The sequence below is a fragment of the Mesocricetus auratus genome, unplaced genomic scaffold, assembly GCF_017639785.1.
Source record: "Mesocricetus auratus isolate SY011 unplaced genomic scaffold, BCM_Maur_2.0 Super-Scaffold_6723, whole genome shotgun sequence".
NCBI classification, from domain to species: Eukaryota; Metazoa; Chordata; class Mammalia; order Rodentia; family Cricetidae; genus Mesocricetus; species Mesocricetus auratus.
Window position 1 is genome coordinate 13,873,266 of NW_024429183.1, and position 68,638 is coordinate 13,941,903.

The 68,638-nt window shown below is 44.5% G+C and overlaps 1 protein-coding gene and 1 long non-coding RNA gene across 5 annotated transcripts; one reads left to right on the forward strand and one right to left on the reverse strand.

Annotated features, from left to right (window-relative positions):
• Window positions 1–24,464: 24,464 nt before the first annotated feature.
• On the reverse strand, window positions 24,465–44,817 carry LOC110341442. Of its 2 annotated transcripts, XR_002383396.2 has the most exons (4): window positions 44,531–44,807; window positions 28,159–28,249; window positions 26,486–26,674; window positions 24,465–24,899 (listed from the first exon to the last, which is right to left on the reverse strand). It is a non-coding gene; the product is annotated as an uncharacterized LOC110341442 (long non-coding RNA). The 2 variants fall into 2 exon arrangements; XR_002383395.2 differs by having other exon boundaries at window positions 24,465–26,674; window positions 44,531–44,817.
• Window positions 44,818–44,834: 17 nt separating this feature from the next.
• On the forward strand, window positions 44,835–56,330 carry Chst4 (carbohydrate sulfotransferase 4). Of its 3 annotated transcripts, none has more exons than XM_021228936.2 (2): window positions 44,835–44,962; window positions 54,306–56,330. In XM_021228936.2, exon 2 carries the CDS (start codon window positions 54,323–54,325, stop codon window positions 55,475–55,477), a length of 1,155 nt encoding a protein of 384 aa, XP_021084595.1. In that variant the 5' UTR covers window positions 44,835–44,962; window positions 54,306–54,322; the 3' UTR covers window positions 55,478–56,330. The 3 variants fall into 3 exon arrangements, with proteins under 3 accessions (XP_021084595.1, XP_021084596.1, XP_005139405.2); XM_021228937.2 differs by lacking the exon at window positions 44,835–44,962 and adding an exon at window positions 45,724–46,005; XM_005139348.4 differs by lacking the exon at window positions 44,835–44,962 and adding an exon at window positions 46,025–46,178.
• The last annotated feature ends 12,308 nt before the right edge of the window (window positions 56,331–68,638 follow it).

Below are 68,638 nucleotides of genomic sequence, written 5' to 3' on the forward strand. Positions count from 1 at the left end.
AATTTGTAACTACCTGCTGGTTGACACCTTAAAGGGATTAGGAGATGGTTTGTTCTGGAACCAAATTTGAGTGATCATGGCCCAGGAGCACAGATTTAGGTTACCTCAAATTTCATGTCCAAAGTGGAAGGAGTTTCATAGGCAGAGGATGTTAGTTCTGACACAAGGATGGGGAAGGAATGGCTGTTCTGGGTGCTAAAGTTAGCCCAAGATAAGATAATTAGCCTAGAGATCCACAAATAATACGTTTGTACGGATACATGAATATAATTCATAGTAACAACACTACTTTGATCTAATGACATATATATTCTTGCCATTGTCACTGCCACTGCCTTTTGCTAGTGTTTTCAAAAAAATCACAAAAGTGCGATCTGAAGTGTTGAATGCTTTTTGACAAAAGTTGTGAGTGAAACCCAGGATGATTTTTCTCTTTGTTATGCTGTAGTTAGATTCCTAGAATTACCACATGTTAGAGCCATATGAACATGATTGTGCAAGTCCTAGGCTCAGGGAAAGGTTTTCACTTACATGAATGACCAGAAACATGCTTTCAAGTGTGAAATCTTCCCCTGTAGGCAAGGCTGTCCTGCGTGGCATGCTTTGTGGCACTTTTGACCTCCATGTACAATGCAACACCACCATCACCATCAAACATAAAAAAAATCACCCCACATAAAGTCCCACAAGGAACCTGGGGAGGGTAGACAACACTAAGAGCTACTAGGTTGGACTCTCTTTAAAACTTCTCCTTTCTATAGATGCTCAAAAACATGCCACCTCTCTTGGAGAAGGTGTTGGGAATAGAGGGCTGCTGGTGGAAGGGGAGTCAATTTTCTTCAGAGATGGGGATATGGTCCCTGAGAGGCTACCATGACTCAGTGAGTTTAAACAAGAACACATGAAGTTGGAGGGAAGGAGAGGAGGTGTTGGAGGGGAAGAGATGAGTGTGGATCCTGACTCTGATAGCAGACTTATTTCTTCCTTCCAGCTTGCCCCCAACCATACTGATGTACCTGAAGGTGATGTTGGCCCCACCCAGCTCTCCAGGCTCTCATCACACGCATTTTCTTTTCTCTTTCTGCACCTGCGCAATGCTGTTCTCTAAATTAACAACATTCCTAGAATGTTCTTCCCTTACCATCCCTACCCTTCATCTTGGCTGTTACAAGAAATGTCAGCTGAAATCCCATTTCTCTCCTGGAAAGTGAGCCTTCCCTAACCACCCAGAATAAGGCAGGAACCCCCACTTATATGCCATTATAGCACCCTGTACTCCTCAGCATTTGGCACCTTTCTACCTAGTTAGTGTTGGTAGTTTACTTACCTATTTGTCTTCTGTGGTTCCAAGAAGCAGGAATTACATGTACCTAACCCTGTACCTATACCTGTGTGTGTGTGTGTGTGTGTGTGTGTGTGTGTGTGTGTTAGCATAATCCTCAACTAGAGACAAAGCCAAGCAGAAAATGGAGAAGTAAGAAACATCTGTTAACATGACCCCAAACCTCCTGGAAACCTTTTGTTTATGTGCTACCAAGGATTGCCGTGACCTCCATTTTCACTGTTTGCCAGAGTGGGCTCTTTGTGTGGCTTCTCTCACTTACACGGGAAACTTGTTTCTGTGATGAGCCTGAATGTGTGTACTGGTCTTGGCAGTTAAGTGCTGCTTCCTCCTTCTTCCTTGGCTCAGAAAGCAGACCTGTATGGAAGATAGTGAAGGACCCCCAAGAACAAGTTCTCAGCACAGAGGAGATTTATTTTCTCTAAAGATATAAAGGGCAGAGAATAAGAGACAAAAACAGCAGCTAGAGGATGAGGAAGAAGGGGAAGGGAACAAGGGAGAGGGGAAGGGGTATTTGCCCAGGACAAAGGACTGCCTCTGGATAAAGAGGAGACAAAACATGGGGCATTGGAAAATGGAGATTAAAAAGGCAAAAGGGAAACCCTGTGTTAGGATGAGGTGTTTAATGTTTATTGAGCATATTAATTAGGTAAGCCAAAGGGGGCTTTTGATTGCTGGATTTCAAGACTTTGTTGGCTGAACCTTGGTAATTAGTCTCAGGAAGAGGAAGTGGATAAATAAGGGAATAGACTTGGTGGCTAGCTTCAAGAATGTAATCTAATGGCAGAGGGAATGGGAGAGAAGGACAAGGCCTGCTGGAGCTATGTTTGCCATGCTTGGGCAGGATAGAGTCCCTTCAGCAAGGATTGCTGGGACAAATAGTAAAGAATTCAGAGAGCAGCACCATATTAATGTTGGACTTGAATGAACAGATCCCACACCAGTTACTAGATTTTGCAACAAAGAAAATATGGCTAACAAATAATCGTGACACTCCTATTCCTAATAATGTTAGGACAGACACAAACCAAGTTATAAAAGCATGCGACCACATCGGCCATGCTGGGAAACTGCTGTTCTGACTCTGCCTGTGTGGAAAGGTTAGAACACAGAGCACTTGGTCACACAGAGACACAGAGACAAATGACAGCCCACAGAATGGTTTCTGTAGTCCTAAAAATTGACATTGTATCTTAGTTAGGGTTACTATTGCTGTGATGAAATGCCGTGACCAAAAGCAGCTTAGGGGAGAAAAGGGTTATTTGGCCTCTACTTATCACCGTGCATCACTGAAAGAGCCAGGATAGGAACTCAAGCAGGATAGGAACCTGGAAGGGTGCTGCTTACTGGCTTGCTCTCCATGGCTTGCTCAGCCTGCCTTCTTATTGAACCCAAGACAACCTGCCCAGGGGTGGCCCAGTCTACGGCGGGTCGGGCCATAGGCTGGGCCCTCCCCCATCAATCACTAATTAAGAAAATGCCCTATAGGCTTGCCCACAGCCTAATCTTATGGAGGCATTTTCTCCATTGAGGCTCCCTCCTTTCAGATAACTCTAGTTTATATCAAGCTTACATAAAAATCAGCTAGCACCCATTGAAACACAATTAAAATCAACCTATTGTGTATACAATGTTAACTTAGTTTCAGCATTCAGGTTACCCAGGACTAGTCTGATAGTAATCAATTTCTTCTTTTGGGGGTAAGTGAATGAGTCCAGGACCTTAGAAGGCAGTTTTAGTAGAGAGTCCGGCTAGCAAACAACAGTCTGCATAGGAATGGCTAAGGCATTTGGGACTCTGGCCTGTGCTCGTTTGTATTTTTCTTTGTTGCTGGGTTTAGTGTCATTCATCAGAGCAGGGCATTAGTCGTTGAATGATTGTTCCTTGACCAAACATCTGAAACTGCGCTCAACACCAAAAGAGTTCCCACCAGAAAACACAATGTATTTCCACTTCAGATCAAGCCTTTTCATTAACTGCCTTCTAGAATGGAACCTCTTTGATTCTGTAAATGCCATTCTAGTCTTTCGCTGTTGTGCTTACAAGGGTAAAATAGGCCTCAAACTGATTAGACACTGATTCACAAATGCCGTCTCAGCCCTCCCCTGTTCCCAGTTCGCTTCTCCAAACGTCCATCCACCCCACATACACGCTCACTCTGCCCCATACCTCAGCCCCAAAAGTTCATGTACCACCAGGCAAGGTTGGTCCTGATCAGCTTGCACTGAAGTTAAGGGCCGTGTTGCCTTACTTAAAGATGCCCAGCAGAGGGCACTCGCTACCTACAGGGATGGAGCTCTACATTCTGCTTCCTGATAGTCCTGAGAAAGGATGCTTCTGGAATCTGAGGACTGCTGGTGGGTAGCCTATCTTTATGCCTCCTGACATTGCATAATAAATTCTGCCATTCAAGCCTTGTGATTTTTAAATAGTGACCCTTTCCTGTCCTTAACAGTCCCAACTCTGCGTTCTCATACATTCTAGCATCTGGCTTAGTAGCTCTGCTCACTGCTCAGACTTTGGTGTTAAAGCAGGTTACTTAAAAGGCATCCTACTGTCCCCAGCACAAGCAGCTCTACACTTCCTCACTGCCCACTCATCCCAGCCAAGCCTTGGACTTGAACAGTGCAGCATAGCAGACCTGTTTTCTACAAACTGGTTCTTTTTAATTCATATGAACCAACTGGCAGAGACAAGTACGTCCCACTCTCTGTGCACAGGAGATGCTCTTAGTGGCTACAGCTGAGGATATATCCCGGAAGGCCGGGGCAGGCCAGTACAGATGCCTGAATACAGGGCCTCTCATCCAACACCGGCATGGTTGGTGAGGCCCCTCTTCTCCACCTCTGGCCATTTCCCACAGTGAGGACTCGTCTCTCGAGCATGGTTTCTCTCGCCTTTTGGCCTTGTCAAGTCCTGGGGCCAGGCAGCGGTGTGTCTCTGGGGCTCAGAGCCCTTGGCCCCTGTTCTTGTGTGACGACATACTGAAACAGCTTGTGCCCACTCAATCTGATCCTCCCTGGATCCCTGGGACGCCAGCGTATTCAGGCCTTTGGCTCTTCTTTCTCTCCCTCAGTCATTGTGCCCAGTCAATCTTCCTCTGCCTCATCCTTGGAAACTGTGTCTACACCTCCTTGCCCCCTTTGGGATGTCGTTTGGACACCCTCTGACCACTCCTTTTAATCAAACCTGGCCTCAGTATTCCTTGGACCAGACAACCCGGGAACCGAGAAAAAATTCCCAACTTTCTTTTTCATTGCTTCAAAACCTGCTTTCTACTGGACTGGGAGCCCTATGGAAGCGGGTGATTTCCTTCCTGACCCCTCCCCTTGTTCTCCTGTCTCTAACAATTACTCCCTGCTTCATCAATTCTCCAACTCCCACTGTTAAGAGTCCCACAAGAACACCAAGCTACACAACCATAACGTACATGCAGAGGACCTAGCTCAGACGCGGACAGGGTCTGTGATTTGTCGCTACAGTCTCTGTCGGTGTTAGTGTTCAGGCATCTGTACTGGCCTGGCCCTGGGGTCCTCACAGGATAAGTCCTCAGCTGTAGCCACTAAGAGCACCTGCTGTGTGCATTTCCAATGTTCCCTTATCCCTCTCCCACCCTCTCTCTCTCTCTCTCTCTCTCTCTGTCTCTCTCTCTCTGTCTCTCTCTCTCTCTCCTCTCTGTCTCTCTCTCTCTGTCTCTCTCTCTTCTCTCTCTCTGTCTCTCTCTCTCTGTCTCTCTCTCTGTCTCTCTCTCTGTCTCTCTCTCTCCTCTCTGTCTCTCTCTCTGTCTCTCTCTCTTCTCTCTCTGTCTCTCTCTGTCTCTGTCTCTCTCTGTCTCTCTCTGTCTCTCTCTCTCTCTCTCTCTCTCTCTCTCTCTCTCTCTCTCTCTCTCTTTCTCTCGGTCTCTGCCCCCTTCTCTGTTCCATTCTCTCTCCTCTTCCAATAAACCTTTTATGTGAGCCCTGTTGTATGATATGACTCCTTGAGCCGTGTTTTAATGAACAATGTGTATGGTGTAGGGGTATATGTATTTGAATGTAGGAGCCTGTTGGGGGCAGAGGCCCTGGATCCTGTTGCTGGAGTTACAGGCAATTGTGAGCCACCTGACATGGATGCTCAAAAATGAACTCAGGTCCTCTGCAACAGTATGTGTCTTAACCTTGGGGCCATCTCTCTAGCCCATAGTAGAGGATTTTAAGAACCTATGCATTATAAAGAGGAAATAATTAGTCTAGTACTGTCTCACTTCATTTTTTAATGTTCCATCATTTGATTAACTTGATAGTTAGATGTTGAAAATGTCATTTTTAAATAAGTTCTTATAAAATTGAACTTCAAAGTTAATTTGGAAGATTTTTTTCCCTCAACTCAAAAATCCTTTCTGGGGGGATCAGGCAGTAGTGACACACACCTTTAATCCCAGCACCCAGGAGGCAGAGGCAGGTCAATCTCGGAGTTCAAGGCCAACTTGGTCTACAGAGGGAGTTTCAGGACAGCCATGACTACACAGAGAAACCCTGTCCCAAAAACAACAACAACAACAACAACAAAAACTATTTTTTTATTGAAAACTCATCTGGGATGGTGGTTAAGTTCCCATGTAGCCTAGACTGGCCTTGAACTTGCTATGTGTGGGATGTGGGAGGCACAGAGGTCCTTGTGCTCACAAATAGGTGAACAAGGAATGTTAAATACACAGCGTTTTTTCTTCAAAGTAAGGGATGCATGACTGTTATACACCCAGAAGGCTGGGAGCAGATGTGGCTAACAGCGTAGCAACTTTGTGACCAAGACCCCTCTGGATCATCCCCCAGACTGTTATTGTGATTTTTTCAATCTACAGAGTCAGGGAAGATGATGCCTCTGGATGTTGCCTTGTTGAATAGGGTTGTTATGGCTATCCTGGGTCTTTTGTTTTTCCATATAAAGTGGAGAATTGTTCTTTCAAGGTTTGTGAAGAATTGTGCTGGGATTTTAATGGGGATTGCGTTAAATCTGCAGGTTGTTTTTGGTAAGATTGCCATTTTTACTATGTTGCTCCTACCTATCCAAGAGCATGGGAAATCTTTCTGGTGTCATCTTTAGTTTCTTTCTTTAAAGATTCAAAGTTCTTGTGATACAGGTCTTTCACTTGTTTGGTTAGCGTTACCCCAAGGTATTTTATGTTGTTTGTGGCTATTGTAAAGGGCGATCGATGTTTCTCTGATTTCTTTCTCAGCCTTTTATCGTCTGCATACAGTAGGGCTACTGATTTTCTTTAGTTGATCTTGTATCCTGACACATTGCTGAAGGTATTTATCAGCTGTAGGAGTTCCCTGGTAGAGTTTTTTGGGTCACTTATGTGACTATCATATCATCTGCACATAGTGAAAGTTTTACCTCTTCCTTTCCTATTTGTATCCCCTTGATCTCCTTTTGTTGTCTTGTTGCTCTAGCTAGAACTTCAAGGACAATATTGAAGAGGTATGGAGAGAGTGGACAGCCTTGTCTTTTTCCTGATTTTAGAGGAATCGTGTTGAGTTTCTGTCCATTTGTTTGATGTTGGCTGTTGGTTTGCTGTATATAGCTTTTATTATGTTAAGGTAAGTTCCTGTTATCCCGGATCTCTCCAAGACCTTTATCATGAAGTGGTGTTGGATTTTGTGTAAGGCTTTTTCTGCATCTAGTGAGATGATCATGTGTTTTTTGTTTCTCAGCTTTTTTATATGGTGGATTACATTGATGAATTTTCGTATGTTGAACCATCCCTGCATCGCTGGGATGAAACCTACTTGATCATGGTAAATGGTTGTTGTGATGTATTCTTAGATCCAATTTGCCAGTATTTTATTGAGTATTTTTGCATCAATGTTCATGAGGGATATTGGTCTGAAGTTCTCTTTCTTAGTTGTGCCTTTGTGTGACTTGGGTATTATTGAAGCCTCGTAGAAAGAGTTTGGCAAGGACCCTTTTGCTTTTATTTCTTGGAATACTTTGAGAAGAATCAGTATAAGCTGTTCTTTGAATTTCTGGTAGAATTCTGCACTGAGACCATCTGGCCCTGGCCTACTTTAGGTTGAGAGACTTTTGATGACTGCTTCTATTTCCTTAGTGGTTATAGGTCTATTTAAATTGCTTATCTGTTCTTGATTTAATTTTGGCAAGTGATATCTATCCAGAAAATTGTCCATTTTCTTTAGATTTTCAAATTTTGTAGAGTACAGGTTTTTAAAGAATGACTTGATGATTCTCTGGATTTCCTCAGTGTCTGTTGTTATGCCCCCCTTTTTATTTCTGATTTTGTTAATTTGCATGTTCATACTCTGTGTTTTGTGAGTTTGGATAAAGGTTTGTCTATCTTGTTGATTTTCTCAAAGAACCAACTCTTCATCACATTGATTCTTTGTATTGTTTTCCTAGTTTCTACTTTATTGATTTCAGTCCTCAACTTGATTATTTCCTGGTGTCTACTACCCCTGGGTGAGTTCGCTTCTTTGTGTTCTAGAGCTTTTAGTTGTGCTGTTAATTCTCAATTGTAACTATTCTCCAGTTTCTTCATGTGGGCACTTAGTGCTATGAACTTCCCCCGTAGCACTGCTTTCAAAGTGTCCCATAAGTTTGAGTATGTTGTGTCTTCACTCTCATTGAATTCTAGGAAGTCTTTAATTTCTTTTTTTATTTCTTCTTTGACCCAGGAATGATGCAATTGTGCATTATTCATCTTCCATGAGTTTGTAGGGTTTCTGTAATTGTGTTGTTGTTGAATTATAACTTTAAAGCATGGTGGTCTGATAAGGTGCATGGTGTCATTCCAATTTTTTTCTACCTGTTGAGGTTTGATATGTTACCAAGTATGTGGTCGATTTTTGAGAAGGTTCCATGTGGCACTGAGAATAAAGTATATTCTTTTTTATTTGGATGGAATGTTACTTAGATGTCTGCTAATCCCAATTGGGTCATAACTTCTATTAGTTCCTTTGCTTCTTTGTTAAGTTTCTGTCTGGTAGTCCTGTCTAGTGGTGAGAGTGGTGTGTTGAAGTCTCCTACTATAAGTGTGTGGGGCTTTATATGTGATTTGAGTTTTAGTAATGTTTCTTTTATGAAAGTGGATGCCTTTGTATTTGGGGCATATATGTTCAGAATTGAAACTTCATCTTGGTGGATTTCTCCTGGTATGAGTATGAAGTGCTCTCCTTTACCTCTTTTGATTGATTTTATTTTAAAATCTAATTTGTTAGATATTAGGATTGCTACCCCCACTTGTTTCTTGGATCCATTTGATTGGAAAATCTTTTCCCATCTCTTAACTCTGAGGTAATGTCTGTCTTTGAGGCTGAGATGTGTTTCTTGTATGCAGCAGAAGGATGGGTTCTGTCTTTGAATCCATTCTGTTAACCTGTGCTCTTTATGGGTGAGTTAAGACCATTAATATTGAGGGACATTAATGACCATTGATTGCTCATTCTTCTTTGATTTGGAATGGTTGTTTTTGGTGGAATTATATGTTGAATCTCACCCCTTTTTTCTTTTAGCTGTTGGTAAGGTGGGATTATCTAATGTCTATGTTTTTCTGGTTGTAGTTAACTTCCTTGGGTTGGAGTTTTCCTTCCATAACTTTCTCTAGTTCTTTAGAGCCCTTAATTAATTAACTAATTAATTTGTGTATTTTGCATCTGTGTATGTGCACACACACCAACAAGTACACCTTGGGTGTCATTCCACAGCAGTCATCCACCTGACTTCTTGAAACAGGGTATTTTTGCTGGGACCTGGGGTTCAGTGATGAAGTTAAGCTGTTTGACTCCTGAACTCCAGGGATCACCCAGTCTCTGCCTCCCCAGCTGTGGTGTTCTGAAAGAAAATGGTCCCCAAAGAGAATGGCACTATTAGGAGGTGTGGTCTTCTTGGAGGAAGTGTGTCACTGTGGAGGTGGGTTTTGAGGTCTCCTGTGCTCAAGCTACCCTCAATAAGAGAGACCACTTCCTATTGCCTTCCCGTCAAGATGTAGGACTCTCAGTTCCTTTTCCAGCTCCTGTCTGCCTGCAGCCACCATGTCCCACCGGGATGTTAATGGACTAGACCTCTGAAAACATAAGCCACCCCAATTAAATGTTTTCCTTCATAAGAATTTCCATGGTCACGGTGTCTCTTCACAGCAATAGAAACCCTAACAAAGACACCAGCACTCACATTACAAGCACACACCATTAGACCCAGCGTTTTGTGAGCCATCCCAGGCCTTCATGCTAGCATAGGAAGCTCTTTGCTGACTGAGATAATTCCCTAGCCCCTCTTCATAGCCTCCCTCCTTCTTCAGCTTCACCTCACAACCCTCTCTCTTGTCCCACCTTGAGTGCTTCTCGGGTTGTTTTGGTTGTCCCTTATTGCTACAGCTGTCCCCATGGTCTCTACCACCTGGCTAGCAGCTGCAGTCACTTTTCCAGTGTCGCAGCTGCCGCTCCTGCGAGCAGCCGGTCCTGTGTCTCTGCATCTTCCACAGGAGCCTGCCAGCTGCTCAGCTCTGCCCCTTTGTCCACTGCTCCACCGTTTCTGCAGCTTAGTGTGCAGGCTACCCTTGTCAGTCCTGCCCTGCTGTTGTTTGGTTACACGCCAGCCTTCCACTGGGCCTGATGTAACACTGTGGGGGTGGGTCGGTGTGGGAAAGTGTCTTCCAGCCAGCTTAGGGAGTTAGCTAAGCACCCAGCTTCTATAGCCAGAGAAGTGTTTGCAACCAATCACTGCACTGCTCGCATGCAAATAAATGAAGGTTTACGTGTGCGCCCATCATATAGCATCCTCCTTTTGACACCAGTCCCCAAAGGAGGTGGTCCCCATTCAAGATTATGCAAAAATGATTGTAGTGCTATCTAGAGTCCACTGGGACTTGTGATAGCAAAAAAGGGGCGGTTCAAACTGACTGGGGCTGCACATTCCAGAGCCTGAGCGAGTGGTTTCTTTAAGTCATTCAGTGTGGAGTATTCCAAATAGCCAGCTCTGGCATCCTGGTCCCCCCGCTGGCTGTTTAACTGAGAGTGTTCCTGTTCAGTGCAGTCAGGCCAGCCAGGGTAAATCCAACAGCTTCCAATTAGGGAGTCAAACTGTCCCACTTCCCAATGTGTTTGCTTATTGCTTAGGAGAATGGCCATCAGTAGTGTTCAGAGTAAGAACTCAGCATTCACACAAATGGAGATTTAAAACAACGTGCCTTAGTAGCTTCTAGCGCTCCCTCAGTGCCCCAAGAAGAGGTGGATCTCCACTGCCTGCCTCAAAACTAAACTGCAAATGAGAGATTGGCTTTCTGTATGTCCTGGCAGGATGCAGAGTACTGGCCCATGTTCAATATGGTTTCAGTTCGGGTGGTGAGTGTGTGTGTGCACGTGCATACGCACAAGTGCCCAGGGAGGCCAGAAGAAGGCTTGGACACCCTGGAGTATTTATTATTGGTGGCTGTGAGTTGCTCGAGGTGCGTGCTGAGAACTGAACTCTGGCCCTCTGGAAGAGCAGCAAGCACCCTTATCTTTCTAGCCTTCCTGTGGTATGGTTTCTAAATCTCATGCTTCTGGCACTAGGATTCTGCAGATTGCTTCAATCCCATGAGCTCCTTGTGCCTTTGTTCAAACTCTCAGTCGCTGGATTCAGATTATCAACAAGGCATTTCAGTTTCTGTTTTTCTTCCAAGTTTTCTCCTTGAAGTAGTAATGAACTGTCTTCCCGATTCTGCTGCCTGTGTTTGACTGACCCTCAGCAGGGCTCTCAGCCACCCTTCTTTTTTTCTTTTCTTTTGGTTTTTTGAGACAGGGTTTCTCTGTGGCTTTGGAGGCTGTCCTGGAACTAGCTCTTGTAGACCAGGCTGGCCTCGAACTCATAGAGATCCGCCTGCCTCTGCCTCCCAAGTGCTGGGATTAAAGGTGTGCGCCACCAACGCTCAGCCTCAGCCGCCCTTCTTTCTCTGTGTCTGTTCCTTTGACCTTTCCCCTCCACCTTCCCATGAGCAGGTCCAAAGTTCGCATCTAGATTGGATCTGTAAGTCCATGTTCTACCTGCCCTAAATATTTGATTTTGGATCTTTTGCAGTGTAGCTCAAATCTGTGCACTTGGCAGTCTTTAGTGATATAGACTGACGTAGTCTCCCTCACTGGGCAGAATTATTTTATTTGCTCCATTTCTTCTCGTCTATGTGCTGCTCATGCTCGTTTCCCTCGTCTACATAACCTCCATCCTGCTTTCCTGCTTCCTGGTGTCTCCTCGTGTCTCCGCCCTTCTCCTCAGAGTCTTCTGTTCCTGGAAATCCTGCCTACTATTGGCCATTCAGCTTTTTATTAAACCACTCAGAGTGACACATCTTCACAGTGCACAAAAGGATTATTTCACAACAGACTTCAGTGTCTGCTAGTTGAAAACCTGTAAACAGATCCTCCAGTACGGGGACTTGATCCAAGTGACACCACCAGACAAGATAACACTATGTCAGTTTCATATTCCTTGTAGTCTCCCAGCTTTCTTAGATCTTTCATTAACTCATGTCCCTTGCTCGATCTTGGTAAGTGACATGTGGTGATATCTTGCTTGAACAAATAAAGCCTGTCTGAAGGTCAGAGAATAGAACTTGCCACTAGTTAACCATAGAGTTCTGGAGGTCTGTACAGACAGGGCAGAAACAGGATATAAGCAGGGAGAAACAGGAAATCGATCTCTTGTCTGCAGATACATTAAGGAGGTAAGTTGTGCTGTCACTTGCTCCTTCTCTCTGATTTCTCAGCATTTCCCTCTATATCTGACTCTGGCTTTTTATTATCTAGACCAATTAAGAACTCCATTTACAGTGACAGGCTCAGCTGACTTGCTGGCCTCTGGGGTCATTCACAGTCTGATTTCCTATTTCCTGGATAGAAAGGAACAAATTACAAGTGGGTGTAGGATGAGAAAAGGCTCATCTGGCCCAGAGCATTTCCATTTTTCCTGGCCTATTAAGTTACAGTCACTAAAAACAACTCTATCCGGGTGGTGGTGGTGCACACCTTTAGTCCCAGTGCTTGGGAGGCAGAGGCAGGTGAATCTCTGTGAGTTTGAGGCCAGCCTGGTCTACAAAGCTACACAGAGAAACCCTGTCTTGGAAAACCAAAATCAATCAAACAAACAAAAAATCTACAACTTCTGAGACTAACCACAAGATCCAGTTCCCAAAGGAAGCACCATCAGAGTCTTGGTTCTCAAGCCTGGCTACATCAGGACCAACTGAGATGCTTCTCAAGACGATGCTGATTGCATCCTACCAGAAGAGCACCAACTCTCAACTGGACGGCTCTCTCTCCTCTCTCTCTCTCTCTCTCTCTCTCTCTCTCTCTCACACACACACACACACACACACACACACACACACGCCCCTTAGAAAGCCTTTAGCAATGGCTAAGGACGAGTGTCACGGGCATCTGGAGGTATCTAGAGTCCAAGATGCTGATAAAGTACACCTCTGAGCACAGGACAGCACAGGACGGCTGATTTACATAGCTCCAAAGGTCAATAGTTCCCTGCTTAAGGAAAGCTGACCAGGGCTGAAGAGATGGCTCAGCCATTAAAGGCAAGGCTCTCAAGCAAAACTACAAGAAAAGCTGGCTCTCAAGCAAAACTACAAGAAAAGCTGGCTCTCAAGCAAAACTACAAGAAAAGCTGGCCCAGCTGTTCAGCTATGAATCCAGCCTAGGCACTGAGTTTCTAAGAATCTTTCCCAGGCGACCTTCACATGTAGCCAAGCTTGGGAATCCATGGCTAAGACCTGTTGCTAGAGAATATTCCTGTGTGTAGCTAGCTTCTACCCCTGCCCCTGAGTTTGCACTGTGTGTAGCTAGCTTCTACCCCTGCCCCTGAGTTTGCACTGGGAGTTTTCCATTGCAGACTGGTTCCAGAGTGGAGCGTGTTTGCAAGGAGAGGAGTTCGCTGCTTTTTGTGAGCAAGCCAAGGCGTCCCACAACACGTGTGATATCGCCACCAACACAAGCTCTGTGGCTTATCACTCACCTTGTGAGTTGGCCTCCCTGGCACTGTTCAGGAAGATCATTAACCACAGTCAAACAAACCATCCCTGGGAACCTTGAAAACACAGGAAGTGAGAAAAGCCAGGCACACATAACAGTTCCCACTTGTGTGCTGTCATCCAATTAAAAAAGAATCTAAAGTAAACCCATAGAGATTAAAAGGGGCAGGGGCTGGGGAGATGGCTCAGTTGTTAAGAGCATGTACTGTTCTCAAAAAGCACCCGAGTTCAGTCCCCAGCCCCAAGTCAGCTGGCTCAGAACACCTGTAACTCCAGCTCCAGGAGATTTGACGCCCTCTTCTGGCTGCTGGGAGCACCTGCACTCATGTGGATGTACACCCACACAGACACTCCAACATATAATAATTTCAAATAAGCCTTATTTTAATCTAAATTTTAATAGATAAAGTTTTAAAGTAACTTAAAGAAGTGGGACTGGGCCCAGTGTTTCCACAGCCAGAGGAGCCACATGGGAAAGAGAAAATGCAGGAGACTATTTAATGGGTACAGAGTATCCTATTGGGGTGAGAAAAATACCTTGGAAATAAATAGAGATGATGAACAGCATGGTGAATATATGAAATACCACTGAGCAGTATTCTTTGAAAAGGAAGAAGAGAAAAACTTCAAAAATTGCTAATAATTATTATAATAGTTATTTTTAGAATTGTGTTTCAAATTTATTAATTGTAGCTATCTGTCACCCTTTCACTTCAAAGATGCTTTGTTTCGTCTGATATACTCAAGAACATATTAGTTTTTTAGACAGATTTTCTCTGTGCAGTCCTGGCTATCCTGGAACTCTCTCTGTAGACCAGGCTGGCCTCAAACTCAGAGATCCACCTGCCTCTGCCTGCCAAGTGCTGGGGTTATAGGTGTGCTCCACCACCGCCTGGCTAGGGAAGTCATATCTCTATGCGAAGTACCATCACTACTTCAATGATTTAATAAAATTTTTATCACATCACAGTTTAAGTGCATTTTAACTTCATTTGGTTTTATTCTGTTTCTTGTTGTAGATTTATTTTTATTTACGTGTCCACCTGTGTTGTATATGTTTCATATGCAGTACCCACAGAGGTCAGAAGAGGGCGCTGGAGATAAAAGTAGTCTGTTGTGTGCCACCTAATATGATTACTGGGGACTGAACTCATGTCCTCTGGAGGACGAGCAAGCACTCCACCACCGAGCCATCTCTCCAGCCTGTACCCTGTTCCTTGAAACAGGATACCACTTTTAACCCAGGCTTGTGCAAAACTCATGATCCTTCTGCCTTGGCCTTTCAAGTGCTAGGATTATGGGTGTGTGCCACCAAATTCAGCATTTAAATTATTTTTGTTAGAGGTCCTGAAGATCTGGGCACGGGAGATGGCTCACCAGTGAAAGTGTTTATTTATTGTAGTAGCATGAGGACCCGAGTGCAGAGCCCCAGCATCCACATAAAAACCGGGCGTGGCAGCTCAGACCTGGAACCCAGAGCTTGAGGGAATGAGAAAAGGTGGATTTACAGAGGCTGGCTGGCTGGCCAGCCAGTTGAGCCAAAGCAGCAGGCTCTAAGTTCAGTGAAAGACCTCGTCTCAAAATAGAAATGGACACCAGACACAACTGCAGATCTCCACGTGTAACTGCACACTCATACACAGTCCTAAGATTTATCTAGTTCCAGTCATGGACAATATCACGTGTCAACCTAACTGGTGATTCTGATCCTCATTGTCAATTGAATTAAGGAAACCAAGCTTTATCTTCATTGGAATAGATATTTTAATAGATATTTCTGAAGACTTCAATAAAAAAAATCAAGAAACTTCCAGAAACAGTGGGGCCAACTGGCCTCTGAAATCTTGAGCCAAAATAAATCTTTCCTCCTTTCCCTCTGGTATTTGTCATAGTGACAAGAAGTCTAACCAACGAAGCATACAATAAACTATATAGATTTAATGTACGTAATTCAGGAAACTTGGTGTTTGTATAGAGCTTTGAATCTATCCTGCTTTCCCAGAAGCTTATGTGGTTTTTGTTTTATGCATAGGTCTGTCATTAATGTTCTGAGTTTCTGTTTATAGAATAAAATATGAGCCAAAAGAATCAAGAAACATTTTATCAATGTATCTTATAAGCTATGTTGTTAAAATAGGCAATCTTTAAACAACACAGCTCATAAATAGTTAAATTTTATTTGGGATAATGTATAAATTAATTATTTAACTTATCCTCACTCAATCATAGTATATTCTACAGTACTGTATAGCCAACACTGTAAGCTATGTATAAAACAAGAAATGTGACAGAAGATATACTATCCATTTGCTCTGCGTGTACCAGAATAGAGTTCAGCTTTTGAAAACAACTGAGCAAAAGATCTACAAATCACAGCCTTGCTAGAGTAAGTCGAACGTGATTTTTTCCTGTGGAAGAAAGAGTGTATGTTGCACTTACTGGTGCAGCCTGTGTGTAATTAAATGTTTTTACGATAGAAAATAAGGTGATAATTATCTGCCATTGGAATAAATACCTCAAGATAAGATTCGGAAGAGGAAAACAGTCACCTACTATGTTAACTACTGTATTGCTTGCTGCTCACAAAGATGTGAGAGAGAAAAAAAAGATGTGAGAGAAATAGTATTAAACATTCATTGGTGAGTTTATTCCATGGATAATGAATGATGTGTTAGACCAGAACATATTCCCAAGTTTTCAAGTTTCCTTAGAGAGAACAGCAGTATCAGTCAGGCATGGTGGCTCATACCCATAATCTCAGCACTCAGGAGGCTGAGGCAGGAGCTGCAGGCCAACCTGTGCTGCATAGTAAGTTCCGGGTAGCCTGGGCTACATGGGATCCATTCTTAAGACAAAATTTAAAATACCAAAAACCACAGGACTTTTCCTCAGCTTTTTACTTCTCTTTTGGGGGTACGCTTCTTTCCAAGAATCTTGGCATGGGAGAAGAGTGTACCGATCAGAGTGGTTTGTCTCAAACATATAGAGAAAAAGTAGGGAAAAAAGGCTCCTTTGGGAGCTTGCCTTTTTGTCTTTGTTTTTGAGATTTGATGCTAGCTTGTATTCTAGAGATACTTGCTAGCAACTAAGCTTTCCGACACAACTAGACCTGTGGACCCTACTTCACAGTCTTCAATCCCAAACACCTCCTTGCTGGCCAGTTCTTCCCAAAAGAGCTGTACACGTACGTGAAATGGAAAATGAAAGGTTTTATTCCCTCCTCTTTCATTAATTATTGGAGGAGATCTTTTAGAATTTCCTATTTTAAAGCCCCCTTTGTTTGGCATTTAAATTCACAGGACCATTCAAGAGCAATGAGTGTACGTTCTTCCTGCACAGCAAAAGACAGGCAAATAACAGGGGGCTTGGGAAAGAACTGGCATGTGTAACCAGGCACACTCTCAGAAGGCTGCATACACGAGAGAGGATCTAGACATTAGTTCCCTTAGTTAGAACTGTCTGAACTAGGCCAGCGAGATGGCTCAGTGGGGGAAGGTGCGTGCCACCGAGCCTGACTACCTGGGTTCTATCATTAGGGCCCACCTGAGGGAAGGAGAGAGCCAACCCCTGCAAGCTATCCTCTGGTTTCCACATGAGTGCCAAGGCATGCATATACATGCACACACACAATAAGATTGTAACAAAATTGATAACGGAAATAATGTTAAACAAGAAAATCCTTAAGGGCTGGAGAGATGGCTCAGCAGTTAAGAGCACTGACTGCTCCTCCAGAGGTCCAGATTTCAATTCCCAGCAACCACATGGTGGCTCACAACCATCTGCAATGAGACCTGGTGCCATCTTCTGGCCTGCAGAACACTGTATACATAATAAATAAATCAGTAAAAAAGAAACAAAACCCTTTAAAACTTCCCTGCTGTTAGAAGGCACCCACCTCTAACCTTGAATGCTTTTCCTCAGAGTGGGAAATGAGAGTGCAGCTGGCCGAACCACTGACTTGATTTGCAACATGAATATCCTTTAGTCTTACGCTGACCTAGAACGTAGAGCCCATCCCTGGCATCTTCACCTGGAACATAACTGAGGAACACGGTTAATGCCTTAGGTCCTGAATACAAGATTTTGTTTTTCAAACTATTTTGGTCCTTAGATCTTGCATTTTGCTATCAAATGTATCTGTGCAGTAGATTCAGGTCATGAAAAATAAAACCAAGACTTAGACACTTAACAAATATCACTGCAAACAACTGGTCCAGTCAATCACCCCCTTTCTCCAAACGTGTTGTGGGGAGATGCTGAGAGAACAACAAATGACAAACTAAAAAATTTACTCATTAAATAAACAAAAAGTATGAAAACACCATTGTGTATACACACCTAGTATGTCTGAATTTATAATAATACATATTTTAAATCATTTTTATAATCTTTAAATTCCCTTTCTTTTTTATTTTTCTGTATTCTCCTAATTTGCTAGGAAAATGCATTTCCTTTTCATTGTCATCAAAAGAACTATTCTAAGTGCATAGAAGTCTCTCCACCAAACCCTTCCTCAACAAACGGCACTGGTCAAACTGGAGAGCTACATGCACAAGAGTGGAGCTCACCCTGCACAAATGGACTCTACATGGATCAAGGGCCTCAGCATAAGACCTGACTGATAGACACTCTGCACCTGCTAGAGGAGAACGTGGGGAACTCGGTTCAACTTACAGGCTCAGAAAAGGACTTTCTGAGCAGGAGTCCATAAAGATTGACAGGTGACAAAAGGGACCTCCTGAAACTAAAATAGAAAGCTTGTGTACCACCCCCAAACACCCTAATTCTAGCGAAGAGGCAGCCTAGACAGTGGGAAAATGCTCTCAGGTGTACATCTGACAGAGGGTTAGTGCCAGAGCAAAACCTTCAGAACACCAAACAAGACAATAGCTGAAAACTGAGACATGGGACTCGACAGAGAGCTCTCAAATGCAAATGGCTGGTGAACAGTTTGCTTTTAACCCCCCAATTTATGACTCATGTATTTGAAGTCCCCTCCTAAGCTACATTCCTTTCTCACAGCCCAGTGAGCAGAGACATGCTGCTGCTTCCATACCGACCCTGCGGGATGGACTTAGTCTGAGAGAAGAATGGCCTGTTGACAAGGAAGTTCTCAGAAACAAACTTCAGGGAAAACTAGGGAGGGGGCAGGGAGCTTATTTTTTGTCTTATTTGGAATAACATTTAATTCACTTAATTTTCTTTTGTTTTTTATTTTCCAAGACAGAGTTTCTCTATGTAGCCCTGACTGTCCTGGTATTTGCTTTGTAGACCAGGCTGGCCTCAAACTCAGAGAGCCACCAGCCCCAGCCTCCCAAGTGCTAGGATTAAAGGCGTGTGTCACCACACTGGACTTTTATTTACTTTTCAATTTTTAAGTCTGAGGCTGTTAAAAAAAAGTGTGACACATTCCATTTTGCTTTTCTCCTGACCCTTTCCCCTAGTTCCCTTTCCTGGTAGTACTCAAATTATGATCAACTTAATGTATGAAACATTTTATAATCCTGGACATGCTATAGGCAATATATAATAAGCCAACTGGGGCCAATCCCTCCTCCAGAAGTATTTGACTGCTGGGAAACATTTTGTTGTGTTACCTTTAGCATTAAAAGCTGAGAGAAGTCCCTAAGGGAGGCCCTACCCTCTCTGTAGAGCAGATGGGAAGAAGAGGAGAGAGGAAGGAGTGGGGGGGAGAGGAGAGGAGGGAGGGGAACAGGAATTGGAATGTAAAAACTAAATTAATAAAAAGTTAAAAAAGAAAAAAAAGTTGAGAGAAGCCCACTCAAATCTGAGGAAAAACAGAAACAAAAAATCCAGACACATTATGAAGTCATTAAAGAGAACAGGGACAGAGAATGAAATGAATCTTAAGAGAGTTGGATCACAACTGGGGAATATGAATCTGCCCAAAACAGGAATAGAAGTTCCAAGAAGTTCATAGAGCAATTAAGATCAGAACAAATCTAGGCACCAAGATCAGGCATGGAGACAGCTCCTAAGACTATCTTCATTTTTGAACTGATTCTGGTGGGAACGCCATCTTTAGCCCTTCTCTCTGCCTTCCAAAACCTGGCATCTGGACAAGACTGCCTAGAGAGCTTAAGTTACAGAGCTGGAAGGAAACATAAATGTCACCTTAGACACAGAGCTAGAAAGATGAAAGGCGGTTTAGAGCCCTTACTGGTCTTGCAGAAGTCTTGGGTTCAGATCCTGGGATCCACATACCAGCTCACAATGATCTATAACTCCAATTCCTGGGAATCCGACACCCACTCTGGCCCCTGTGGGCACCAGGCAGGCATATAGTGCACACACATGTATGAAGACAGATAAATCATATGCTTAAAATTAAAATAAATAAGCCTTTTAAAATATTCCCTAAGGTATCTGTTCTCCAGCTCTGGAAGGTATTGAGACTCTAAAGAGCCTGTGTACACACCCATGCACCCATCTATCAGCATTTACCATATTAAGAATTAAAACTGACCACTTAAAATACATATATGTCAATTTATTTAAAAGCAACAGTAATAAGCACTCTATGAAAATATTTTGCAAAACAGGAAAAATAGGTGAAGCTATTGACAGCATTGTATGTTCTTGAAATTTTGCTTCATGACTGTCTTGATAGGAGAGAGTTAGAATCCTTTTTACTGCCTTCAAGATATTCTGATACCGAGCAGTACACCGGGGAGAAAACCACACACAATACATAGATGAGAATGAAAAAGGCAAATACTACTGATGAAAATAGCTTTGCACTTACAGACCCCCTGAGAGGGTTATAAGTCCCTAGAAGGTCCTAGACTATACTCTGAGGCCTATGAATCACACAGATTTTAATTTACTTACCATAATGCCATTGCTTAGCAACATGGCCAGGGCACATTAACTTCCTCTAGAATCTCAATTTCCTCAGCACTAAAGTAGGGTTAACAATAAAAAGTCCCTGACAGTGTAGATTCCCGTAAGTGTAGGTTATTTAAACATAGAGGTTGAAGGTGAGTGGTTACTGAAAATGTGGTACAATGGAGTACAATATAATTGTATTTGTAATTAGAATACAATGGAATTTTATTCAACCATAAAGAATGAGATGCAGGAATGAGATGGAGCTAGAAAAAAGTGTATGAAGTAAAGATGACCCAGATTCAGGAAAAACAGGCACCATGTGCCTTCTCTCTCATTTGCGTTTCTATCCTCTAACTGTTAAATACAAGCATTCAGATGGGAGTAAATATGAGAAGGCCAGGGAACTAGGACAGGGCCCATGAGACTGGAGTAAAAAGAGGCTTCAAAGGATCTCCAATAACAATTATTAAGAGTGTTCCTGTGGGGTCAGGCAGTGGTGGTGCACGCCTTTAATTTTAGCACTCAGGAAGCAGAGGCAGGAGGATCTCTGTGAGTTCGAGGACAGCCTGGTCTATAGATCAAGTTTCAGGATAGCCAAGACTACATAGTAAAACCCTATCTTGAAAAAACAAAATACAAACAAAGAAAGATGGTATTCCTATGGACAAGAGAGATGGCTGTTGGTTAAGTGTCTAATGCTCTTGTAAAGGATCTGAGTTTGACTCAGAATCCAAGTGGGGCAGCTCTCAAACACTCTAATGCCAGCTCCAAGGGATTTGACAGCTCTGGCTTCAACAGGCACCTGTACTCACACACACATACCCACACATGTGCATGTAATTTTAAAAAGGAGTAGGCTTTTTATTATTTGTTTGTTTGTTTCTATTTTGAGTCAGGGTCTATGTAATCCTGGAAATCACGATGTAGACCAGACTGACCTCAGACTCAGATTCCCCTCCTGAGTACTGAGATGAAAGGTGTATGCCACCACATCTGGCCAGTAAATCTTTTTTTAAAGACTTGTACATGTAATTTCTTGGAGAAAAATTATCAATAAAGTTGTGAGGGTGAGACCTGGTGTTGGAATGCCAGGATTCAAACTCCAGCTCAACTACTTCCTAGCTGATTACTCTTAGGTAAGAGTAATCCTTCTTGATCACCAGAGCAAGCTGGCTATCGAGGCTAGGCATATTGGAGTGCTCTGGGTTTGATAGCAAGACCCTGCTTTATTGAACCAGCTGGAAGAACAATTAAGATGATTCTAGACATCAACCTGAGGCCTCCACGTGCACACACACCCATGTGTTCACGCACCCACACACACGTGTTCCCACACATGCAAACCATACATCCACACACATATAAAAATGGAAAGAGGAACATAACATAAAAAGGAGTATTCCCTCTTACACCTCACTGTGCACATCTATAGAAAGGGAACAATGGAAGAGGGAAGACAGTGGAGAGGAGAAGGAAGGAAATGAAGAGAACCAGGAGATGAAGCGAATATATGAAATCCTACATAGAATCTTGTTACTGTGTAGGGTGATTTTTAAAATCAAATATCATTTTTTTATTGTTTCAAGACAGGGTTTCTCTGTATTGTTTTGGAGCCTGTCCTGGAACTGGCTCAGTAGACCAGGCCAGGCTGGTCTCGAACTCACAGAAATCCACCTGCCTCTGCCTCCCCAGTGCTGGGATTAAAGGCTTGCACCACCACCGCCCGGCTTAAAAATCAAATATTAAATTAAATAAATAGTATGTGGGTTGAGCATTCTGGATTCCAAACTCTGACATATGAAACACTAATTTTCTCTGAGCCTTTATACTGATACCACAAGTGGAAATTTCCATGCCGTGAAGCCTGGTTGCATGTACAAAATTACTGAAAATATTTAGTGTGATTACTTTCAGGCTATCTGTAGAGGAACCTGTCCCCTAGGTGTCTCATTGATATATGTTACAGTGAGATGGTCTTGGTTCCAACCATCCTTGATGAAGGATGCTTAGCCCTTATAAAGATGATTCCTACGAGCGTTTAATACAGCTTGAGGCTCACAGTAATGGCTCAAATGATGGATCTACCTGCTAGTGCTAGCACTTGATATTATTTCATGCCCACCAATGGTATATATGAAAATGTATATAAGACAAATTCATACCTATAGAGCAAAACAGATTTTTGTCAAGAATGACCAAAGGGGATCCCATTCATTGATTTCTTTATTTATTCAACATATTTTAATTGATGACCTACTGCATTTGAGTATTAACAGAGGGAAAAAAGGACCCAGAAAGGGGAGACGATAATAGCAAGAGGTAAAATGAGGCATGGCATGGAAAATCTTGCCGGGCTTTGTAGGCTAGTGTGATTAGTGTATGCAGACATCTCTTATGAGGAGATGGGATTAGAAGAATAAAAGGTTGGATATAGGAAAAGAATTAATGCAAACATTTATGCATTCATTCAGCAAACCTTTGATTTTTCTGTGGAATTTGCTTCAAAGGGATCCCTACTTTCTAAGACGATTTTTTTTTGCATCTAACTATGTGAGAAATAAGCACTCATTTTACAAAATTAGAAAACATGGTCAAACAATACTCACAAAATCACCTGTGAGTCTCCTGTCCAAAGAGATCCACTTCCCTGGTGACACGAGACAAAGCAGCTGGAGCGAACCCCAGGGTCAGCAAGTGCTTGACTACTGTAAGAGCCCTGTTCTGTAAGACCTGGTTCATAAAGCTGAGAAAAAAGTCTACACAAGGGTAGAGGTAAAAATTGACACACGGACATCAAAAATATTAAATGGGGTAAAGGAGACAGTTACACATTCATTTCGGGTTGTAGAACAAAAGGAGTGACAAAACCGAAGATAAACAGTCTTTTAATGTAACATTTTATAAGACTACTACCGTAGAACACTCCCGCCTCCCCCCCCCACCCCCCATGACACAATACCTACTTTTTAACTAAAGGCAGCATCTACCCCTACAACAGCCATCCCAGTCTTGCTTACTTGGCCCTCCCTGGCTCTGGCCGGGCTGATCATTCCTTGCGGCTCTGATCTCACCCACTTTCCTGCCATCTCTGGTTCCTGCTTTCAGTTAGTCTCATCCAACCAGAAGCATGTCTATAGAAACTAGGAGGCCAATTAGGCCTAGGCTAAGTCTTAGCAGTGGCTGCTCCCCCTCTGTCCACAGCTCCTGCCAAGCCTCTTTCCTGCAACTCTGGGTTTACCAGACTCCCTCTCCCCAGGTCCTGCCCACTACAGACTCCGGGACCTCCTCCTCTTCTTTTCATGCTCCCCACATCACTGTTGATTGTCCCTCATAAATCCATGGGAGGCCACTCCAGCAACCTGTGAGAAACTCAGCCATGAAAACCGCCATCAGCACTCTGGGGCTGCCTTCCTAGCCACTGTTGTCTTTAAGAGGTACTTGCTAACTCCAAGGCTCACTAAGGATGCTCCCACGTGAGATGGGCGACAGAAAGGCTGAGGTAGCAGCAACTGTAATTGGATCTAACAGTTGTAGGGAATCATCTCAATTGTCAGGAAGAGTTCTTGTAATTCTATTAAAAGATTGGAAAGACTTGCTGAGTAAAATAGGTGTAACACATCCTATCCTACACAAGCCCATATGCCTTGCAGGAGTGCAGAACAAGTATCATTTTCACAGAAAAAGCCCATCCTAAGGGGAGGGTGTGATAAGAAGTGGAACTGCAGTAAGAAGGAACATTAGTGCAATCAAAACATAGACATTGGAGGAAAAAGGCATTGTCAGCAGGAACATCAGCCACAGCTTTTAAAATATTAGCAGGGCCAAGCTCCATTTCATCCTGTTATCCTAGTATAATTTTCTCAAAAAAAACTATTCCATAAAAATTTATTTTTAAGAGTCTGGGAATAGAGGGATCTCCTCTGACACAGAAGGACTTTTCTCATTGGCTTTTAGTGCTAAATAGACCCAGAGACTATATTCCACATCATTAGTTACAGACAGGGTCACTCTGGGTATTGTTAAGTTCAATGAAGTGATTAATGAATCTTTTCCTCCCCTTCTTATTTTAGCACTCCTGTAATTTCCATTACCAGAGCCCTTTTAAAAATATTTGATTATGCTTAAGTCTGTATTATTGTATTGGGATTGGTCAGTGTCCTCCATCCATCTGGTTAAAGACTATTTGTTCCCCTTCTTTTGTCCAAACTATGAGCCCTGGTGCGTAAAAGCAATCTTTTGCATGGCAAGAACAACGTCAGTGTGTTTCCTATGATAGGGAACCTTTTATTTGCCCCCATCAAGATACACTTCGGTTCTGTTTGCATAGGTTGAAAAATAAAAATGTTAGCCACAGGACAGTAACAATGTCGACTCCAACAGCAATAACACAATGCTTAAAGTTATGTTAGACAGTTAGAGAGTTTGCTTTTTAATGGTCCATTTTCAGTCACTTTCCACCACTGGGGTTGGGCTCCTCTTCCAAGGGTTCCTCGGGTGCCTTCTCGGGGTACAAGTAATGAACCAGGCAGGAATACCAGTGACTTCAACGGCAGTAGGCATGTGGAGAATCACAGTGTAAGGTCCTTTCCATTTGGGTTCAAGCCAGTCACCAGTTTTGAAGTGCTGATCTAATACAGCATCTCCAGGCAGGAATGGGTGGTCTGTTCGGTGGTAGCCAATCAGTTGAGCAGTATGGATCTGAGGAAAAACCTTATCCAAGGTTAATTGCAATCCTTTTAAGGACTCAGAAATTGGAGTGGGGCAATCTGATAATAGTCCAGCATGTACTGCAGTCTCAAGAATACATTTAGTTAAAACCTCCTTTAAAGTTCTATCCATCCTCTATCTTTCCTGAGCATGGACACCATAGATATGGGTAGGCCAAATCTGGAAATAATCTCCATTATTAATTCTTAGCTACTACTTGAACTATTTCCACTAAGAATGGAAATAGTCCATGTCATGACATGTCCATGACAGTGTCAACAAAGACCAGCAGATATTTGTAGCTATACAGTGGTGGCTTAAGTTCAATGAAGTCCAATTCCCAAAATTGTCCTGAGGGAAGTACTCACCTGGGCACAGGTAAGGCAGTGAAATGCTTTGAAAGTTTTTTTCTCAAAACAGGGTTTCACTGTGTAGCCTTAGCTGTCCTGGAACTCTTTATGTAGGCCAAGCTGGCCTAGAGCTCATGAAGCTCTGCCTCCTGGGTGCTGGAATTAAAGGTGTGTGTCACCACTGCCCCAACTCTTGTGCTGGTCTATAACAGGTCCAGGCTTTTGGACATGCAACAAGGGAGTATTCCAGACTAACTGTCAAGGAATATGTATTCCTGCTTCAAGGGGATGCCTTAATCCCCTTCCTAGCTTCCAAACTGGTGGGGTACTGCTTGACTTGAATGGGCATTTCCCCAGATGTTAGTTGCACTATAACAGGTGGCACATGTTTTGCCAAGCCATGAAGAGTGTTCTCTGCCCAAACTGTAGGAACTTCCAGGGCTTGAAAGAAAATAGCCCCTCATTGGGGGTGGCTTTGTTGGAGTAGGTGCCGCCTCGCTGGAGGAAGTGTGTCACTGTGGGGATGGGGTTTGAGGTCTCCTCTGCTCAGACTATATTCAATGTGATACACAGTTGCTTCTGAAGTGTGCAGATCAAGATGTAGAACTCTCAGCTCCTTCTCCAGCACCATGTCTGCCTGCATGCTGCCATTGCCACCCACCATGATGAGAATGGATTAATGAACTGTAAGCCATCCCCAACTAATGTTTTCCTTTATAAGAGTTGCTGTGGTTATGGTGTCTCTTCACACCAATAGAACAGTTGGATTTCAGAGGAGCAGTTATTTCTCACTTATTGGGCAGGTTATAGTTAAAGCCTCAGCACGACCTCCCAATTGCAACCTAGGAGTGTCTCTTGAGAATGTTATTGTTGTCTGGAACTTGTTCAAGAGGTTCTGTCCCATTGAAGGGTTAGGGGCATTCAGGAATGACAATAAAAGAATGAGTCACAGTTTTTTGCCCTGGGTTAATAATCCAATCGGTGGTTCATTTATATTCTTTGATATCTTATTTCCCCCGTACTTCCATTGTTTGATTAGTAAGGGTCCTAGAAGTTCCCATAACTCTGAATGGGTAGCTCCTTGTCCACCAGGAACTTGTCAGGTGAAGGTTACTGTCTTAGTTAGGGTTTCTGTTGCTGTGATGAAACACCATGACCAAACGACAAGGAAAACATTTATTCAGTTAATACTTCTGCATCACCAAAGGAAACCAGGACTAGAACTACCTCCTCTGTGTTGTAGTCTCACTGGGGTCTCCACCTTGGCAGAGCAGGGTCACTTAATGGGCTCTCATCATCAGCTATCGAACGATTCCAGGGAGTGCTTTAGCTGCTTTTGTGAGAATCCAGTCCCTTTCTTTGGTAGTGAAGAGGCCATGGAGAATCTGCTAACAGTTGTCCCACACGAGGAGATGACTGAAAAATATAGAATTAGAGGAATTAAGGAGTCAGAGTTAGAGCTGAAAGGTTCTTGTTCTTCCAGTTGTAGAGATCTGTGGTGGATAAAGAGAAATACAGGTGGTGTTTGTCAGGAAATGGCTGTAGGGGAGCGATCCTGAGGGAGGTGCCACCCCAGAACCAGGATTGGAGAAGGAGTCAGGAGGGCCATATGAGATCCCCTGGCATGTGTGAAGAGGGGGAAGCCGGGGAGATGGGGGAGATAGGGAAGAGTTGGGAGAGATGACAGGGAGGAAGGGAAGAGCTGCGTAGGTAGTGGGGTGGGGGCAGATGGGTACAGGGGCAGAGTGAGGCCATGGTGGTGGGGACTAGGCTAGCACGTATGCAGGTTAAAGTGAGGAACAGGGGAGGGGCAAAGACCATTGAATGGAGGGAGGAGGGACCTCTCAAAGGCTGCTCTCTCTAACCCGACTAAGGAGGCTGTCACTGGCCAGATCTTGGGTGGACACCAGTAAAAATCAAGTTTGCTTCAAATTTGGCTTCAAACTCTGATAGTGGTGTTATCTTACCTAGTGGGATTAACAGTAGGGTGGGTTATCTGACTGGCCCCTGAGAAAAGCAGAAAGAGAGCCTACAGCTGGAAAGCCAGGCTACTTGGACTACACTTGGTTGAAGAATTTAAAACAGCATGGCCACACCAGGTTATGATGTGGCTATGGTAACTCAACTTCCTCTCCCCTTCCTGTCCCTGAATGCTGCCCTACCCAGTGTCTGGGAGTTCACTCCTTCCCCAGCTGCCACCCTAATCCTTTGGCACCTGAGGCCTGGCTTGTGGATGAACCCCAGGGTTCCACTTCAGTTGCAAACACCCTCGTGATCTCAGCCAAGCCACAGGACCGACCAGTTGTCTAGTTTATATAGAGTTAGAAGCAGCTTGGAGAGGAAGCCTGCCTGGTAGACTTCCTCCTCCCCCTCCTAACTTAGCCATGCTCTAGTTCATTCCATCTTCATCACCAGACCAACCTGGCATGCTTAATTACACATTTCGAAAGGAGCCTTCCCATCTGTGCTGAAGAAAGCCTATCAGGTGCTCAGGAGTGGAGCCCCTCCCCAATGGAGGCAATGGGTGGAGGAGGATGTGGGGAGGAAGGTACATCTTCCAGAAAACAGTGTTCTTAGATAAAGTCAATGTAAGAAAACAAAGACAAGAGGAGGACAGGTCTGAGCATCCTGTGTGCAAAGACAGTGAAGCAGGGGTGGGGGGTCACGGTCAAGTGGATGCTGGAGAGACAGTGTTAGCTCTGTCAATACTCAGGGCAGAGATGTGGGACAATGCGGAGCTTTTGAAATGCAGCTGTGAGCCCTCCTGTCCCTAACACTCACACACTATCCATGGGAGTGTAAACTGGCACAGCTACTATGGAAATCAGTGTGGAAAGTCCTCAAAAAATTTATAAATTGAGTTACCTTAAGACGCTGCCATAGCACTCCTAGGTACTTACTTGAAAGAATCCAGACCAACAAAACACAGAGATGTCAGCACATTGGTGTTTACTGTAGCAGTATTCACAATATTGAAGTTATGATTCCAACCTAAGTAGCCAGAAAAACAGATGAGGAAAATGCAGTCATATATGTGTGTGTGAGTGTGTGTATGTATGTAGTATATATGTATGTATGTATACATACACACACACACACAGTTTACAGGAAAATATGCAATCAGATTAAGTCTGAGTTGGAAAGAAAAATGCCTCATTTTATCTCACATGTTTGTTGGGCCTAAGAAAGGCTCGGATGCGAGGTCCAGTGTAGGCTCCTGAGCCTGGTTAGAGTTTGGTGACCTGTTTCTAACCTGTAACCTTCTCGTGGGGGTGACTCAGCCAGACCTGATGTAAGATTGCCCCCTGCCTAGCTACCTGCCAGCTTGGTGGAATACTATCGGCCCTTACTCCCTACCCTATGTTTCCCATCCCCTACCTCAGCCCTACATAAGTTCCTGCCTGGTGGGATAAATAGAGATCCTGCTTCGACAGACTCCTGACTCAGTGTGTATTTTTTCTCCCTGGTAACTAATGGGGGAGGGTCTGAGTGGTTGACACTCACCGTCCTGCTCAGCCCCCAGGAAGAGACCTGCTGGACCGGCCCTTCCCCCGCTCTACCTGCAGGAAGGACCCTGCACATGTGTATAGGTCCTAGATTTTATACAAATACATAAAATCATGTATGTGCAGATAACATAAAAGTAGAAGCGATACTTTCTAGGGGGACAGTGACAACTAACAGAAGCAGGGACAGTAGAAGTGGGTGAAAACAAACTCAAAATGAATTCTGTACATTCAGGATAATGGCCTATGGAACCCAGTGCAATACAAGTTTTGCATATTAGCTTTTGCTCTTTTGCTCTTTACCTTTTTAAAAAATATATTAATTACTTATTTTATGTGTATGAGTGTTATGTCTGCATGTGTGTCTATGCATCACATGTATGCCTGGTTGCCTGAGGAGTTCAGAAGAGGGTATTGGATCTCCTGGAACTGGGGTTATGGATGACTGTGAGTTACTGTGTGGGTGCTGAGAACCAAATCCTGATCCATTAAGAAAATGCCTTAAAGACTTTGCCTACAGCCTGATCTTTTGGAAGCAATTGTTCAACTGAGTTCTCTCCTTTCAGGAGACTATCTTGTGTCAGGCTGACATAGAGCAACCCAATGCAGACGGGAAGGAGACAAAGTATATGGATAAGGGATTCATAGAAAAGGTGTGTTTAAATGGGGCTTAGATGTCAGAGTTATCAAATGGAGTAGGGTCAGATTCTAGAGGGAGAAGATTCTAGAGGAAACAGCAAGTATAGAGGTACTTTGTGTAAAAAAAATGCTTGGGGCTGAACCGATGGTTAATTGGTTAAAAGCAATTAACCTATGGTTAATTGGTTAATTGTTGTTTTTGCAGAGGACCCAGGTTTGGTTCCCAGCACCCACATGGTAGCTCACAACTGTTCATAACTCCAGATCCAGGGAACCCAAAGCCTGACTTCTCTGGTTACCAGGAACACACATAATACACAAGCATACATGTCTCACTCATACACATAACAATAAAATTAGTTTTAAAAGAAATAAACGAATAATTAAGATATGCTTGTTATTAAGATGGCATAAGAACTCAGTAGCTGGGACTGGAGAAATGCCTCATCGGTTAAGTACTGGCTGTTCTTCCAGAGGACTCAGGTTCAATTCCCAGTATCCATATTGTAGCTGACAACTGTCTGTAACTCCAGTTCCAGGGTACCTGACACCCACATACAAATATGCATGCAAGCAAAACACCAATACATATAAATAAATATATTTGCAAGAACTTAGTTACCTTTCTTGACTCCAAGCTATTTGTAAATAAAAGAAACAGGACACCAACATGGTATTTGGTACCCAGCTAGATTATGTAAAATGATACTGTCACGCCCAGAAGATAAATGTTATCACAACCTAGGTGAGCTATGTTCTTGGAAAAGGAGCTTAGAACGGTTTATCCCCAGTTGTTAATTTCGATTCTGGCTACATGAGTCTCATCCATTCTTATGTCACATTCGTCCTCCTAGCTTGCTCTTTTTGACACAACTGACCAGGAAGTTTTGAAGGGAAAACAAAGAAAATAAGATCAAATATCCAGAAAAAAAAACCATCCATGGATGCCCTACAGGTTGAAGACTACTGACTCTAGAGAAGATAGCATCCGGCACTGTAATATTAGGATAATGCCTTGCTCACCAGCATCTTCCCTAAGGATTCTTAAAGTAAGCGAACATAGCATTTATACAGTAGTATTTAAAATTCGATTGTCTGCTAGAATTATTAAACATGTTTGACAAAATCCTTCATATAGTACATACCTTGAATCTGGCCTCTAAGCTGACCCAGTGGCTCATTCATTACTCTTATTTAAAAGTGAGCACAGGACAGCCTTAGAAACCCCTGAGGATACACTGGAAAGCATCCACAATCCATCCCCACCCCCTCTACTAAATAATATTTTTATCTTTCTCTTTTTTCTATATCAATGCAAATAATATCTCCCTTTTCAGAAGGGCAAGCCTCTTGATATTATTTAGGAAATGTCAGTCGTCTCAATGGTTTGATAGTGTGTGCTAAAGATAATGGGAAGGATATTTAGACTGAGTCATATCCACTTATTTACACTCTGTCCTTTAAAGGATGTTATAGGACTTAGGTTATCTTTAAATTGACCCACACTATGTAACAAAACGTAAAGTGAGGTGCCCAGTGTTTGAAGCATAACCACTGTGCTCGAGGCAAAAGGTGCTTTATCTATGATGGTTGCTTCACGTATCTTGTTGAACTGGATTTTCTTTGGGTACATTCATTTGATTACAATGTTTGGTTTTGGAAATTGCACCTGTTGCACATGAAATGGTGAGTTCTTTTCTTCAGGTTGAACAAAGGTTCACTCATTCATCCTTTTCACAGGCTTTTGCTGAACAACGTCCATAGGGCAGGCCCTGTACTGAGTGCTGAGTGGGTGTAGACCAGAAGAGGTCCTCTCTCCAGATGAACTGGGCACACAGAGGTAAGGCTGTGTCAGAGCTCCGCCTGGGAGACTGTGTCTGTTATCTGATGCTACCACATGCTGGGTAACAATCCACCAATGGTTTCCATGCTGTATAATAACTGGCAATGTTCCATGCATCTGGGGTGGTTATTGTTCTGCTGAGTTGGGGTGGGCTTCTTGAAGTGTCAAGAGGTTGACTGCTGTTGGCTCATCTAGAATGGCCTCAGACAGGACAACCTGCCTTTCATGACTCTTATTCTAGCAGGTAGGTTCTCGTGGAAGCAGCTAGACACAAGGGCAAAGCATGCCTGACTGCACAAGTACTTTGCTTTGTTTTGTTTGAGGCAGGCTCTCACTCTGTAGCCCAGGCTGGCTTCAAACTCTGCAGTGATCCTCCTGACTGCCTACCAAATGTTAGTATCATAGTGTCATTATACCCAGTTGCTGCACAAGTGATCCTCTTTTTTTCTGATAACTTCATCCATGTGTATAACGTATTTTTATAACACTCACTCCCATCACCCTCTACCCCTGCCCCACCCTTCTTCCCAATAGACTCCTTTCCTATTTGTGTGCCCTTCTTGTGATTTTAATCAGGGCTTATATGAGCCTGGGCACAGCCTACTGATTGCAACATGAAGCAACTCTCTTACAACCATAAAACTACAATAAGCATGATTGAAGGGCTTTGAGAAGATAGCACCAAATGCCAGCCTCAAAACACTGCATCACCTTAAATTCATGACTGTGCCATATGAGTCAGTAGTCAGGAACTCTCACGAAGTCTCGAGAGAATCACCCTGCCCTTCAGTGTTCTCTCTTATCATCTCCCGTCCCTCCCTACATGACAACTCCTATCCCCTCAGTCAGATTGTCTCCACATGCTTTTCATCATCTGGAGAAATGGTGACCCTGTCTGGAATGTGGAATCCCAGTTTCTAGTGTTTCAACAATACGACTCCCTGGCTTCCAAACTGATATTGTCAAGAATGAAGACAGAGGACAGGGAATCCTCCTGGCAGGCCTCTTTCCCTAGACACTCATTGTTTGGCCACCTGTGTCTGCCCCAAGACCAGAATTTCCTGGCTTACCCATGTCATACAAGAAGACTGAGTCCTCATGTGGATTGTTCTCTGTCCCTTGCATGCCATCTTAAATGGCTCTGTGTGTGTGATTTTCCTTCTCTATCTCCATCCCTTGAGACCTCCAGGAACTCACTTCTGAGAACAGCACACCTCATCCTTCACAGTCCTGCTATAAATGAAGCCGGGTCTTACCTAAGGACACTGCTTCTGTGTCCTCTTAAGTGTCAGCTGTGTCTCTCCCAACCCCACGGTGGAACAATTGTCCCTTTGCTCCTTCCTCATGGCTGCCTCCAGACCATTCTGACTCGCCCATTCTAAAGATGCCTGCCTTTGAATCTGATGTTAACCAGGCTTCTTACCCTGATTGCGCTTGTATGGCTGTTGTCACACTCCAGTCCTGCTCATGGGGGCAGCTCTGCAAGGATTCATTATTCTCTAGGTGATGCTTCTAGAGCAGTGGTCCTCAACCTTCCTAATGCTGCGGGTCTTTAATACAGTTCTTCATGTTGTGCTGACCCCCAACCATACAGTCATTTTTGCTGCTACTTCATAACTGTAATTTTGCTACTGTAATAAATTGCAATGTAAATATCTGATATGCAGGATATTTGATATGGGACCCCTGTGAAAGGGTTTTTGGACCCCCCCCAAGGGGTTTCAATCCAAAGATTGAGAACTGCTGTTCTAGACCCATCATGACTCAAATCCTTGGCATCCTCACCCCTAAGATTTTTGTCCTCAATGTTAACTCAGCAACACCCTGATGGGGATGTCCTTCTCTACATATGTTTCTCTTATTGGTTGATGAATAAAACATTATTTGGCCAAAAGAGGCAAGAAGATAGGCAGGTCTAGGAGGTGTGGAGAATTCTGGGTAATGAGGCAGAGAGAAAGAGGGAGGAGACACCATATAGAGACAGGGAGGATAGGACGTGCCAGGCGTTCTTTGGTAAGATAAGGCCATGTATATATACATATAGTAGTAGTTATAGGTTGATAATTAAGAGAGAGTCAGCCAATAAGAAGCCGTAGCCATCGGCCAACAATTTTATTACTAATATAAGTCTGTGTGTAATTATTTGGGGCTAAAGGGTGGCAGGATCTGTTGGGACAAGAAACTCCACCTGGGATTGACTGTGAAGCAACCTTGCTTCTAATTTAAATTTTAAAAAATTAAAAAAATAAATAAAAACAAATAAATAAGAAAAAGAAACTCCAGCAATAACACCCCTTGTCTGTTTGTCCCTCCTCTCTTCCAGTTTCAATTTCACAGTCATCATTACAGTCACCCCAGTGATGGTTCTTTCTTCTCCTCTGTGACCTCATTGCACTGTTCTGAAAAAGACCCAGTCATACTGAAGTCTGACTCTGTGTCTGTGCCTGCCCAAGTGCAGCAGCTACATAAATCTGGAAAGATCACCTCCGGTGACCACTACTATCATTTTTTATTGCTAAAATTTATTTATTCTATGTGGTTTTCACATTGTGTATCCTGATCCAATTCATTCCCTGTCCCTTCACATTCACCCTCCGCCCCTGTACCTGCCCCCAAATAAAAGTAAAATTCAAGAGAAAAAAAATGAAGAAAATAAAATGAGAAAAAAATTAGAGGGAAGGAATCAAAAATCTTGCATTGGAAGCTGCAGTGCAACCCAGCAAGTCAGGCTGAATACTCCTTAGTCCATACATCTCTACTTGCAAGTGTTCATTGCAAGGAGTCATTGGTCAGGTTCAAGGCCCCAGTCTCCACTACACTATCGATGCTGGACTCCCACTAGCACTCTTCCTGGTCATCCCAGTGGTGCCCAGTGTTGTGGAGATCTGCAGCTTTGGGTCTGCAGCTCAGGTCATCGATGAGGTGGGTGTTGGGACAGGCCAAGTCATAACCCTGGGTCTGGGTCTGGGCAGCTGTACTGCTGTCATTTTAAGCTTAGGACCTCTCATCTCCCAAAGGCTTTTAGTGTCACTTGTCCAACTTATTTGTATCACCTTAACATAGTTACTAATCTGTTTTCGTAGATTCCTATTTATAACTATTTCTTTTTTGTTTGTTTGTTTATTCTTTTGAGACAGGGTCTTATGTAGCTAGGCTTACCTCAAACTCATTATATAGTGGAGGCTGACCCTGAACTTTTGTCCCTAACAGTCTCCACCTCCCTAGTGTGCCACCATGCCTGGCTTTTCCTTGTCTTCTGTTCAAATTCCCCTAACTCCTGTCCCATCCACATATCTAGCAGATAAGTCAACAATGAAAACAATGAGGAGAAATGTCCACAAAGCCCAGCATATCACCTGCCTGTCTTCATCTGTGCTAATGCACACTGCCTGCCCTGCAGTCAGGGACAGACTCCACATGCTTGTTCTCTCTCTCTCTCTCTCTCTCTCTCTCTCTCTCTCTCTCTCTCTCTCTCTCTCTCTCTCTCTCTCTCTCTCTCTCTCTCTTTCTCTCTCTCTCTCACACACACACCACACACATACCTCTGACAGAGGGAAGAGCACTGACAAACAGCTCAAGACTATAAACAGTGTGGCCTTGGGGCTAAAGAGATTGCTAAGTTATTAAATACCAGATGCTTTTTTCCAGGGGACCTGGGTTCAGTTCCCAGCATCCACAAGTTGGCCCCAAAACATCTGTAACTCTAGTTTCAGGGGATCGCAGGACATCTGCAAGCACTGGGCACAGATGTGGTGCATGGACATACACACAGGTAAAGTACCACACACATTAAATAAAACAATAATAAAATTAAACCCATTGTGCCCTTAAAAACAATTTAAAGGTAAACTATTTACAACAGGGGATTGCTACTGTTTATCCTACGATATAAGAGTACCTACAATGGGAAAAAGAAGCCAGAAGGTCAGCCATGGGAAGCTCAACCATGGAGAGAAAACTCAATTGTGAACTCCAGCTGGTTGCCTCCCCTTCTCCAGCTGGTCTCCTAGTGTTACCATTCTGATCTTGTTTGTTCCTTTACTTGGAAGCTTTACCCAAGGGAGTGCTGTGCTCTGCCCAGGACACTCTTTACTGTGAACTCCAGCCAGCTGCCTCAACTTCTCCACTTGGTTTCGAGTGGATGCCATGAGCACCCTATTTGATGAGGTCATCTTTCTCTGATACTATATATTCTTTTACTTGGAAACTTTACCCAAGGGATCACTCTGTCTGGAACTTTGTCTATTGGGAATTCCAGCTGGCTGCAATCTATCTATCTATCTATCTATCTATCTATCTATCTATCTATCTATGCATCTATCTATCTATCCATCCATCTATGCATCTATCTATCTATCATCTATCAATCATCTAGCTATCATTTATCTAACTACCATCTATCATCACCTATCTATTCTTATTTATTCTTTTACTTTGGCTTGCTACATACTTGATAAACTCACTCATGCACAACCAAAAGTGTATCTACTGAGGATTGTATTCTTGATCATGCAGAATATAACTGGTATCCTAAGACAGAGGAGCCAGAGGCCACGTCTTCTTTGAAGGACTGACCCTTTTAAAACTTGGAGGGGGTAAATTGGATGATGATAACAATAGTGAGAAAGGGTTGGATATGAAACCCCATAGAAACTGGCCTTCCCATGTGTCCTTTCCAGAACAAGGGGAATAAATGGCTTATGTATCTGGAATTACAATTGCAGGCCTAAGGTGAAGATTTTGGGTTTCTGCTTATCTTTTCTTCCTTGTTGTTTTTGTGTTTACCAACACATTCACTACACATGGTTATTGATAACTCTATAGGCTCTGCTGGAATATAAATACAATGTAACCTTCCTCTAAATCTTATATTATGTCAGACAGTAGGGAGAAAGGAAGGAAAGAAGGAAGGAAGGAAGGAAGGAAGGAAGGAAGGAAGGAAGGAAGGAAGGAAGGAAGGAAGGACAAAAATCCAAATGACAAGAAAGCTTTTCTAAGACTTGTAGGAACAACAAAAAGCTTGGTGGTTCAGTGATAGATGTGCAGGTAATCTTAATTTAACATAGTGTGTGTTATATGTATTTTGTATCCAACTCTTGTTTACAAAAATAAAATGAAAACAGTTAAGTAGGTAAGATATTTTTAAGACATAATTATAAGGTTATATTTTTGCTGGAAATGGTTAAATAAAGACAGATTATGTCTTAGTTACTGTTCTACTGCGCTGAAGCCCATGACCAAGGCTACTCTTATAACAAAAGCATTTACTTAGGGGCCAGCTTACAGTTTAGGAAGATTAGTCCTAGTGAGAAACAGACAGGCATGGTGCTGGAGCAGAAGCTACGAGTTTTACATCCTGATTCACAGGCAGCAAGCTGAGGGAAAGAGAGAGAGGGAAGAGAGAGAGGGAGAGATTGGGCCTGGCCTGAGCTTTTGAAACAAGCCCACCCCTCCAGTGGCACACTTCCTCCAAGATCACCAGTACTCCAACAAGGCCACACCTCATAATCCTTCCCAAACAGTTCCACTTCCCAGTGACTAAGCATTCAAATATATGAGACTATACAGTAGTGGTTCTCAACCTGTGGGCTGCCACCACTTTGGGAGTCACATATCATATTTCCTGAATATCAGATATTTACAGTATGAGCCATAACAGTAGCAAAATTATAGTTATGAAGTAGCAATGAAAATTATATTATGATTGGGGCTTACCATAACATGAGGAACTATATTAAAGGATCGTGGCAGGATAGGATTCAGCCCACCCAGAGACTGTCAGCTTCCAAGTCCCATTCTCCACCCACAGGACAGGCAAGGTAAGCATGGGTCTGTCTCCAGCCTGCTTTCCAATGGCCTGAACAGAAACACCAGAGACTTCAGGACTGATCTGGATCCCAACCTGAAGGGATTCAGCCTTCCCAGAGACTGCCAGCTTCCAAGTCCCATTCTATACCCAGAGTTTGCCAAGGTCCCAAAACTAGGATGGCCTCCATCCACATAAGAGGAAAGCCACCAGGGTATTGGACCTGCTCCCACCCACTGGAAAGGAACTGTGGTCACATACCCACCAGGGGAGGAAGAGACTACTTCTGCAATGACAGGAAGAAATGATGGGAAGGAGACAATATAAAAGCACACCCAACAACAGAAAAATCAACATGACACCGCCAGAAACGAGAGAATTTACACCCACAAGACCTGAACAGCCCATTGCAGAGGAAGCAGATGAGAAAGACCTTAAAAACAACTTCATGGAAATGATAGAGGCCCTCAAAGAGGATATGAAAAAATCACTTAAAGACATGGAAGAGGAAACAAACCAAAAAATACAAAAAATACAGGGAAAAAGCTGAAATAGAGACAATAAAAAAACACAGTCTGAAGGAATGCTGGAAATAAAAAAGCTGGGAAAACAGTCAGGTACTACAGATATAAGCAAAACCAACAGAATACAAGAGATGGAAGACAGAATATCAGGTGTTGAAGATACACTAGGGGAAATAGATTCATCGACCAAAGAAAATCTTAAGTTCAACAAATCCCTAACACAAAATATCCAGGAAATATGGGACACTGGAAAAAGACCAAATCTAAGAATAATAGGTATAGAAGAAGGTGAAGAAATCCACCTCAAAGGGGCAGAAAACATATTCAACAAAATCATAGAAGGAAACTTTCCCAACTTAAAGAAAGACATGCCAATGAAAGTACAAGAAGCCTACAGAACACCAAATAGAGTGGACCACAAAAGGAAGTCCCCCCACCACCACATAATAGTAAAACCCAGAACATACAAAATAAAGAAAGAATATTAAGAGCAGCAAAGGAAAAAGGCCAAGGAACATATAAAGGCAAACCTATCAGAATCACACCTGAATTCTCCATGGAAACTCTGAAAGCCAGAAGGTCCTGGATAGATATTCGACTAACACTAAGAGACCACGGATGCCAGCACAGATTGCTATACCCAACAAAGCTTTCAATCACTATAGATGGAGAAAACAAGAAATTCCATGACAAAACCAGATTTAAACAATACGTATCCACTAACCCAGCCCTACCGAAAATTCTGGAAGGAAAACCCCAATCCAAGGGAGTTAACTATAACCAGAAAAACATAGGTAATAGACAATCCCACCTTACCAACAGCCAAAACAAAAAAGAGGTGGAAATCCACATATAATTCCACCACCATCAACTATTCAAAAACAAACAAGAATGAGCAATCAATGGTCATTAATATCTCTCAATATTAATGGTCTTAACTCACCCATAAAGAGACACAGGTTAACAGAATGGATTCAAAGACAGAACCCATCCTTCTGCTGCATACAAGAAATACACCTCAGCCTCAAAGACAGACATTACCTCAGAGTTAAGAGATGGGAAAAGATTTTCCAATCAAATGGACCCAAGAAACAAGTGAGGGTAGCAATCCTAATATCTAACAAATTAAATTTTAAAGTAAAATCAATCAAAAGAGATGAAGAGGGCACTTCATACTCATCACAGGAGAAATCCACCAAGATGAAGTTTCAATTTTGAACATCTATGCCACAAATACAAAGGCACCCACGTTCATAAAAGAAACATTACTAAAACTTAAATCACATATAAAGCCCCACACACTTATAGTGGGAGACTTCAACATACCACTTGACAGGACTACCAGACAAAAACTTAACAAAGAAGCAAAGGAACTAGTAGATGTTATGACACAATTTCATCCAAATAAAAAAGAATATACCTTATTCTCAGGGCCACAAGGAACCTTCTCAAAAATCGACCACATACTTGGCAACATATCAAACCTCAACAGGTAGAAAAAATTTGGATTAACGCCATGCACCTTATCAGACCACCATGCTTTAAAGTTATAATTCAACAACAACACAATTACAGAAACCCTACAAAATCATGGAAGTTGAATAATGCACAATTTCACCATTCCTGAGTCAAAGAAGAAAGAAAAAAAAAGAAATTAAAGACTTCCTAGAATTCAATGAGAATGAGGATACAACATGCCCAAACTTATGGGACACTTTGAAAGCAGGGCTACAAGGGAAGTTCATAGCACTAAGTGCCCACATGAAGAAACTGGAGAATAGTCACACTAAAGAATTAACAGCACAGCTGAAATCTCTAGAACACAAAGAAGCAAATTCACCCAAGGGTAATAGACACCAGGAAATAATCAAATTGAGGGCTGAAATCAATATAGCAGAAACTAGGAAAACAATACAAAAAAATCTATTTGTTGAAGTGTTGGTTCTTTGAGAGAATCAACAAAATAGACAAACCTTTATCCAAACATACCAAACTAGAGAGTGTGAACATGCAAATTAACAAAATCAGAAATGAAAAGGGGGACATAACAACAGACACTGAGGAAATCCAGAGAATCATCAAGTCATACTTTAAAAACCTGTACTCCACAAAATTTGAAAATTTAAAGGAAATGAACAATTTTCTGGATAGATATCACTTGCCAAAATTAAATCAAGAACAGATAAGCAATTTAAATAGACCTATAACCACAAGGAAATAGAAGCAGTCATCAAAAGTCTCCCAACCAAAAAAGCCCAGGGCCAGATAGCTTCAATGCAGAATTCTACCAGAAACTCAAAGAACAGCTTGTACCAATTCTTCTCAAAGTATCCTATGCAATAGAGGCAAAAGGGTCTTTGCCAAACTCTTTCTACGAGGCTTCAATAACCTTGATACCCAAGCCACACAAAGACACAGCTAAGAAAGAGAACTTCAGACCAATATCCCTCATGAACACTGATGCAAAAATACTCAATAAAATACTTACAAATTGGATCCAAGAAGACATCAGAAAACTCTTCCACCATGATCAGGTAGGCTTCATTCCAGGGATGCAGGGATATTTTCAGGAAAAGCAAAGCAAAACAAAACAAACCGTTGCCTGTGCCTATATCTAGTCCAAATGGATCAAAGATCTCAACATAAATCCAGCCACACTGAAACTTTTAGAAGAGAAAGTGGGAGATACTATTCAACGAGTTGGTACAGGAGACCACTTCCTAAACATAACACCAGTGGCACAGGCACTGAGATCGACAATTAACAAATGGGACCTTCTGAAACTAAAAAGCTTCTGTAAGGCAAAGGACACAGTCAAAAAGACAAAAAGGCAGGCCACAGAATGGGAAAAGATATTCACTAACCCTACATCTGACAGAGGGCTAATCTCCAAAATTTACAAAGAACTCAAGAAACAAGTCTCCAAAACACCAAAGGATCCAATTAAAAGGTGGGGTACAGAGCTAAATAGAGAATTCTCAGTAGAGGAGGCTAAAATGGCCAAGAGACACTTAAGAAAGTGCTCAACATCCTTAGCCATCAGGGAAATGCAAATCAAAACAACTCTGAGATACCATCTTACTCCTGTCAGAATGGCTAAAAACAAAAACACCGAAGACAATTTATGCTGGAGAGGATGTAGAGAGAGAGGAACACTCCTCCACTGCTGGTGGGAGTGCCGACTCATACAGCCTCTTTGGAAATCAGTATGGAGATTCCTCAGGAAAATGGGAATTAATATACCACTAGACCCAGCAATTCCACTCTTAGGCATATATCCAAATGAGGCAAGTTCATACAACAAGGGCATCTGCTCCACTATGTTCATAGCAGCATTATTTGTAATAGCCAGAACCTGGAAGCAACCTAGATGCCCCTCAACTGAAGAGTGGATAGAGAAAATGTGGTACATTTACACAATGGAGTATTACTCAGCAGAAAAAAACAATGGAATCTTGAAATTCGCAGGGAAATGGATAGCACTGGAAGAAACCATCCTGAGGGAGGTAACCCAGTCGCAAAAAGACAAACATGGTATGTACTCACTCATATATGGATTTTAGACATGGATCAGGATAGTGCCAGTCTGCACTTCCACTGATAGAGAGTCTGGGAAACAGGAAAGAACCTAAAAGATATGCATATATGCATAGTACCCAAGAGAAGAGGATGGAGACAAGATCCTCTTAATGGATGGGGAACACGGCGAGGGGTGGGGGGAGTGGGACCTGGGAAGAAGAGAGGGGTGAAGAGGAAGAGAGTTGGTCATGGGGGAACAGGAAGTTGAGGGAGTGGGGGTAGAATAGGGGGAAGAGGGAATCATAGGATCGAATACAGATCAGGCACCAGAGCGACCTCGAGTGATCTAAAGGGATAACACCAATTGGCAAGCTAAGCAATAGTGGAGAGACCACCTTGAATGCCCATTCCTGATAATGAACTTGATGCCTATAACCATCCGGGAGCCTTCATCCTGTGACTGATGGAAGCAGAGGCAAACACACAATTAATCACTGAACTGAACCCAAGGAACCCAGTGACAGAGAGAGAGGAGTGATGAGCAAATTGGCAAAGAATGGGCTGGCAAAACCAGCAGAGACAGCTGATCTGAACAGGGGAGAGCTCTTGGACCCCAGACCAACAGTGGGGAGGCCAGCATGGGACTGATCTGGACCCCCCAAATGTGAGTGTCAGCGAGAAGGCCTGGGCAACCTATGGGGCCCTGAGCTGTGGATCAGTGTCTATCCCTGGTATACAAACAGTCTTCGTATGCCTATAGCACAAAGAGGGATGCTCTCTCAGCCTGGACTCTTAGGCGAGTGCCTGGACCCTACCCAGAGTAAAATGACAGACTCTAGATATCCCCTATGTGGAAGGATTTGGCAATAGGGTGGGAGGGTGGGGGGGGAGGGGAGTGCGGGAGGAGGGAGGGAGAGGGAACTGGGATTGACATGTAAAACAAGCTATTTAAAATTAAAATAAAAAATGAAAAAAAATAGCAAAAAAAATAACAGGTGATCGAGAGACAAAAAAAAGAATTTGTTGATGAATTTTTACTAAACATTTGTTCTGTGGTAGGTACTATCTAAAGAAGGGGTAAGAGACATGGGTTCTCAGTTAATTGAGAATGGTGAGTAGGATGAAACAGATGACAAAAATTGAATTCTTACAGGTATAGACATTCTATAAAATAAAATGAAATACAATAAAATGCAAAAAAAAAACTATCTATGGATACCTGCCGTTTAATGGAAACGGCATCTTCCAAAAAGCATTAGCTGGAGTCAGGCGTAGCAGCTAGAGCCTGTAATCCTAGCACTTGGAAGGCTGAGGCAGGAGGGGTCATCACAAACTTCAGCTATCCTTGGCTACCTAGTGATTTCCTTGTCAACCTGGTCTGTAGAATGACACCCTATCTTAAAGAATAGGATTAGCTGACATGGGTAAAAGTTCATGATATAATACGAATAGACTCCGAAGTCAATATCTGCTAAAGCCTGTGGCTAATCCTCTTGAATCATAATTGTAAATAGCTCTAGTGTCCTTGAACCAGCATTGGTACAGTCACACCGAGAGCATTGCGTAGCAAGAAAACAAAGCATGAGACAGCGCAGTGAGTCTTACAAGACTCCATTGTAATGAAAGAAAAAATCTCAAAGGATAAGGGTCATGATATTCTCTGACAGACAGGTCAAAATGAGGACAATCCAACCCAGGCTTGTACGATGGTCAACCATAAACAAATCAAGGAACTGATTGTCATGAAAGGAGCCACCCCAAGTCCCCAAGTGCTGAGTCAGGGTCATCTGAGAGAAAGGACACGGAAGAGACCCCTTAGTAAGAGTTTTGTCTGGGGTGTTTTCTTGTTGCTAAGAGATAATGCCTTTGTTAGTGAAAAACCAACTCATTTCTGATTGGGCACAAAGAACTGCATTTCTTTGAGCTTCTGAATCCGTGTTCATCTTCCTTTGGCCACAGGACACCTTGGCCAGCTCTTTAGGGATGAAGTAAAGGCCCGTTGGGGTCGTGGGTGTGCAGCTTTCCTCTCACCTGAGGAATGGCCACGGCTCTTGGTGTAGCAGTTACTTGGCTGTGGGCGTGGGAAGAAATGGCTTTTAATTACTGATTGTATTTGGTACACGTTGTGTGATACTTGAAGAGATGAAAGGGACTTAGCAGCCCTTAATTGAAATCTAAGCTTTTTACCGCTCTCCCCTCCTTGCCCTATCTCTTTTCCACCGTCCTTGCAATGTGATGATCTAGTGGGCATGTCTGTCACCTGGACAAATGCCTCTTCTGACTATAACCTCTTAATAGTTGTGTATAATGAAAACTGTATGGATTTTAGACATAGATCTGGGGAGTGCCAGCCTATAATCCCATGGCCAGAGAGTCTGGGAAACAGAAACTTCATTCAGTGGCTGATGGAAGAAGAGGCAGACTCCCATGGCTAAGTACTGAGCTGAACTCAAGAAAGCCAGTAACAGAGAGGGAGGACTGATGACCAAAGGAGTTAAGACTGGACTGGTTTAACCCCAGAAACAGCTGACCTGACAAGGGTTAACTCTTGAATCCCAGGCTGATGCCTGAGAATCCAACATGGGACTGATCAAGACCCCCTGAATGTGGGTGTCAGTGAGGAGGCCTAGGTAATCTATTGAGCCTTGGGCAGTAGATCAGTATTCATCCCGAGGATACACATGGACTTTGGACTCCCATCCAACAATGTGAGATGAACTCTCACCCTGAACTCTTGGGGGAAGGGTCTAGGCCCTGCCCTGGATGAAATGACAGTCTATGGACACCCTCATGGAAGGCCTCACCCTCCCTGGGGGAATGAGGGGATAATGGAGGAGTTGGGGGGAGGGCACGGGAGGAGGGGAGGGAAAGGGAGAGGGACCTGGAACTGACTTGTGAACCAACCATGTTTCTAATCTAAATTTAAACTTAAAAATAAAAAAAAATTATAAAAAAGATAATGCCTTTGTTTGTTAAATTGTACCTTTGTGTCTGAACCGTATTTTATAACTTAAATTGTCTTAAAGCAAAAACAAAAGGCTGAGATGACTTACAGAGGGCTTTTTTTTTCTTTTTCTTTTCTTTTCTTTTTTTTTTTTTTTTTTTGCAAGCATTAGGAGCAGTTTTATTCCCACATAAAAAATTGAGTGGCAGCAAATGCCTGTAATCCCAGGGCTGGGGAGGCAGAGACAGGGGGTGCTAGGGACTTGCTGGCCAGCTAGTGTAGTCAAAGTCATGAGTTCTGAGTTCAGCGAGAGATCTTGTTTCAAAAGATAAATAAGTGGAAGGCAATAGAAGAAGGCACATGACATCCACCTCTGGCCTACACACACACACACACACACACACACACACACACACACACACACACACACGCACGCACGCACGCACGCACGCACGCACGCACGCACACACTCGCACGCCAAGAAAACATACCAGTCTCAGTGTGCTGGAGTGACAGGTATGAGGCACCATGGCTGGCTAGTTATGCATGGCTGGGGTTTGTCTTCCTTCCCTGCACATCCTGCATTCTTCAATCCTTTGACTCTCAGCGAGGACCACTCCTGAGCTGAGGACAAGAGCAGCGCATAGCTGCCCACTTCTGGTTCTTCTGTTTCCATCTCTGAACAGCCACCCAGATGAAAGAAATCTGTCTGCTCTGTGCCAGGAGGAGGAAACAGGAAGGGAGGAAGGGACACAGCTGAAATCAATACCCGGGAACCTCCACAGGTTCTTGTCATTTGTATAATGATAAGGCCTTGGGAGACACAGCTAATGGGAATCTGCCTGCCTGTGTGGTGTGACTCACTCCCACACGGCCTGACTGCTCTTTTGTGAAGCCTGGAAAATAGCCACTATTAAGAAGAGGTACAGTCATTATTAAATAATAGCTAACACTTTTCAAGGTTTATTTATAATTATGGGTGTGGGGGGGGGTATTGCGCATGGGTGCCATGTGCCTACAGGGGCCAGTGGCTTCAGGTCCCCTGGAGCTGGAATCACACCGGATGTGAGTGCTAGAAATGAACTAGGTTCCTCTGCAAGAGCAGTACCTGCTCCTAACCACTGAGCCATCTCTGTAGTCTCCACAATTGACACTTTTAAGCCCTTATTATTATCATAAAACTGGACAAGGGAATTTGCTCACACTAATCCTAACATCCACCATGTGTAAAGCAGTCAATATCATCCTTATTTCTGTTGATATTCCAGTCAGAACTCAGCTTCTGAAACTCCACGGAAGTTTACATTTTTCCATGTGTTTTAGACTGTTGACAACCAGATAAAGTAGCCCAGAGTTGGTATATGACTTGCCAGGACACACAGCCAGTAAGAAGCTGTATTTTTCAATAACTTGCTTTTTGTAGTAAAGGAGAATACTTCACCCTCTAATCAAGCCAAGCACTGGTAAATCTATATATTCTCCCAGCCTAGAACATATTTGTTACACTTCTTCCATGGAGATGAAGATGTTGGATATGACATAGTAGCTAAGAAATGTCCCCTCCCTGGGGTGGAGTGAAGAAACAGATGGTGATGCAGGGAAAATAATCTTTATATGCTCTCCTTAGTGATAAGAGTAAAATACAGGAAGAGGGAGGCTTACAAAATCTTATGGGCTTTCTGTGGCTTAACGTCAGGCAATACCCTCCCACCCTCATCTCCTGGTGCTCTGGGGGTCTCTTCTCCTCCCATGATACCTTAAAGGGACCTGACCTTCCTGCTGCCTTAGAAGAGCAGACATTCCAGGGTCATCTGGCATCCTCCTCGGCTTAGCCCACCTGGAGTTCAGCTCCTCACCTCCACCCCTCTACCCTTCTCTACCCCTTGCCTCTCCATCCTCAAGGTATTCAAGTTGCTCAAGCCACAGCTTTTTAGGAGCTAGAGCCTTCTGGAGCCTGTCTTGCAAGGTGGGTTGTTGTTTGAACATAAGGGAGAGGGCAAGTGAAAGCTGTGGGTAAGCAAAATGCCAGGAGGAGGAGGAAGCCGTGGGGGAGTTCATGAGTCAGAGAAGGAGCAGTGCTCTGCCTGGCAGGCGGTGAACCTGCTCAGTCACACTGGAGATGCCCAAGCCGTTAACAAGGTAAGAAGAGAGTTCCTCAGGGTGCAGCTACCAAGAAGGGTCTGAGTATCAGATAGCCTCTGACATCTATGCTGGGGATTCTGATGCCTAGGAAGAGGGTTAGGGGAGGGTGGGGTGTGAATTGGACCCTGAATCATCAAGGGAATCTTCTAGAAACTCAGGCTAATTCCCAGAAGCCCTGCCCCACCAGCTCCATCCATAATGGATGAGAAAGGGAACCTCAAATGTGGGTAGGGCTGAGGTAATGTACCCCAGTGTATCTGACCCTCCAGGTCCTGACTTCTCCCCTGGTCTCTGCTGGATGGGAGATAGGACAAGGGAGCTGCAGGCTGTGTCTGGCTCAGGCAGAGCTCTTGCACCTAGACAATCAATCAATCAAATGCCAGTTGTTCATCTTGAAAACTAGGGAAGTGGCGCCGTGAGATGACTCGGTGGGTAAGGGCACTTGCCACCAAGCCTGACGCTCTTACTTCCATTCCAGGGACCCACTTGGTAGAGAGAGAATTAATTTCCACAGTTGTCCTCCGACCCCCACACATATGATGTGATGTACACACTACATACATTAAATATAAATGTTAAGAATAGGGAAGTGTTCTGCATGTCCAGTTGTGTCTAATTGGGTTGTACTTTGTAACTTACCCCTTGAGGGGCTCGAGAAGTCCTGAAGTAAACTGTAGATGTGAAATATAATGACATTTATGGAGTCAGCATATCAGCTGAGGTAGAGGAGACCTCTGCCTCAAATGGCCTTGGATAATTCTGTTTCACTGGGGCTGGAATAATTTTGTATGTACAAAGGGGAAACAACATCTCGCCCCACTCTTCTTGAGTCAACAAGAGCTCCTCAATCGGCAAGACTCTCCCTGCAGATACTGGTTCATTCAGACGTTCATGACAGGAGGTTCCTGTGCTGTGTGCCCAGCGCGGTCCATGTGCACTCAGGACACGATGGAAAGGACCCAGACCCTGTCCTTTTAGCACTCGGGCTGGTTTTGTTCTTCAGAGTGTATTGGCTAAGCCTGTAATCCTGGCACTCGGGAGGAAGAAGCAGGAGGATTGCTGTGAGTTTGGAGCCAGCTTTGGATGCAATGTGAGACATGGCCTTAAACAAGTTTTTTTGGGGGGTCACTTTTATTTGGGAGCTTAACCCTAATAGTTTTCCAGGTCTATTGGCAATGTGTGGGTGAGGCCAGTGTCTCCAGGCCACCTCCATTCTTTCTGTTTGTGTAAACTCTTGTCAGCCTTCTCTAACTTCTGCTTTTAGGGACGTCATTTCTAAAGTAGAGTTATTGGAGTCTATAGAATGCTGGACTCTTAGGTTGATATCCAGGGGATTTGTTTGTTAGTTGATTTTGGTCAGGATTTCCCATTTTGCTTCTAAAAGCTTGCTCCCGATTGGCTGCAGAGTATCTTTAATCCAGGTTCCTGTAGTCATGATGCTGGAGGAAGCCCCCAACCCTGGTGCCTTCCCTGTCACCACCCCTCTGAGGATGGTTCTCATCCCCCAGCTGATGCTAGGCACCTATCACTGTGACATTTAGTGCACACACCTATAACCCAAGCACAAAAGAGGTGGGGGTAGGAGGATCAGAAGTTCAAGACCATCCTCAGCTGCACCACCAGCTTGGAGGCCAGTCAGAGCCGCACAAAAGCCTGTCTCAAACAAAGCTCAAAGGGGTTTCTGCTCTTTAACAAAGTAACTCTTCCTTGTTCCCCCTTGTTCCCTGCCTGCCTTCATCCATCCAGGAGGCTTAAGGAGTCCCAATCAGTTGTGGAAGCGTTTCAGTACACCATAAGCAAGCTAAGACATGGCTGCCTCTTCAGTAGCTGCAGCTCAATAGAAGTCTGCAGCTGTGCCCTGTGCAGGGGGAGGGGGAGTGGCTAATGGACATTTGGGAGGCAAAGGATAGCAGCATTCTTTAGGGGAGAAAGGGGCCTGCGGGTAGTCTCTTGGAGGAAGAGTGGCGGTCCTCTAAATGTCTCTGGGCTCCTCAGCTACAAGATGGGTCTGGAGCATCTAAAAGCTGACTCTGAGGGTAGAGGCGGAGAAACGGAGGGAAGAGCAGGCAATCGAAGGAGGGGCAGAGGAGGGCTCTGGGCGCCAGGCCGGGGATTTGCGTTTCAGCCTGTACGTGTTGGAGTGCTAATCCAAGGGATTTTAGAGCGAGAGATCCACATATGTGTGCTTTAGAAAGGTGTGGTAGCTGCATGGGGAGGGCTGAGAGACAGTAGGGAAATGCAGAGAATTCCAGCATCGGGAGAGTGTAACTCAGGCTGGAACTGGAGGAGTGCCTGACTCTCCCATGAGCTCCCTTAAGCACCAGGCAGGCACTCAGAGGCCTTTGCTTCTGCCAGGGGTGTCTCTGCCTCTCCTCGTGGTTGTTAAGATGAGCTCTGCCTGAGTTGTAAGCTAGAGTGCTCTCTAGCGGCCTGGGCATCCTCTACAGGAGCTGCTCAGAGCCTGGTGACCAGGCTTCACAACAGCCTGCTCTTCCTGGCCAGGGCTCATACAAAGAAATAGCAGAGGAGTGGAGATGTGACTACTCGATAGAAGAGCAGGAACAAGGAGCCTGGTCCCTCCCCAGCAGCCACCCTGCCACCCTGCCAAAAGTAAAACAGGAAAGGAAACACAGAAAGGGCCTGGCTTGAGGCCAGGGGCAGCTGGCACATAAGAAAGGCAGGACAGTATTGGCTCAGGGCTAGGATGGAAGGAAACCCCTGCTTTCCTCGTTCCAGGGGATGTTAGCTTTGGGCGAAGCAGTCACAGGACCGGCTTGTAAAATTCCAGTCTGTCTCTAGGTGTCCACAGGCTGAGTTCTCCTTCCCCTACACCTCATTGCTTCCTATCGTTGTTCTACACCATTTCCCATACTCAGATTGTCCCTAGGAAAAGCTCTCTGCCTTACGGTAGTGGAGGGGAAACAGATACACTTAAACCATAATCAGCAATGACATGGTTTCCAATGATCCCCCCTTGAACTTCAGTTTTAGAAACTGGTCATTCCCTAAACCATGGGACCCAGACAACAAGACGGGAAGTACCATTCAGTGGCACCGCGCCTTGTGATAGCATCATGGGAATGGAGGGGCTGTATGTGAGTGTAGGTGAGCAAGCCATACTCGCACATGTGGAAACCAGGCAAGGGTGTCAAGTGTCTTTTGAGGAGGGCCTCTCACTGACTTTGGGGCCAGCAAGCCCAGCCTCTTGTCTCTGTTCTCCCACAACATGGATACATGCACCCAGAAGGCCACACCATGAACTCATGGGCAACAACTGTTCTTAACTACCAAGCCTGGAAAAGTGGTAGAATATTTTGGCTCCAAAGAAGTGATGAGGGCTAGAGAGACAGAGCCATAGGTAAAGTGCTTATCTTGAGAACACTAAGACCTGAGTTTGATTGCCAGAATTCACCCTTTTAAAATGCCAGACATGGCAGCATGCATTTGTAATCCAGGCTGGAGATCCCTGGGGCTCACTGACCAACCAGCCCAGCCTATTTGGCTAAGTCTAGGCCAGTGAGAGGCCCTGACTCAATTGGGGGGGGGGAAGAGAGGGAGGGAAGGAGGGAGAGAGGTATGTGAAGAAGGAAATGATACCAAAAGCCCTCACACAAATAGGCACACATACACATACACATATACATATACATACACATACACATACACATACACATACACATACACATACACATACACATACACATACACATACACATACACAAAAGAAAGAAAAGAAGACTGATCCTTGATTGGTGCTTTTGGTACACCCAGAGGGAAAGCGTGCCTGGCAATGAATGGGAGAGATGGAAGGGGGGGCAGTGCCATTGCCACACAAACTCGGGTGAGGGTTATGACACATTTCCACACTGTTCAAGGGGACTTCCAAGGGAAGCCTGAGAGCTGGCAAAGCATGTCCTACCTCTTGAGGAAGCAAGTTACAAACTCCAAGAAGCGCCTCTGTGGCTGCCTCCTTCTCCTCCCTAACCCACTCTCCAGACCTCCCTCCTAGTTCACAGGCAGCATGAAGGCTGCATGGCAATAGCTGGCTAAGTCACACGCAAACACACACACACACACACACACACACACAGAGAGACAGACAGACAGAGACAGACACACACACAGAGACACAGAGAGAGACAGACAGAGACAGACACAGAGAGACAGACAGAGACAGACAGACAGAGACAGAGAGACAGACAGACAGAGACAGAGAGACAGACAGAGACACACACACAGAGACAGACAGAGACAGAGACACACACAGAGACAAAGACAGAGAGACAGACAGAGAGAGACAGAGACACACACACACACGTTTTGACTCAACATCTCACTTCTGGAGATTTAATCTCACAAGTGTGTAGACAAGAAGCTCATGACGGAAACCTTTGAAATAACAGGAGCTTGGAAACAACCCAGGGGCCCTTAGTTAGATAAACTACTGTGTGTCCATGCAGTAGAATTCTGCGTGGTAAAAAGAAACAAGGAAATGCTTTGGGTTCTGCTCCCCCCACCCAAGACATGCTGACAAGAAAAAAAAAGCACAACACTCTGGGTAGGGAGAGATACCTTACTATGTTTCTCTTTGTAAGAGAGAAATAGTTAAGGGTTTATAAACATTTGAATCTCCTTGTATGTATGATTTGCAACTGAAATGACACAATAAAATGAACTCACTGCTGTGTATCAGAGATAACCAGGCAGGTTTGGAGATAGAGTTTTACAGTGTACCAATGACAAAGATAAATACTGGCTCATATATGTGCTCAGAAATGACATTGTGAGACTTATTATTTTGTATATTTAAAGTATGCTAATAAATATAAATATTTTAATATTTTTAAAAGCTGAGCTTAGTGGCTCATTCCTGTGATTCTAGCACTTAGGAGGCTGAGGCAGAAGAATCACCAGGAGTTTAAGGTTATCTTGGGCTACACAGTAAGATCCAGGCCAACCGATTTCAAAATTACAACAAAACAAATACATAAAACCTTTGAAAGGAACCTTCTAGAGTTAAGAACAATTATACAGTCTGTTCTAGTTTTGTTTCTGTTACTGTGACAAAACATCCTTTGCAAAGCAATTTAGGAATGGAAATTGTTTGTCTGCCCACAAGTTCAGGTTAGAGTTCATTATTGCAAAGAAATCACAGTGGCTACTCAGGGAACATAGCTCACATTCAGGGTGGATCCTCCGCCTTAACAGTGAAGACAGTTCCCCCATAGACATGCCCACAGGCTGACCTGATCTAGACAGTTCCTCAGTTAAAGCTGTCTTCTTGGGTGGTTTTAGGTGCTGGGAAGCTGAGAATGGAAAACTAACCAGCACAGTATAAAGCCCACTTTAGAGACTGAAATAGAAGTTGTTCTAACAGCACTTAATTTTCATAGCACTCAGGGGTTTGCATATGCTAGGCAGGGGCTACACGGCTGTGTCCTACACAGCTCAGTCCTGGAAACGTGACTGGGGTGACATGGGAATGAAGAAACGACATAGAAAAACTGGGGTTAGGGCTGTGCTCACCCTGATGGAGGGCACTTACAACACAACCCCCAAACTCAGTTTATTATGTACTACACAAGGGGGAAGGGCTAGCTAGCTTCAATTGGGGTTTTTCAGAAGAGCAGTCTCTGGCTAGGGGCATCCAAGATGAGGGTTAATGCATTCTGTACACACTGCTAACATTCATACTAGGACCAAGGAAGCTTTTCCATATTCATGTGTCTGAGACGTTGGGGTCCTTGAAAGGGCCATGTTCCTGTCAATGATACATACTCACTCTCGGGATTTCACCCACCCACTCCTCACACGTACACTCAGGAACTCCTCCATTCCCTATAATCTACCACTGACCTATACACTCAGTCTCCCTTATTATATATGTCTTTTATTTTTGAGAGAGGATCTCACTAAATTGCTCAATCAGGCTTTGAACGTGCAATCCTCCTACTTTGGTCTCCCATGTACACCGGGGTTATAGGCATGCACCACCCAAAGGAAAAACTGTAATGGGTGATAAAATCTGTCATAAAGAGAATGGCAAGCCCCTTCCCTTCTTTACTAAGGCTACAAGGGAGAGTCTCTAGGACATGATGATATATGCATTAGCAACTCATATTTATGCTCTGTGTAGTAGCTAGTGTATCTCTTGGTTATTTATGTCAAGAAGTCACTTGATCCAGAATGATATAAAAAAGAGCACTAAAACCTCTAAGAGGGACTAGAGAGATGGCTCACTGGTTAAGAGCTCAGACTGCTCTTACAGAGAACTAGGGATCAGTTCCCAGCATTCACATGGTGGCTAGCAACCCTCCGTAACTGTAGTCCTCAGGCATCCAACACCCTTTTCTGGTCACCAAGGGTATTGTATGCATGCGGTTTATAAGCCAACACTCACACATATAAAAGAAAAACAAATAATTAAAAACTATCTAGGAGGGGTACACCAGCATGGCACTTGGTATCAGGACATTTTTGTTATTTTTTTGAAATTGTGTATATGTGCATGTATGTGCATGTATGTGCATGTGTACATGTTTGTGCAAGTGTGTATATGCCTATGCATGTGCATGTATATGTGCATGTGTGTGTGTGTGTGTGTGTCTGTGTCTGTGTCCGTGTGTGTGTGTGTGCACACATGTACCTGTGGAGGTCAGAAGACAACTTGTGGGGGCCAGTTTTCTCCTTCCACCATACTGATCCTGGGGATCAAACTTGGGTTTATCAGCAAGTCCTGTTACCCACTAAACCTTCTTGCTGACTTCAGTATACTGTGTTTCTCCCTTCCTCTGCACTGAAATATGCATTGAACTTTCCATTATTGGACAGTTTTTAATATGCTTTACTAGTTCTTTGAGAATTCCATGTATGTACACAATCCCCCCCAACTTTTCTCAGATTTACCCTTACCTCCATACCCCTCCCCCATGCCCCAAATTCCATGTCTTGTTTTGAATAACCCACCAAGTCCAATTTGTGGACTGGGGATATGAGGCCATGACCTGGAGCACAGTTGACCTACCAAGGGCCCCACATGAAGGTCTTTTCATATTAAATAAGCCCTCACTGTAAAAGAGTAAAGTCAGGGGTCCCACCAGTCCTCATGAGCTTTTTTGTGAATTACAAACTGAAGCATGGTCTTTAAACACTGAATATCCAGCTCCTGGAACACCCTCCCAACACCATCTTCTACTCTCATTTTGCATAATGAACATCTGAAATCTTGATAAGGTAACATTCTCTGCTATTGTGCAGCACAACTTGCCCAACTATATAGTCCTACGTATGTTTTCAAAGCAGTCAGGCATTTCCCAAGTGAAGTTCCATGACCAAGCAGCCACAGGTGTCTCTAACCAGCTCCTAGGCTGGCTTACCACACTTCCATAGAATCACCTTTAAGAGACAATGGTTCTACTGAGATGGGTTCAGGTCATTTATCTCTGGCACAGACACAAGGTTAGCTTTGGATCCACTCCCCTACATTCTTAGTCCCACAGGATGAGGCTAAGTCAGAAGGAACCCCATGACAAATGTGATGTGTGGTTCTTCCACTAAGGAGAGAACTCTGAAGTCAGGCAGTTTGGCAGCCTACATCCATAGCCTTCAGGAGATTACAGTGGAAAGGTCCCAGGCTTCATCAAAATTGGGGAGAGATGAGGAATGGTCTTATGAGACGCTCCTTCACACAAAGGGATTGTGAGGAGTGGCCTGACGGCAACCGCCCCTACATGTCTCACTTCCCATGGTTTGAGGAAAACCAAAGGCATTCGAGTGTGACATAGTCAGACAGCTTTGCCTGTAGGCCACTCTCTGTCAGGGGTGTAAAAGGTATGAGGTGTGGCAGTGTCTCTTAGAATGACTGAATACAGCTGAGTAGGGATGTTCTTGGTAGTTCAATGAACAAGAAAAGCCAGAAGGGAAAGTTTTAAAGACTGTAAAATACAGAACACAACGATCCCATAAAAGCAAGAAAATAGAATTACTCTGCAGAGGGATTTGGACAAGGGCTTGCAGGAAGTTTCTGAAGTTTTACATTGCTCCTTGGAGGGGGTCCAGGAGAACCCAGAAGGTAGATGCTACCCTAACCTAACTCAGCCCCATCCCTCTGCTTGCCCTTTAAAGGTCTTCCACATCGCAGAATGATGCTGTCTAAGAAAGGGAAGCTGCTGCTGTTCCTGGGCTCCCAGATGATAGTTATGGCACTCCTCTTCCATATATCCAGTCACGGGGACTTGTTCCAGAACGAAGAGCCTAGGAGGCCCATGCACGTGCTGGTCCTGTCTTCCTGGCGGTCGGGATCCTCTTTTGTGGGGCAGGTTTTTGGGCAGCACCCAGATGTCTTCTACCTAATGGAGCCTGCCTGGCACGTGTGGATGAGCTTCACCAGCAGCACCGCCTGGAAGCTGCACATGGCTGCGCGGGACCTTCTGCGTTCCACCTTCCTGTGTGACATGAGTGTCTTTGATGCCTATATGAAACCAGGCCCCCGAAAACAGTCCAGCCTCTTCCAGTGGGAGCAAAGCCGGGCCCTGTGCTCGTCACCTGTCTGTGACTTCTTCTCTAGTGACCAGATCAGCTCGGCTAAGGATTGCAAGATGCTCTGTGCGCAGCAGCCCTTTGATATGGTGGAGAAGGCTTGCCGCTCTCACAGCCATGTGGTACTCAAGGAGGTGCGCTTCTTCAACCTGCAGGCCCTTTACCCACTGCTCACAGACCCTTCCCTCAACCTGCACATCGTACACCTGGTCCGAGACCCCCGGGCTGTGTTCCGATCTCGGGAACGCACCAGAGGAGACCTCAGGATTGATAGTCATATTGTGCTGGGGGAGCATTTGAAAATGATCAAGGAGGAAGACCAGCCCTATTATACCATGCAGATCATCTGCAAAAGCCACGTGGACATAATCAAGGCCATGCAACGCCTGCCTGAACCGCTGCAGCAGCGCTTTCTGCTCCTGAGGTATGAGGACTTGGTTAGGGAACCCCTGGACCAGACCTCCAGGCTATACAAATTTGTGGGCTTGAAATTCTTACCCCATCTCCACACCTGGGTTTACAACGTCACCCGAGGCAAGGGTTTGGGTCAGCATACCTTCGACACTAACTCCAGGGATGCCATCAACGTCTCCCAGGCATGGCGTTGGTCCTTGCCTTATGAAAAGGTTTCTCAACTTCAAGATGCCTGTAGCGAGGCTATGGATTTGCTGGGATACCGCAAGGTGAGATCCCAACAAGAACAAGGCAACAGATCGCTGGATCTTCTGTCTTCCTCCCCTAACTTAGGGCAAGTCTAGCGAGAAGGCTCAGGAGATCTGTCTGTACCAATTGATTCCAGCCTCAGCCACTATTAAATAATCCCAAGCCTTAGCCATTATCACCAGATGAGCAAGCTAAGCATCAATTGTGCCTCCCCGGACACAAGCTGCAGTCTTTGTGTCTATACTCAGGTCTACACTACATCTGAGCCTAAAGCCAAGAAGCAATCTCTTTCTATCTTGAAAAGACTCAGGAACCTTGAGCAGTCCCTTCAGGCCACCAAGCAAGACTTTCTGCCTTTCTTCTCTCCTTGGCCTTCCTACCTGTGCATACCTCAGAGACTGTGACCTAGAGGCCAACTAGACACCAAGCAGCAGCATCCACGGAGCAAGTCCATAAACCTCCCTGTGCACATCTTCCCCATGAGAAAGGGAGAATAGAAACCAGGGAAATGGGCATTCACCAAAGAGCTCCCAGCAGCTTCCACACAGACCTGGACTCTGGACTCTCAGAGATGCCAGCAGATTCAAGGAATCCGCCGCGGGGGTGGCTGCTAACCTGTGAGTCTGCCCATTGCACTGTCGGGTACTAGAAACAGGAAGCAAACCCTGCGCCCAACGGGACCAGCACTTGAGTTCATGGTGCGATTGGTCTGGATGGCATCTCTCCTCAGTGTTTACCTGACATCTGAAACTGTCCTCCGGTAATGTGAAAACTGTAACCCAAGCTTCTGTTTTGAATTCCCCTTGTATGTTTTTCTTACTACCAGTAGCCAGTCTTCATTCTCATGGGGTTCTAACAGTGGACATAATCAGCTTGTAGAGTTGTTGCTTTTTTTACTGTCTTTTGCAATTATCTAACACATAAAAATCACTACCACTTTTGGATGAATTGAGCCTCTGTTGTCTTGAGAATTTGTGGGAAAGCTGGGCAGTGCTGGCGCACACCTTTAATCCCAGCGCTTGAGAGACAGAGTCAGGAGGATCTCAGTGAGTTTGATGCCAGCCTGGTCTACTGTGTGAGTTCCAGGACAGACAGGCCTGATACACAGATAAACCCTGTCTCGAAAAAAAAACAAACAAAAAGGTGGAAGGCAGCTACATTAGCTGCTTGTCTGTTGCTGCAATAGAACACAATTGCGGAAGGCAACTTTGGAGAGAGCGGGTTTATTTGGTTCATAATCCTCCCAGTGGGGTACAGTTCATCAGTGGGTAAGGCATGGTAGCAGGCATATGAAGCTGGCAGATCATATTTCATCCACATACTGGAAGCAGAGAGAAAGAACAGGAAGTTGGGCCAGGCTATAAAACCTGAAAATCCACCCCCAGTGACACATTTCCTCCAGTAAGGCTCCACCGAGAAGTTCTGTAACTTCCCCAAACAGCACCAGCTGGGGACCAAGCAGTGAACTACGTGAGCCTATGTGGGACTCTGTATATTCAAATACAACAGCTGTCAACCAGCAACTCAGCCCTTTCTTGTGCAATACGTGCATTGTAACCATGTGTGATCCTTCTGGGATCTCTGCACGTAATTCTCTTTTCTAATTCCTTGGCCAGAAGACCTCGGTTTTAGTATGTATCTCCTCCTGTTTCCAATAGTCTTGTCCCCTGATAAGGAAAGTTGTTTCTCCCAGTCTTTGCAGACACCCTTAGATCCAGCTGTGCTTCGGGACCACTTTGTACAAATGTACACTGCCAGGAGCTTCCTCAAGTCTAGTGGCATCAGAGCCTCTCAGTGTGGGATTCTGGATGCTCATCACACAGCCCTGCTGGCTCTCCAGGGCCTACTAGCTTCTTCTGGCACGAGGTGCCCCTACATTAGGCAGGAACCTCCTGGCTCCAAGACATGCTAAACACAAGTCTTTACCACTGGGGTAAAGAGAACAAGGAGAATAATCTGCAGAAAGTGATGGACAGATGGCTCAGAGTGAAGAGTATATACTGCTCTGCTCTTGGAGAGGCCTGGGTTCAGTTCCCAGCACCTATATCGTATGGCCCATATCGCCTATAACTCCTACTTGAGGATCCAACTCTCTTTTCTGACAATCATGGGCACCTGCATAAGCATTGTACACACAGAGAGAGAGAGGGGAGAGAGAGAGAGAGAGAGAGAGAGAGAGAGAGAGAGAGAGAGAGAGAGAGAGAGAATCTATAGAGGGGTCTGGAATTTTATGAACCTCTGAGCCCTGACTTTTTTTAATGACTCATTTAGTCTAAACCTGACAGAATCTGCCATTTTGGATTTTCCTTTTTGACTCGTCCTTGCTTCTCACTTCATAAAGTCAGAATTCCCCCACCATTCTTCTGAGCAGCAAGCGTGTGCCCCATCATCTGAGATACTTGAGCAGCTAACTGCCTTTGCTAGCAGCTTTGGTTGATGTTAAATTATGCCTTCCAGAACTCCTCAGGAACTGAGGACCTGGGGCTGGAGAGATGGCTTAGTTGATGGCTTTCTTGCCGCACATGCAGGAGGACTTGAGTCCGGAAGTCCAGAACCCAGGTTAAAACACTGAGCGGGGTGGTGGGCATCTACACTCTCGGCTCTGCTGTGCAGGAGGGGACAGTGCATTTCTGAAGCTTATTGGCCAGCTAATCTGACCAAATGTGTGAGCTCCAGGTTCAATTGGAAACCTCATCTCAAAAAATAATGTACTGGGGCTGGAGAGATGGCTCAGCAATTAGAACTGGCTGTTCTCCTGGGGGATATGGGTTCAATTCCTAGCACCCACGTGATGGCCTACAACTGTCTTAAACTCCAGTCCCACAGGAGCCAACACCCTCTTCTAGCTTCCAAGGCATGCATGTGGTACACAAACATACATATAGGCAAAACATTCATATGCCTAATAAATAAATAAATTTAAAAATCATGTGGAGAGCAATAGTGGACTTCTACTACAATTGAATAGCATTTCTATCTATGATTCCTGTGTGGTTTCACTTTCTATGTAATGACAGCAATTGCTAACATTTTAACAAAGTTTAATTAAAACTTTTATTTTCAGCTTGTGAATAGTGACTATATAAAAGTAAAATCAGCTTAGGGTAATTGTTGTTCAGAATCTGATCTGGTGGTGTTAACCTATAATATTTTTCAAGTTTTAGCTTATAGTTTACTATATGATTTTTTATGTCTAATCCTAAACATAATGTCTGCATGTATATTATCATAATTCTACTGAATTACTTTTATAGGCTAAAGAAAGTAAAATTTGTTAAATGAGTATATGTGAGTGACATGTGCCACTTAGTAATAAATCTGACAGGCATTAGTCAGGACAGCCCAGTTCCCTGGCCCTCCTGCTGGCAGAGTCCCAGGATTGAATCATTCTTCTCACAAATGTCTCTGACCCTCCACAGTATTGCAGAAAGGTAGTTACCAATAGCCCCAGTCTAGATGTGTCATCTCTGCTGAGTGCATCTTTACTCCTTCTATACACGTAACAGGCACCAGCATATGCCAAGAAATATTCTGGGTGTGGGTGCTGAGGGCATTTTAGCACCCGGTCTGTGTTGGTGCAGGGCACGTGGTCAGGGCATGTGGGGGGTTCTACGGTACAGAAGTCTAGGGGTCATTATCTCTGAGAGGGAGTCTCCCTAGAAACAGGGGAGTATGCAACACAGAGACCTGGGAACAGGCACCCTGGGAACACCCTGGAAAATGCCAGTGTCAGCACTGACAAAGCCAAAATGCATCGATGAGGCGGTGGTACTCTCAGTAATGACAGTTTCATGAGCCACAGAGAAGTACAGGCACGACAGGAAGGACGATAAACTGAGAGGTCTCAACCCCATGGGATTGTCCTGCCCGGTGACTGCTGCTGCCGGCTGGGTTTCCTCGTGCCTCTGTGTTCTCATTCATAAGCACAGGGTGGGTAGCATAACTGCATCACTGCTTGCAGAGGGCATCCTTAGTGAGCTCTTACGGGTGTTAGCTGTGACTGTGAATGTCACGAGGCTGGCACGGCAGCACCAGGCGGCTAAGGCAATAAGGAACCCTTGCTAAAGCCGGACTGATTGCCGCATCAGCATCCCTTCCAGGTGTTGCCAATCATGTGGAGGAGACTGATCATGCTTCCCTGGGTTTTCTGCAACGGTGGCTCACAACAGCAAATGGTGGAAGCCACCCCGCCCCTGCGTGTTTTAGTATTTTTTAAATGACATATGGTGAGTGTCGTAATTAGGTAGGGATGCTGCTGGCACTAATGGGATGCTGAGAGAGGTGCACAGGGAAGCTTCCCAAAGCGGAGAATTGCCTGGTCCAAGGGAACATGCAGCCACCAAGAACTGTTCTCCACGTGGGTTCTCTTCACTCCCGTCCAAATGAATGAGCTGCCAGTCTGCATATCTGAACAGGAGTCAGGACAGACCAAAGGCTTCGAACCCTTTCTGAGTACCTCAGTAGAGTGGTAGAGTAGACCAGGAGAGAGCAAGTCAGTTTTCTTCTGGACTGTGGTTCCTGACGAGTCAGCCGTGTTCTATTTGTTGACTTCACACCAGTGAACATATGGGTATCATTAATTTGGGACTCAGTGAGTTATTAAAAAACGAAACAAAGTTGGGAATGATGGCACACACCTTTAATTCCAGCACTTAGGAGGCAGAGGCAGGCAGATCTCTGAGTTAGAGGCCAGCCTGGTCTACAGAGTGAGTTCCATGACATCCAAGGCTACACAGTGAAACCCTGTCTCAAAGAAAGAAAGAAAGAAAGAAAGAAAGAAAGAAAGAAAGAAAGAAAGAAAGAAAGGAAGGAAGGAAGGAAGGAAGGAAGAAAGGAGGGAGGGGAGAGAGAGAAAGGAGGGAGGGAGAGAGAGAGAGAGAGAGAGAGAGAGAGAGAGAGAGAGAGAGAGAGAGAGAGAGGAAAAAGACATGAAGTTGGGAGATACGGCAAGACCCAGGAATTAGGGGGTAGGGGACAGATATGACCAAATAAGTTGTACATATTATGGAATTCTCAAGATAATTTTTCTGCTTTTAAAGTACAGAGCGATGTCATGACAGATGAAGATAGAGGTTCAGGTAGACTGCCTGGGACCTGTCATTCACTAGTAGCTCTGCGACCTAACCTGAGGTTCATGATCATATTAATTCAGGCAATTGTGACCAGAAGAGGAAAAGGCTTCGAGAGTAAAACATGACCACTTAGCACATTGAGTAAAATGGACACCACCAATGAAGGCAGAAGCAGGTGGGCCAGGAAGACTATCGGCCACGTTGTGGACAACGGACTCAGTCAGAGGACTCTCGGGGCACTCAGGACCTGGGCTTCTACTCCTGTGTTTCTGTTTGTTTTTTTTTTTTCACTGTCACCACCCCCACTGACCTCAGCAACTTCAACAGTTTGACTTTTTTCCCTTAATATATGTTTTTATTTAAATTAGAAACATGCATGCTTCACATGTCAATCCCAGCTCCCTCTCTCACCCCTCCTCCCTTGTCCCTCCCCCAGCCCCTCCCAGTCCCCCACCCAATCCTCACATCATTCCCCAGGGAGGGTGAGGCCCTCCTTGGGGGGATCTCCAGAGTCTGTCATTTCATTCAGGGAAGGGCCTAGGTCCTTCCCCATGTGTCCAGGCTGAGAGAGCATCCCTCCACGTGGAATGGGCTCCCAGAGTTCATTCCTACGCCATGGTAAACACTGATCTACTACCCAAGGCCCCAGTGATTTCTGAGGCCTCCTCACTGGCACTACATTCATGGAGTCTGGATCAGTCCCCTGTTGGCCTCTCAGCCATCAGTCTGGGATTCAAGAGCTCCCCCATATCCAGTCAGCTGTCTTTGTGGGTTTCACCATCATGGTCTTGACCCCTTTGCTCATCACTCCTCCATCTCTGTCATTGGGTTCCAGGAGTTCAGTTCAGTGTTTAGCTGTGGGTATCTGTCTCTGCCTCCATCAGTCACTGGATGAAGGTTCTAGGATGGCATATAGGGTAGTCATCAACCTTATCATCAGGGAGGGGCTATTAGTGTAGTCTCTCCATTGTTGCTTAGTTTGCCAGTTGGACTTTTAAAGCATTATTTTTACATCTCCTCATTTTATTTGTGTCTGTGTGTGGATGTGTAGACAGACGGATGAGTGGTGAGGGCGTACACATGCCACAGAAGGCATGTGGAGGTCAGAAGGCAACTTGTGGGGGAATCAGTTGGTTCTCCTTCCACCATGTGGATGCCAGGGACCGATCGCCAGGCTTGGCAGCATGCCCCTTATTGGCTGAGTCATCTTGCTGGACCATCCACAACTTTTTAAACATCCTAAACCAACTTTTAAAGAAACTTTTTAAACCTAATCCTCACCTCCCCCACCCATGAAATGCTTATATCTCAAATTCATCTATCTGCCGTGTTCTGTAGCTCCCTGGGGGACACAAACTACTGCCATTTCTAAGTTTCCTGCTCCCTTCCCAGACCCCATTGCTATCCCTTGGCTGTGGCATCACCTCCACGGACAATGTGTACTTACTCAACCATCCTTGATCCTGTCTGGATCTTTCCCAGCCACTCTCATTTTCTTCCACTTGTCATCTGCCAAAACTGTCCCTAGTCAACATCAATTAAATGTGATGAGACAAACCCACAAATGAGAGTGATTTTTTAATTAAACTTTTTCATTTATTTTACATGCCAACCCCAGTTCCCCCTCCTTCCTCTCTTCTGCATCCCTCCCTTCCTCCCATTCTGTCCCTAATGCCATCCACACCTCCTCCACTCAGAAAGGGGAAGGGTTCCCATAGAAGTAAACACAGCATGGCAGACCATCTTGAGGCAGGACCAAGCTCCTTCCCCTGCATTAAAGCTGGGCTAGGCATCCCGATGGGGAATAGGTTCTTGACAGCCAGCTCATGCTCCAGAGACAGGTCCTGATCCCACTGCTAGGAGCCCCACAAACAGATCAAGCTACACAACTGTTACACACATGCAGAAGGTCTAGGTTGGTCGCATGTAGGCTCCTTAGCTGTCGATCCAGAGTCTGTGAGCTCCCATTAGCTCAGGTCAGGTATCTCTGTGGGTTTCCCTGTCATGATTTTGACCACCCTGGCTCATACCTCCCTCCTGTCAACTGGGTTCCCGGAGTGTGGCCCAGTGCTTGGCTGTGAATCTCCGCATCTGCTTCCCTCAGTTACTGGATGAAGGCTGAGGGCAATTTTAAACTGGAGGGAAAAACTATGAAAATGTTAATTATCGGTAGCTTAGAATAATGACAAGCCCTGGCTTCCACATGCATACACACACACACACACACACACACACATATATATATATACATACACATGTACATGCCCAGACACACATGCACACACCTACATGTGCACCAGCATGTACACATACACACAACCACATGCTTGTAAGCATGCATATATACACACATGTACACATAACCACACATACATGCATACAGTAAATACTGACTCGACTAGGTTCTACCAGACAGAACCCTAACCCTAACGGTGGTCACTGACCTTGCTACCATGCCAGTTTTCAACTTCTTGCCATCCTGAGAAAACCATAAGGAAGCTGGCTTACTGCTTGTGTTTTAAGTTTATGACAGGAAACAGCAAGTGTAATGGGCCCTTGGAGCTACAGTTCATAAAAACCAAGCTCATTCCAGAGTTAGCCTTGCTTCACCCAATCAATTTAATTATGAGAAGTAACGTGGGGGAAGATAAACACTAGATGAAACACAATAACGATCTCTGTTCTTGTACCTGGAGCTGAATTGCAGGGAGGGAACCAAACTATAAGGATTTTATAAAGGAAAGGGGGTGGGAGGGAGAATAAATAAGAACATTCTGGAAATAATTAGCCTGTTTAACTGGACTATCTGTGAGAACCTCCCTTGTGTAAGTTAAAAGGCGCATTTGGCTGAAAAAGACTTCATCTTCTCAGTAGTATTTCATGTCTATCAGGAGTGTTTGAGAAAGGCCAGGCTTGGGAAACACTGGGTGTTTTCTGTTGTGATAAGACTGCACTGCTTTCTCCTGGCCTGCTCCCATCCCCAAGCCAGCAAATGCCCAATGGGGGGGGGGGAAATCACATACCAAGACAGCTGCCTTCATGTGCAATTTATAAGAGTCTGCTTCGGCAGGCCGGAACCCTTCCCCGCTCCTCTGAACCTCCCCTGTTTCCCCAAAGAAAAACCACGGGCTGACAAACTCCTCAACTCCCCCACACCAAACATCTAAGCGCCCCTCCCCCCTCCTCCTAAGGCTCGTCCCACCCTTGAGGGGCATTCCTACCCCTCCCACCTTTTGAAGAACTGCCTGTTTTTCAAGTTTACTCCCTTTCTTCTAAAACTCTTCAGCTAAATCCTCCTGTTTGGTTCAGTGTCCACAATGCTCTCCCTCACCTCACCTGCCAGACCACACTGCCCCTAGGTAGTATTCACACTCATTCACTTCTGTTTGCTCCTTAACCCACTGCCATCTGGATTCATCGCCCTCCCTTCCACTGACCCAGCCCTCACTGACAACTGAAACCAAATTCCATGCTGTTTCTCACTCCAGTCCAAACAGTCTGATGCCTACCTCTCCTACGCCCTCCTCAAAAATTGGTCTTGTCTCCCACTTCCTCCTTAACACCGGCTCTAGACATCTCTCCCACCTCTGTGTGTGTCGTGCCCTCTCCCTTTTCCACAGGGGACTTGCCATCTGCCTCCGCTGTGCCACATACTGTAGATGACTTACACCCGAGGCCCAGACTCCACGCAGCCCTAGGTCTGTACAATCCAGTAACTATGCTGTAGGACAAAATGCTCAGATAGTTAGAAAGTCTCACAACTGATCTGTGGGGGTGTCTCCCCCCTCAACTCCCCCTCGATTCTTCTCCGAACTCTTAAATCTGTGGCTCTACCAGCACGCCACGTGATCATCTTCCTTTCATTTTGGAAAACGCTATTTGTATCCCACAAGCGCCGTCCTCTGCATGATGTATCACATTATTTCTCCCACCTTGAATAAGCCACTCTATCCTACCACCGATGTCTCTTGCTTTTGAATTATTATTATCCTTCAGGTCCCAAGGGAAGACCCTCTGGAAGGTTTCACTAGCTTGGACCTCTTCATCAGTTACTGTCCTTGTTGCTATGGCAAAAGGTCTGACTCAAGCAATTTAAGGGTGCAAAGTTTTGTTCAGAGCCACAGTTTCAGGGTACAGTCCTTCAGGGCAGAGGGAGGCATGGTGGTAGGGCTGTGAGGGTAGTGGCCAATGTCAGTAATTCTTCAGAGGAACACCTAAAGGCTAACTAACCTACATATCCCTCACGAGCATACCCGGATCCTTGTCTCCCAGATGACTCTAGATCCTGTCAGATTGACAATATTAACTATCGCACCCCCTAAGTCCTTGCTATGTGCCACCACAGTGAGCTTGCCTCTGTCACAGCAAACATTGCTCTGTAGCTGTGTGAACCTGAGTTCTTTGAGGAACGGGATTATCTTATCTACTGTGATGTATCTACACCCAGCACCGTTCCTACCACATAGCAAGCAATTAATAAATATTTGTTTAACACATTCAGGAGACATACGCAGGGGGATCAAGAGTTCAAGGCTAACTGTGGCTACATGTTAAGACCTTGTCTCAAAGATTAAAATAAAATAAACAACAAAATAAAACCATGAGGGGAAAAAAGGCCTCTAGAATGACTACCCTTCTGAATCTGATCGCAGTCACGTTACGCTCAAGAGGCTCATTCTTATATTCCATTTAGGGGAGGGAAGACACATCTAGTCAATAAGAGAAACTTCCATTCTGGCAAATACAGTGACATGTCTAAGGACCCAGATAATAAAGAGCCAACACTTAGCACACTTCCTGTTTGATAGAAATAAAGGAAACGGAATCTTAAAGGTAGTGGCTTAGAAAGCCATGGGTCAAGTGGGATGGGATGAGCTCCCAACGCAGAGATTCAAGCCCTTGAGTTGACTTCTGTCTTTGATGGTGATACGACTACAGCCCAAAAGGCTGACAACTCTGAAGTTTTCTGAAAATGTGAATTACTCAAGCACTGCACACATGCATTTGGCAAACCCCTGGCAACTGGTGGCAACTTGGTTTTTGTTGTTGGTTTTTTTGTTTTTTGTTTGTTTTTATTTTCCAAATCTAACAGAAGTTTTCCAGCCTGGTTGTTGTTTTGTTTTCTTGCTTCTCTATTGACATCAAAAGGGGCCCTACTCTAAGTTACTCCACATGTGTAAACAGAGGATAGTTTCAAGCTGTGCCTTGCCCTGGAACCAGCTCATTTTACACTATCCTTTGATTCATTCCATTTGGGTACAAAAAAAAAAAAGACGTGGGAAGGCAAGCTTGGTGGCATGCTTCTATAAACTCAAAGTCAGGACTCAGAAGCAAGAGGATGTGAGGCCAAGGCTAACCTTGCCTACATATTAAGACAGTCTCAAAATTAAAGTGAAATAAATAACAAATAAAACAATGGCAGGGGGCATAAAAACCTCTAGGATGAACATACATCTGAAATCTACCATGAGGAGGAGCTCACCTGAGTGAAACAAACACTTAACTAGTGATAATTATGAAAAATTCCCACTTAAACTTGAAATGAATACTGTAAACTCTAAAGACCCTGAATATTGTCCCAGTACTGCACCTAGAGAAATATATTTCATCAAGAAGAATTAGTCCTGTAAGAACAGCAAAAGTCTGGCATTTGAACCACTGTCTGATCTTATCCCCCGACCCAGCTGAGTGGAAGGAAAGTTCTAATGCAAAATCCACCACGACACTCCCTTTCACTGAGTCATGTGGTGCCACATCAGGTAATTTTCTGTTTTTGCCTAGGCAAGTCTTCCAAGTTCTGCTTTCTGTCTCTGGCTGTTGAAACTTTGGTCTTTGTTTTTGGTTGTTTAAGCTCTGGTTTCTGTGAAGCCTGCACTCTGTGGTTTGGCAGTTCGGAGGACCCAGTGGACCAGAATTGGGTTCCCCACGCAACCAGCCGAGCAGGCTTGTTATCACGGGCAGGCTTCTTATGAGGAGCAGGCTTGTTATCTGATTTGCTGCAATCCTCAGCCTGCAGGCTTGGCAGGTCCTGAGCACCTATGTTTTGTGTCAGGTTTTGTGTGATTTTGTGTTTCTGTTGGGTGCACTAGTGAGATCTGTAAAAACAGAAGAGTAAGGGGGACGCCCCAATGCCTTGTTCAAGGTGGCGGTCTGGGTGGCAGCCAGGCTCTGAAGTCTATAAAAAGGGGACTCAATCGTGGGATTGGTTTGCCCAGTCTGTGAAAAGGGGACTCAATCATGGGATTGGTTTTCCCAGTCTGTAGAAAGGGGACTTAATCATAGAATTGGGTCGTCCAGTCTGTAGGAAGGTGACTTGGTCAGGGGACCAAATTACCCCATTTGGCCAGCCATCTGACTGAAGGTTCTTGCAAGATTCTGTAGATTCTGAAGAGGGCCCTAATCTGTCTAGTCTTTGTAATGTGCTATGTGGTTGTTAAGTCTTTGTCCTGACTCTGACACACAGGAGTTCCAATGGAACAGCTGCCACTCTGGACTCTAGCTGGGTGCTTTTCTGATAAGTTGGTCCTGTAGCTGCTGACTTTGGCCAAGCCTAACTAGTTGCTGGCCCATCTTATCCCTCTGTCTCTGTCCTTGCCTGCCTGCCCACGTGGCACAGGACAGGGGTCTTCTCTCTCTGGCCCGAACACATGGCATGCAGGGCAGGAGTCCCTCCCATCATGTGCCATGGGTTAGAGCATGCTGCAGCAGGGCCTCCTGTCCCTGAGCACACAGTGAGGCAGCTGCTCTGATCTCCAACTGCTGCTGCAGCTCTCACAGCTGAGCCTGCTCCATCCTCACCTGCCTGCCTGTGAGGTGTGCAGGGTATGAGGATGGGTCTCTCTCTCTCTCTCTCTCTCTCTCTCTCTCTCTCTCTCTCTCTCTCTCTCTCTCTCTCTCTCTCTCTCTGCCCCACGCACATGGCGTGCTGGCAAAGGAGCCATCTGCCAGCTTTCCCCTCCACCAGAGCTCCCTGCCCGAGCACACAGGGCTGGGGCAGGTAAGCCATTTGGCCAGATCTGGTCTTTCCGAAGAAAAGGAATGGCCTTAAAGTTACATAACCACAAGAAAAAGGGGGGAATGTAAACTGTTTACTGTGGTGTTTCATGTCTACAAATGCTAAACTTTAAAAATTGGTAATATACATTAAAATTTTTAATCATATTGTTAATTCTGTTTAAAAAGTTGTCTACCTCTCAAAATTATATATGCTTGTTTTGTTAAAAAAAAGTTCTGTTTTCTGACATAATCTAAGTTTTATTACAAGCATAGAGCTAAAACAAAAATGGTGCAGGTTGCCACTGCTTTGCAGTCAGTCACATGGCAAGCTGGCCACATGGCTGGCTGGTAGCCATTTGGCTGAAGTTAAAAGAGATACCTGAACCACCATCTTGATTAAAGGTGACCACATGGAAGTTATGAGATACCATCCTATAAACAAGTTTTTATTCAGATTTTAAATGTTAATACTTTTATACACAGGAATGCTAAGCTTTGTAATTTAACAGTCACCCAGATGGTAATGGTTTTAAAGGCCTAGAGTGTTTTTAATTCTCAATATTAAAAAAAAACATTAAGGGCTTTTCCAGTGCTTAAGTGCTTAAGGTGAGTAGGGGCCCTGCTCTGAGCCCCAACTCCCTGCATCCCCCCCGGCTTCATCTCCCTGGGCATTTTCTGCGCCTAGAGAGGACCTGCCCCCCCCAGAAGGATCACCCTGAATCTGCCCACACTTCAGTCTTCAGTGTCTTCTGGTCCTTTCATGGTGCTTAAGTGCTTAAGTTTCTTCCTGGTGCTTAAGTACCCTCTGGTCTCCGCCCTGTGCTTGGGAGTGTCCCAGACCCACCTGCACCCATTGAAGTATTGGACCTGCTTGAACACATTGGAAAGGATCCTTAGACCCAAACCCACCAGGAGAGGAAGACAAGCTCCCACTGAAAGAAAGGATGGGAAGACAGTAATATAAAAACACAGCTAACAACAGAGGAACCAGTATGACACCACCAGAGCCTAGAAACTCTACACCAGCAAGACCTAAGCATACCAACACAGATGAAACAGAAAAGAATGACCTTCAAAACAACCTCCTGAAAGTGATAGAGGCCCTCAAAGAGGATATAAGAAAATCCCTTCAAGAAATGGAAGAAAACACAAACCAAAAAATGCAAGAAATCAACAAATCTCTTAAGG

Excerpts from the sequence above, each read along its gene's own strand:
- Chst4 (XM_021228936.2), top strand. The coding sequence starts at position 54,323 with ATGATGCTGTCTAAGAAAGGGAAGCTGCTGCTGTTCCTGGGCTCCCAG.